Consider the following 72089-nt stretch of genomic DNA (forward strand, 5'->3'; position numbering starts at 1 on the left):
CTGATCTAGAAATCTGAAAAGTTGGCTTCTTGAGCAGCTGCACACTTCCCTACTTACAAACTTGCTCATCATGAAGCTTCAAATAGAAGTTTATTTATTCTTTCTAATGAGAACGACAACATAGTGGAATGTCAGAAAATGATGATTCAGTGACTTCTGTCACTTTCGACTCTCAGAGGGGCCATCACCCAGTTGAAGCTATGAGTGTCCTCCACAAAGTCTATGTAGCGTTTGAGGCAGCTCTGGGTGCCCATCCCCCAGGTGTTCTGCTCGCAAGCATTCTATATAGGCAGGGGCAATGTCTGCCATTAGTACATTCTTCTACAAGCTTTCAGCTGTTCTCAACAGTTCTCCATATTTATAAAAGCTAACCAGATGTCCTATGCTATGAAATCACCCGTGATACATCTGTCAAAGGATGTCATCTTTCAAAGTGGTTCCACATGGGTTAATTTTATTACCTCTAGTTGAAATTGCCAAAGTCCAAATCAAACAGAGAGTAGAGGTGGATTATGGCAAACTCTATCCCCTTCAGAGTGACACACTTCTCTCCCTTTGTGGTTTGTTTCAGTCCTGGCTTGATTGTTGAGGTTTCCTCCTGTAGATTTCAACCTCTGGGGTCAGATAGGAAAATACGGCTTGGCCTCACTTCATCCCTAGTCCCCCAGCTTCCATTTAGGTGGATGTGAAGTGTCTTCAGGAACTGCTGGTTCTTGAGCTGCTCATAATGTTCCAAAGCAGAAAATGCAAGTGAAGCACACCCAAACTGCCACCACCTACCAGCCATAAGTTACATATGTAAATTTCACTTATTTTTTTTGCATTTGTTTGTACTATTTTCACTTTTATATCCTAAATTAATGTCGTGTGAGTTCCTTTTAAAGCATGAGATAATGTTGCATAGGACTTGCGGGCATGAGTTTTGGAGTAAGGTAGACATGCATTTGAAAGCCAGCTCTATCATTTGTTGTATAAAGGATCTTATAGAAGTCTCTTCTCTAAGCCTCAGTGCTCTCATGTGGATATTGAGGATAACAATTCTTATATTAAAGGACTGATGTGAGAATTCGTTAAAGATATATTCATTCTACAAATATTTTTAAACATCTATAGGAATTGAACCAAGAGAAGAGGATGTAGCTGTGAGCAAGATGAGAATGTCCTTCCACTCCTTCTGGGTCTCTAACCTCAGGGCTTCCATAAACAAAGACAATCGTGCTAAGTGTTGTGGAAGAAACAGCGAGCATGTTTTAAGAATCCATAGCATGACATCCACATAGTCTGGGTCGTGGAAAGAAATGGGCACAATATACTAGGTCAAGGAAAATGTCCAATGGCTAAGATAGGAAATCCTTTATTCACCTGTTCCTGGACATTTTGGCTGAGAGCTGAAAAATGCAGAGTAGATAGTTAGACAGAGAAGGTTCTGGGGACGGGGGAGAGGGGAGAGCAGGAAGCCTGAAGAAAGTTCTGAAAAACTCAAACAAGCCCAGGAAGACTCTAAGGAAAGACATGCAGGTCAGCCTTGGCCTGAATGTGGAGGGCCTCATGGGCCTGATAAGGAGTATATTACTGGGGGGCGCCTGGGTGGCTCAGTTGGTTAAGCGACTGCCTTCGGCTCAGGTCATGATCCTGGAGTCCCTGGATCGAGTCCCGCATCGGGCTCCCTACTCAGCAAGGAGCCTGCTTCTCCCTCTGACCCTCTCCCCTCTCATGTGCTCTCTCTCTCTCATTCTCTCTGTCTCAAATAAATAAATAAAATCTTAAAAAAAAAAAAAAAAAAGGAGTATATTACTGGGGTGCCTAGGGGGCTCAGTCATTAAGCATCTGCCTTCGGTTCAGGTCACGATCTCAGGGTCCTGGGATCGAGCCCCTCATCCGGCTCCCTGCTCCGCGGGAAGCCTGCTTCTCCCTCTCCCTCTCCCCCTGCTTGTGTTCCCTTTCTCGCTGTGTCTCTCTCTGTCAAATAAATAAATAAAATCTTAAAAAAAAAAAAAAAAGAGTACATTAGTAAGTGCTGGATCTGTGGTATGTTCTCAATAAACAGTAACTATATCATTCAAAAAACATGCATTAATTGGCTTCTAAGAAGTAGGCAGTGTTCTTATTAGTAACTACTTTAGAACTGACGTTTTTAACTTTTTTTTTCTATAAGACATCTAGCAGAACCTCCCCTCTGTGAATATAGTCCGTAAATGTAGATTTGTGGCCTGAAATCAGATTGTCCTCAGGCAAACAGCAACTTTCTTATTTTTATTATTTTACATTTTATATAGGCCAATGTCTCCACTACCCGCATGGGACACTTAAGTCTAATTGTCGATATAAGCAGTTAAACTGACTTGCTCCCCAAAAGGACAGGAAAATGCCAGTCACCCCAGGCAAGAGCTTTTGGAAGCTTGGCAGCTTTGAAATGCCTCATTTTGAATAAGCAGGGTAATTTTCTGGAAAGATTTGAGGCCACGTTATGTAACTTGCAATTAGTGGCTTCCCACAAATTACATATATCAGTCCAGCAAGTACAATCTCCCTCAAGTGCTTTGTTGACTGGCTCACGGGATTGCACGTCATTGTCGTTCAGGGGTCAGACACATTTTTCCTTCTCCTCGATCTTCTCCCCCACTTAGATACACAACCGAGGTGCGAACCCCAGGCCGCCCTACCTGGGTCCTTACAAGGCCCTCAACTAGGGACACACAAAAGCAATGTCACATGTTGCCTTGAAGAGATCTTTTATTTTCTCGGCAGGAGTATTTTTCCATTTTGTTTTCAGTATGTGGGTGACACCTAACCTACACCGGTTTATCACCTTCATGATAGTAAATAAAAGATGCTTAGGAACAATAAAAACATATTTGTAGCAGTTAAATATGACAGTTGCCGGTACTGAGCCAAATCGATTTTTCCACAGACAATAAAAGCAAAGTTAGCAAGGAGATGGGAGAGGCCGATTTCTTAAGGCAGAAAACACTTTCAGTGGAACCAACGCCTAATCAGACACAGTGAATGATTTTGAACCGCTGAACGATTTTGTCAAAGGCTCTTTGCCTCTGCTAAACAGGTTTTGGGGAGACGCTGCCTTCTGGCAAAGGCAACGTGTGTTTGGTTGTTTTGGAGACACGGCGGGTTGAAGTCAGCATTTGGACGGAAGCTGACCGGGTTGCGATGTCATGGTTAAGACCCAAAGGGAGGCTGTCCAGCTCGTACCTGTCAGCTGGGAACTGATTCAAGCACAGTGTAGGGCTGGCTATATGTACAACCATGTTTCACTGTAAAAAAAAAAAAAAAAAATAGAGCGATAGGATAGATATTTAGGAGTCTTAGACTCTGCCAAGCTTGGCCCATTTCCAGCTGTCGGACACTGGCCAGATCACCTGGGTGCTCTAGGTTTCTATTTCCTGATCTGTCAAATGAAGGAATTAGGTGGATAATCTGTAAAAAAAAAAAATGGTTTCTGATCGTAAAACTGCACATTTCTGGATTCACATCCAGATCATTCTTTAATTCTATATCCCAGGACAGCACTATTGAATACCTGGACCTTAATCTCGGAGTAACAACAATAATGCATGTTTTCTAATAAATTTTGACATTTCATGTAGACACTACATGTGAAAATCTCCAGCAAAGGGCCAGACACATAGTGAATTTCAATATATGTGCAGGAGCCTTGCTAACAATGACTTGGAAAAGAAAATAATTTGTCTTGAAAATAGCTTCTGGGTGCCAGGCAGACCCTCACCTTAAGCAAATGATTTCTCAGATTTGAACACATTAGCAGAGGTGAGCGGGATCTGAATAAAGAAGAGAAGCTAAGGTTTAAAACAGCCTTTGCAGCCGCCTGGTAGCCCTCAGAAGCAGCGGGATGGCCATGACGAGGCAAGTTTGTAAGACAACTACACTAGGATGAGAGAAATTGAGCTCAGGACCCATAGGGTGCAAGATCTGTCGACACCATCTCGACATTGTGTAGGGTTTGAACTTCTGATCTCCTTCCAGAGGCACCCAGCAAAGAGCCTAGAAGGCCCGGGGACTGAGGTCAAACATTGTGGCAGAGATAATAGCTTTCCCTCAAAAACGCACACTCCTTCCATGCTGTGGAGTAAGTGCAAGAACAAGACTGCCCACCTAGGGTCCGCACTCGCACTTCCCACTTCTGTAGCCACATCCGGACATGTGACCTGCCCTCACCAATGACACATGCGTAGAAGTGGTGGGTAGCACTTCCGGGCTGAGTTCTTAAGCAATGAAAGTCACCTTCTGCCTTCTTCTCTTTCTGTGCATCAGCTGCCAGATGCAGATGTACCAGGACCTCAGGAAAAAGGTGAAAGTCCGCATGAGAGGGGCCTGAGGTCACCAAGTTCCCCACATCCAGGAAACAGGAATACCCATGTTGCACTCTGACATGAGTGAGAAATATATTTCTATTATATTAGGTGACAGAATGTCATAGCTTATCGGTTGTGCTAGCAGGAAGGATGTCTTGCTGTGGCAACATGGGGAGACCTCGAAAACATATGCTTAGTAAAAAAAAGGAAAAAAAGCCTTATGTAAAGGAGTTATAGACTACATTAGTAGATTCACATGATGTTCTAAAACAGGGAGAACTAATGGCAAAAGATCAGAAAGCTTGTTGCCTCTGGAGGGGTGGGGTGAGGTTTGACTGGAAGGAGCAGGGGGAAATTTTCTGGGAGGATCTTTATGTTCTCTTTCTTGACAGGGGTTTAGGTGCCACAAGTGTGTGCATTTTCAAAAGTTAGCAAATATTCAGTTAAGATTTGTGCACTTTTTGTACATAAATGTCACACCCCCAAACAACTATAAACAAATATTGAACTCCAGTTAATGATAGGTATGCTGTAAAACTTAAAGGAAAGATTTATGAATGTCTACTTGGGAATGCGTCTAAGGTAAGATGAATCACATATAGTTCATAGATAAACCACTGAAACTGAGAGAGGTTGACAGAAATAGTCTAACCTTCACTGTAAGAATACATCGGGTGGGATTTTAACCCTGTTCTATCTCCTTCCAAATCTTTGCTCCTTCCACTCAGTACTGGAATTAATGGGTAGAAAATCTAAATGACTTGATATGACTCACTATGAGAAGAAAAATTCAGAGGGAGGGAAAGAGACTGTGAATAGTTAGAATTCTATAGAAAAACCAGGTAAAAATCATAAAGAGTTTCAACAATAGACTGCTAATTAGCTCTAATGCTTATATCTAACGTGGGCTTTTCTGAGGGCTGTGACATTCATGGATGACTAATTAACCTGTGCAGCAAATCCATTCCATTTGCTGTCATGACACAGCCAATCAAGACTAGCTTACTGTTTGCTCATTTGGAAAATGATTAGGATTCCCATTTAGACTTAATTACAGTGCAAAGGTTGACAATTATCTTCTCTATAGAAGCATCAGATGCTTCAATATCCCAGTGAACATGTGCCTATAATTATGTACATAATTTGTCTGGCAGAAAATGTAACCCAGTCATTACCTGGATCTTATGCCTATAATTAGAGATCATAAAAATACCAAATGGGAAAAGCGGGTTGGTGGGATGTTCAGCCCGTTATAACATAAGAATCTGTAGGGAGCTATTAGCAGAGTCTCAGTAGCAACCAACATCTCTTGGATTGCTGCCCTCTGGAAAAGGTAATTAAGAGGTGTGAGAGAAAGGTGAAAATGGCAGAGTGAGAAAGCACAGCACAATTCCTTTTCCAGGTCTTGACTGCAATCATTAAAAGTCCCATAGGCACCCAGATTCAACACAACTAAAACCAAACTCATTAACCAACCCTTGCCCCACCATACCTACTCTTCCTCTTTGTTTGCTGCCTTAGATAATGACTAGTCATTCTAGAGCTATCTGTAACCATTGCTACCCAATTCCATCCTTCCAGTCAAAGAGATGGAATTCCAGTCATTGAATGTTCCTGATGGCGTCCGCTCCTCTCCGTGACGTGACTCTTCCATACTTCTGCTTTTGTCACTGTTGAAGCCTCAGTTGCAAGAGAAAGGAGATATGGTTCAGCCTTCCTCTAGCCCCTCCTCTCGGATGCTCCCCTTCTACATTTTCTTCACTATGACCATCTCTAGTCAAAAAGCAAATTATGTCACTCTGCCTTCAGAAGATTTAAGAATGTCCACCTTTTTCCTAAACAGCAGCGATCAGGGCACACCAAGAATTTTACATTTTGGATTCTATGCCAGCTTATCCTTTCCTGTCCTACTCTTCAATTTAGGTAGCTTCAGTAGATGACTTATACTGAATATGGAATGCAATATGCCGATTATTTCAGTTATCACTCATAGGCTAGCTGACTACTACAAAACTGAGTATGCTATTTCCTCCTCTTGAAATGCCAATCACGCCTCTATGCAACTCCTGCTTGTCTTTTAAGGCTAACTTTCATGCCAGTTGCTCAACTTTGCTGCACATTCTCTGAAGAAAACCAATCTCTCTCTCCACAATACCTCTATAGGGTTTGGCTCAACCCTCTTTTATCCTAAATTGGAATATCATTGTCTATGTCTTGCATATTTATCTCTCTGGCCAGAAGGTAGGTGTGAGACAATGTCTTATTTATTTTATAATCCCTTTATATAGCACAGAGCCTGGTACATGGTAGGTTCTGAATACATGTTCTATTGATCATGAAATTGATTCATTGAAGGAATAAATAAATGGTTCTATAATAGGTGTATCCCTATGCTTGGTGTACTCTCTAGAACAAGTTTAATACCTGTGGTTGCCAGCCTCCAAGAGATACACCAATCATCTCCATCTTCTACTCTTCACACTCTGTGTAGTCCTTTTCTACATTCTACTGGACCTAGTCTATATGTCCATTAGAATATGACAGAAGCATGATATTACACTTCTGAGAATGGGTTATAAAAGACCCTGCAGCTGGGGCACCTGGGTGGCTCAGTCGTTAAGCGTCTGCCTTCGGCTCAGGTCATGATCCCAGCGTCCTGGGATTGAGCCCCGCATCAGGCTCCCTGCTCCACAGGAAGCCTGCTTCTCTCTCTCCCGCTCCCCCTGCTTGTGTTTCCTCTCTCGCTGTGTCTCTCCCTGTCAAATAAATAAATAAAATCTTTAAAAAAAAAACAAAACACCCTGCAGCTTCCATGTCTCTGTCTCTCAGTCTCTCTGCCTTTCTTTCTCTCTGTCTCTCTCTCCACTCACCCTATTAGAAACCAGTTGTTATGTTGTGAGCAGTCCTATGGAAGGACTCACAGGGGAAAGAATTGAGGCCTCCTACCAACAGTCACTTGAGTGAGCTTGCAACTCACTTCAAACAGCTGAGCCTCCAGGTGACTGCGGCCCCAAGGGTCAGCTTGACAAAAACTTCATGAGACTTAGGGATGGAGAACCAGAACCACCCAGGTCAGCTGCTCCCAGATTCCTGGACCTCATATGAAATAATAAGTGTGTGTTACAAAAGCTGTTATTTTTTGGAATAATTTTTTTTTATGTAGCAATAGATAACTGACGTACTTCCTAATAAATTTTTGTGGATGTTATTAAAAGTAGTAAGAAGGAAGTGGTTTCTTTCCTCATTTTCAATTTTTAGCCAAAGGATTTTGTTGGTACTGGGATAGACACCTGGATGGTAGTTTCTGTTTGAAGCCGAACACCTGGGCTTTGTCTCCATCACAAAGAACCTCTCAGATACAATGAAGAGGCAGTAATGATCTCACTTCTTGGAGTGAATATTTGTGCTAATTAGCAGCATGTTAAAGTATAGTATGTCAAGCAATAAACTATTTGTACTTAATCTTCCAACACGTTTTTTAATAGAAAAAATGTAATGCCAAGGAAACAAATGTTAAACTACTACATATCTGGTCAGACCTTACAAAGTAGCCTTATTTTCCTAGCTTTGTATTTCAATGTCTAATTTCTAAACTAATAAAATTTCTTATTATTTTGGTTGAAAGTAAGATCCTTCATTTTGTTTCAACAATATTGGAACATGAAAAAAACATATGCTACTATCTAGAAGAGACCTTATTTATGCACTTCTAAGAAATTCAGGAAGAGATTTTTAAAAGGCAGCATCATTCAGGATTCTACAATTTTTATATTCAAATATGCTTCCATGAAAGTGTTTATATTTATCATAACTGAGAAAATGTCATAAGTTACAGACATAACAAACATTGTTTGTACTAATTTAATAATTCTTTGGTTTACACTAACCTGTTCATCCTGATTCAGCTACACACCAAACATTTATGAAATGTCAACTATTAACTGGTCAACAGTTTTAATATTGTTAGAATCTGGGATACAAGAAACTCAAATTATGGACTTCCAGCATGAACAGACCTCTCTAGTTAGAACTTTTCCTTCTCCTCCTCTCCTCTGAAATCATGTGAAAGACACACACACACACACACACACACACCCCTCAAAGAAAACAAAGAAGACCCTTGCACAGTGTGTTCAGTAAAACTAGGCGACAAATATAATTTCTAGACCTCAAAATATTTCTAAGGATTGTGAAAAGCAGCTGGCACTGAGCAGAAGCCATACCTGAAAAGCAGAATAACAAAGTATTGGGAGAGATCTCACTGGTAAGAATCCTCGGTATTGATCTTAGAAAGTAACAACATAAACGTACTTCCTAAAGGAAGCACAAAACCCTGAGGTGCAAAACCTGGATCTCTTATTTGCAATATTAGGAGGAAGAGCTGGGTGAATTGGGCTGATGAAAAATCTTGTGTGGGCCCCATTTGGTTCAAAGAAGCCTAGGCAGCAGAGTGACTTGAAAAGTAGATTGGTCATATTTGCTAGAAATTCATAATGCAAAGAAGAGAGCCTTTGAATTATGAAAACCAACACACCGGAATAGCATCTTGGTTCCTTCCTATAAGAAACTCTTACGAAGATCTTGCCCACAAAATACAATTTATTCAGTGATGAATAATCAAAGGAGCTAACACAACATGGATACAGAGATTTAAAAGGAAATAAAAAGGAGGAAAAGGGAAATATTAATGATAGACTAAAAACACAGATGCGTGTGTGCATGTGCACACACACACACAAATTTGTCATGGAATAGATAAAAATTATAGCCAAATAAATGTGACACAAATTTTAAAATCCTAAAAAATTACAACCTTTCTATGGAAAACCATGAAGCCAAAATGAAAGAATTCAGAGAAGAGATGGTAAGGGTAGCAGAAGAATATGAAATGTAGGCTAGAAAATTTCAGAAATGAAATAAATGAAAAACAATAAAACCATTACAGAAATCAAGACAAAGTAGAAGTGCATATAAAATAGACTAAATGCAGAGGAAGTCACAGTAAAGACGTAGGAAGATAGAAATGAGAAATCAAACATAAAAAAGGAAATAAATGTTTAGAGAGAGAATAATAGACTATATGATACAAAGGATATCTAACATGCATATCATTTAAGTCCTGGAAGAAGACTATCAAACTTTGAATGAAACAAATACTAAATATATAATTCAAATATACTTCCTGATACATAAAGGCTATGAACCTACATATTTAAAGGGCTCGCAATATACCAGAGAAGAGTTAATACTAATAGAATATTTGATACTGTGATATACTCCAAGGACACCATTGATCTTCTCAATAAAAGGAACAATTTCTTTAGAAAACAAAGCAAAAAGGATCGAGGAAGTCATTTACGAGAGGAAACAAAAATTAAGCTGACTTCAGATTTATCCCAAGCAATATTCATTGACAGAAAACACCGGGGCAATGTCTACAAGATCCTTAAGGAAAGAAAGTGTAAGGCAAGGACTTTATACCCAACCAAGCTTTCTTTATGTGTCCAGTTCACAGGCAGTTTTCAACATGGGGAATTTCAGAAAATACTTACTCATGAGCCCTTCTTGACAAAAGCAATAGAAAGAAATTTTATGAACCAAGAAAAGACTAGGGAGGTGAAAGAAAAAAAAAAAAAAAACGGAGGTGGCCAATATGTTCAATGCATTTGAATGGAAAGGAAGATTCAAACAGGTGCATATGAGAGTACAAGAACAGAATGTACATGTCTATGTCTTGCCAACTTAGACATGATCCAACAGGCACAAACTGGAAAGGAAAGGAAAGCGAGAAGTACAATAAGTTCACTGAATACTTCATCAATAATAGCTGGGGTAGATATCATTTTGTCTAAAGCTGCTAGAACATGTAAGAGAAATTAAGTGTATTAAAATTTATTATTGCTCATAGCAAGTACTAATTGTTACTATCCAAGGAAACAGAAGAATATTAGTAAGATAATTGAATTTGTCTGTTCTTCCATAATAAAGTAGACAAAAATTAAGCAAAAGTATAGGATATCTAAATTATAAATATAAATAATATATATATATATATATTTTAGAGAGAGAGTGCATGTTCACTAGCAGCGGGGAGGGACAGAAGGAGAGAGAGAATCTCAAGCAGGCTTGATGCTTAGCACGGAGCCTGATGTGGGGCTCGATCTCATGGCCCTGAGATCATGACTTGAGCCAAAATCAAGAGTTGGACGCTTAACCAACTAAGCTACCCAGGTGCCCCTATATAGCCTAATTTTAAAAGTAGACTTGGTCACTATTTATCAGACCTTGTACAATAAAATGGAACACATCTTGCTGATAATCATATACAAAAATTGGCTATATATGAAGTTATCAAGTAAACCACAGTAAAATCTAAATAATAAATATGCAGACAGCAATATGTCATTACAATTTCAATAAAGCCATTAAGTACAATAAGGAAATAAATATTTCTGCCACCTTAGAAATTTATAAATGATATCTTAATAAATTCTTGGTACCAAGAAAATGTACAGTGCAGAATCTCAGCCTATCCAAAAAATTATAAAAATCAAAAGAGCATGTGAGAGACAACTAGCACTCAGAAAACTCATATGCTTTGCTATTTTTATCACTAAATATGAAAGGCAACATCTGAAGTAAGAAGTTAGAAAAGACAACAAAATGAGCTTAAGGAAAGCAGAAGGGACCAATAAAGATAAATTAGGAAATTTAATTGTTAGAAATCAGTCTTAAAAATAAGTAAAACTAGGGGCACCTGGTTGGCTCAGTCAGGAGTCTGCCTCAGCTTGGGTCATGATCCCAGCATCCTGGGATCAAGTCCCACATCAGGCTCCCTGCTCAGCGAGGAACCTGCTTCTTCCTCTCCCTCTTCCCCTCTCCATCCCTCCCACCCCACTCGTGTGCACGCTCATGTGCATGCATGATCTCTTTCTCTCAAATAAATAAATAAAATCTTAAAAAATACATAAAACTAGTAATCCACAAGTTGATTCTAATCAATTATTCACTAACCAATAAAGACAGAAAGAAAATGTAAGAACACAAAATAAAAATTTCAGGATAAGTAACAAAAGGAGCAGGAGAAATTAAGTGAACCATAAAAATGATGCTACTCAACTTTATGCAAATAGATTTTAAAATCATTGTGATATGGAAAATTTTTAGTGAAATTAGTAAAGCATAAGAAGCTCAGTTACCAAAAGAGACACAGAAAAAGATGCTGAACAACTACTCTGGGAAAAAAAAAAATCACTGGGGAAATTATACCAACCTTTAAAGTGTAGATAATTACATTATTTAAATTATTCTATAGTCATAGGCAAAGAAGGAAAATTTCCAAATACTTCCTATGAAATGAACATTTCATTTTTACCATAGCCTGAAAAAGTTTACTCACATACTAAGCAAACTACAGACCCAATCCTTCTTATGCATAACATAAATCATATCCTAAAATATCACTTCAAAAAATAAAATATGTAAAACTAGCATGATTTGTTATTAACATAAATATTAACAGATTTGACCAATATATTTTAAATTATAATGATCAAGTAGAGATTATTGCAGCCATATAAGGAGAACATAACATGAAATCAAGAGTCCCTATCTGGTCTACAGTTCATTGCTAAAACTTTGACTTGTGGCTCTTAGCTAACTTGTATTCAGTAATAACAATGAGCCAAGCATTGTTTTAAGCTCTTTACATCTACTAACTCATTTTATCCTTAAAGACATTCGTTGCCTCATTTTATAGATGTGGAAGGGAAGGCATACTTTTAAGTAACTTGCCCAAGGTCACACAGTTAGTAATTGCTGGAGCTGGAACAAGATCCCAAGTGGTCTGGCACCAAAGACGATAATCTTACTATTTTACACTTCTCCAGGACCTGAATATATTTTTCTAATTTCCTAATGCTTACGTTACATTCAACATACTGAGCCAGAAATGAGTATGGTTATTATATCACTTCAAAAGAGAGGCTGGTTATGTTTCTGAAGCATCTCGGAGGCCATTATGGTCTCAGGGGTGATAATTCATGCAAAGCCCTTAACACATGGATGGCCATAGCAAGTCCTCATCAGTTTTGGTTGCCATTAGGATTGTCAGGGAAGGATGGAGGGATGGATGTTTCCCTTTCTGTTCATGGTGCATGGTATCACGAGTGACCTCACAACCCCTGACTAGTAGCCAGTAAGATGCCTTTTACATTGGTTCCAAGGTCTTTATTTCCTTATATTGAGTCTGATCCTCTTCTTCACTCCTCAAAACACCTCCAGGTGTTTAGAACATTAATAGTTAAGAAAATATGGTATATATTTACAATGGAATATTACTTAGCCTTAGAAAAGAAGGAAATCCTGCCTTTTGTGACAAACACAGATGAACAGGGAGGACGTGCTAAGTGAAATAAGCCAGACACAGAAAGACAGATATTGCATGATTCTATTTTATATGAAGTTTCTAAAATAGTTAAATGCACAGAAGCATAGAGTAGACTGGTGGTTGCCACGGGCGGCGGCGGGGGGTGGGTGGATAGAAGAATATTGGTCATGGGGTACAAAGTTTCAGTTATGCAAGATCAATGAGTTCTGGAGATCTAATGGACACCAATATGACTATAGTTAATACTGTATTGTACACATGAAATTTCTAAGAGGGTAGATCTTAAGTGCTCTCACCACAGATAAAGGGACTGAGGTGATGGGTATGTTAATTAGCTTGCTCATGGTAATCACATCACACACCTGTACCAAAACATCAAGTTGTACACCTTAAATATACACAATTCTTATTTGTCAATTACACCTCTATAAGGATGGAAAAAATAGAATTATTCTGCTAAGTAGAGGACAACTCCATAATAACTGTGTTTTGTAAGTTCAGAGATGCATGTGCTTTACTTGCAGGATAAGCTTGTGCAATCTGAAAAGGCCAGAGGCTCAGAATCATCATGAACAACGACAAAAAAACCAAAACCCACTCACAAATAGAGCGGGAGTGAGCAATAGCACTGAGTGAACCCTGTGCGTCCAAGGCTTCGTTGAGGGAGGGCATTTTTTCTGTACTGATCACCCTCTAGGGACTCATACAGCCTCATTCCAAATCTCCTCATTTTTCTACCGGTAAATGTTAGCATGAGGAGCGACAGAACAAGATTTCCAAATGAGAAGTGGTTAATCCTTTGTTTTTACACAGGCTCTTGACGTTAATACCAGGAGGTATCAACTGCACCCTGTCATTTGTATGCGTGTCAGCTTTGTAATATTACTTAGCGCTAATAGATTAGGATTTCAGGGCATTCCGCATTGGCAGTATTCCTAGGAGGAGGGGGAGGACAGGCGAGCATCTTCACTCGCAGGAAAAGAAGCTAATTCATAGTTCTGCCTCCTGCCTCTAGCGAAGCGTAAGCTCCGTCAAGTGTCTCTGATTACAAGGCACCATGTGATTTCTTAGTAAATAGCAATTAGTGGTGACAGTGAATGCTAATGCCATGTGAAAATAAATTGAGAGGGCCAGCCCAGGACTTTGGAGGATCGAAACTCCCTCTTGGTACGAGACAGAATGCTCAGCAGCTTAAACAATCACATGGGTTCCAAAGTTTTATTTTATACATATATATAGGGATTTCTCACACTGTGATCAAGGACCAATTCTATTGTTTTTTTTTTCCGGTACTTTTGTAAACTGCAATAAAATAAATTCCTAAAAATAAACTGAAATAAAAAGCAGACATTCAGGGGCACCTGGGTGGCTCAGGCAGTCGGGCATCTGCCTTCGGCTCAGGTCATGATCTCGGGGTCCTGGGATGGAGCCCCACATGAAGTTCTACACTCAGCAGGGAGTCTGCTTGAGATTCTCTCTCTCCTTCTGCCTCTGCCCATCATTTTTAAAGATTTAAAATCTAAATCTTTTTTAAAAAGCAGACATTCAAAGTATATGTTCATTTAAATAATTTGATTTAACAAATATATATATATGTATAATATGTGTATACATAGTGTGTGTGTCGACACACACAGGTTCCAGCTTTGATTAACTAATAATAAAAGTTAAAGATCAAAGGAGCCTCTTTACTTTTCCACCATTAACTTAATCTCCAAATAGAAACCATCCTCCTTCTTCAAACAGGTGGAGAAAGCAGTATGAAAAGGTGGTTCACAGTATGACATTAGGAGTCAGGCTGACAAGGCTCTACCCCCTGCTCTGAGAGCATAGATAAATTACTTAATGTGGCTAAGCCTCAGTTGTCTCTCCTGTGAAATGGGGATAATCAAGCACATTGCCCTTAGGGTTGCTGAAAAAAACATATGAAATACTGTATTGGGAGGAGGGCATCCCCATGTGTAATCTGGTCTTGTTTTTACCAATCCATGATGAGCTGAATACAAACACTGCAAATACTCAGAAATTTGTATGACGATTTGACCAAGTAATTTTATGTTGGTTCAATCAAATAATTTTTTCAATGAGCAATGTATTTTGAGTGTCACCTTTTTATTTCAGTTTTTTTTTTAGGAGTTCATTTGTATTATAGTTTATAAGAGCATTGGGCGCAAAAAAAAAAAAAAAAAAAAAACCCAAAAGAAATTGGCCCTTGACCAGTTTGAGAAGGCCGTGACACAGATCCTGGTCCACTGTAAACTCTCAATAGGTGTTGGCTGTTGTTATTTTATTGTTACTATTATTATTCATAGCTACAAGTGCGTTCTCATACAGCTCTAAGTTTACCAGGAACCACGATATCAGAGATATCCTTTGTGCCTGTTCAACATTTTTTGGCCGCCCCATGCAGCCAAAACTTCTTCATTCATAATGGGCACGTCCGTTTAATCCCATAGCTGATTAAAACAAATCCTGGGTGCCCTTAAAACACATGACGTTCTCCGTGTGGGCGTTTCTGTATCTCTTCTCTGCTCCTCATGAAGACAGTAGTCGTAATGGATTACGGCCCACCCGAATGGAGCATGACCTCATCTCAAACTGGTCGCATCTGTAAAACCTCTGTACAAATTGAGGACTTTAACATATCCCAATATAAAGTTTAGGGCTTTAACGTATCTTTTGGAGAAACGTAATTTAACCCACAACAGTGTTGTGTAGTAGGTATTGAGAATATTCAGTTTTGTGGTGTCTCCTTCTGGTATGGTCTATAGCAAGGGTTAACACACGTTTTCTGTAAAGGGCAAGATCATGAATATTTTAGGCTTTTCGGGCTACATATGGACTCTGTTACATGTTCTCCTCCTCCTCCTCTCCTACTTTTTCTCCTCCCCCTCCTCCTTTTTCTTCTTCTTCCAATCCGTAAAAAATGTTAAAAAAAAAAAGGGGGGGTGCCTGGGTGGCTCAGTCGGTTAAGTGTCTACCTTCAGCTCAGGTCATGATCTCAGGGTCCTGGGTTGGAGCCCCACCCATGTCAGGTTCCCTGTTCAGCAGGGAGTCTGCAGTCTGCTTCTCCCTCTCCTCCTCCACCCTGCTCCTGCTCTCTCTCTCTCTCTCTTGCTCTTGCTTGCTCTCTCTTTCAAATAAATAAATAAAAATCTTAAAAAAATATTTAAAAAAAAAATGAGCTCGTCAGTGGCACCGAAACCAGCCACAGACAAGATCTGGCAGGTGAACTATATAGTTTTTTGAGCCCTGATCTGCAGCAAGGATCAAATGAAATGCAACGGGGAGGCGGGGAGGGGATGAACAATGCCTGGCAGATATTCAGGACTCGTGGTGTTGTTTTTCTCAGTTATATCGTTACAGTCAACATCTAATCCAAAGGTTGCCAGACAATTCTCATCTTTGTGGCTAATTAGCAAACAATATCCTGTTTAAAGGTTTCAGTGTCAGCCTCCATAACCCAAGTAAGATAAGTTTAAGAGAAAGAAGATCAGGAATAGCATCCCATGTCACACTGGTGTACTCTCCATGGGCCACACTTCGAGTGGCTATAGGGGACAGAGATGACAGTGGTGGGGAAATGTATAGATGACACACAGTTTGGGCTTGCTTTAGCCATAGGACCATTTCCAGTATAAAACGCTGCTGGAAGAACCAGCAGACGTTTGAATTCTTTTCTTTTTGATCAGATAGTTTGGGTTCTTGGGTTAACAAGAAGGATGTTCTTCCCCTAAGAGGGAGAACACAGACTTGACTCAGAGCACTTCTACCACCTTTGGAATAGGTAGTGAATTCTTCTTTTTAAATAGGCCTGTTGATGAGGTGAGGGGAACCAAACCAAACACAACACAACCAACCTTGCCTCTCTGTTCTGGGAGGAGTGCCAGGGAAGACCCAATAACATGGATGTCATTGCAACTAAGTACTGTGTCGTGAGTGGCCTCAACAAATTTTCTAGGGTCAAGTAAGCAGGCTGTCCACCTTCCTGAATGGTCGGTCCCTCAGTGGCATCAGCCCCCCTCCTCCTTTTGTCCTGAGACATCATCTCTTTGCCTTGAGAAGAAATAATGCCTATTCATGAATTACTAAACCTGGCAGAGCAGCCTCCTTGGAGAGCCTGGTTATTAAGACAGTTGCTTACTTGGTAGGATGATGCTTATATCCACCTCTAATACCAAGCACTCTAATTACTTTATGAACTTCACCTGAGGCCATATTTCTACATATTTGCTCACTCTGTGGGGCTGAGAGGGTCACTGAGTGATCCTGACACATTTTAATCACCTTGATGAATTGGAATGATGGTGGGTTTTGGAGTCAGGTGAACTGTCTTTGACTCACAGTTCTTGCCACTCGTTGGCAGTGAGATTTGGGGCAAGATTCTTAAGTTTTCTGACTTTCCCTTTTTTTTTTTTCTTCCTTTAAATAGGAATGATCATATTTATAGCACTCTTATAAGGATTAAATAAAATTGTATTAACAGTCCTCGGAACATGTTAGGGTCACATTCTTCATTTGGAGTTTCCACCTGTGCAGTTAATCGTCAGTATTTGGGTCAGTTTGCCAGATTTAGCAAATAAAAATACAGGATGTGCAGTTAAATTTGAATTTCGGAGAAAAAACACATGATTTTCTAACATAAGGATATCTCAACTTACATGGGCCATACTTACACTAAAAATTACTTGCTGTTTTTCTGAAATTTGCATTTAATGAAGCATCTTGTTTTTTATCCAGCAACTCTAATTTTGAGAGATCTTAGAATTCTCTTTTCAGAGTACCTTTTCATAGAGTGAGTGACAACTAACAAAGTTATGTTAGAACTCTGAGACCAAGCTTTTCAGTCCTTCTCAGAGTGCCGTGGCAGATTATAATCCTTATACGCTCTAGCTTCTGATATTCGAAACAGGAAAAAAATATTCTTTACAAACAGAGCCCCAAAAAGTAGGGGTTGTAAAGACACTGTTATATAGTTTTAAAAGCAGAAGAAAAAAATAACCACTTAGGAATTCCCCAAATCTGAGAAGAGCTCCTCGAACCTGTTTAAACTTGTCAAAAGCAATTTACGATCGTTCATCCTGAGCCTAGGGAAGAAAAGGCAGGTTCTTCTTACCTCAGCCAAAGCCCTGGTGACTCCGAGGAGCCAAGACTTTTACTGGAAGCTGGGGAGATACAGAGCCCCCGTATCTTTCTAGAGAGGGTTTGTCTTGTCAGCATACGCAGGGAAATGACTGCAAAAGCAGATAGTGTTCTGGCTTGCACTCAAATTCATAGCCTCCTGTTTCTCTCCAAACTAATATTCAAATGCTTTTCATAAGGTTAGGGTGCAAAGGTAAGGACACAAAAGCATGCGAGTGTACTAAGTAAGAACTGTCTCATGGAGCTGTGAGATTAAAATGATAATGTATTTTATTATTTATTTATTTATTTATTTGAGAGAGAGAGATAGTGACAGAGAGCACAAGGGGGCGGGGAGAGGGAGAAGCAGGTTCCCTGCTGAGCAGGGGGCCCAATGTGGGGCTCAATCCCAGGACCCTGGGATCATGACCTGAGCGGAATGCAGACGCTTAACTGACTGAGCTACACAGATGCCCCTGTATTCTTTTTTTTTTTTTAAGATTTTATTTATTTATTTGAGAGAGAGAGAGAGAGCAGGGGGAAGAGCAGAGGAAGAGGGACAAGCAGACTGTTCACTTAGAGCGGAGCCCAACACGGGGCTCGATCTCCCAACCGCGAGATCATGACCTGAGTCGAAATCAATGCTTAACCAACTGAGCCACCCAGATGCCCCCAAATGATAATATATTCTATAGAAAACCTTTAGCATGGCTCCTAGCACATAAATATCACTCCTGGAAGGGGTCAGGGAAAGGCAGTTGAGAACAGAAAGGACTTGGAGGCAAGGTTCAGGGAACACCAGAGCCTTCCCAGCTACCTGTGATGAAACAAGTCCCATGAAAGACATTGGACAGATTTTTCTTCACCTTACACAGTTTTATAACCTACTGGTGAGACGCAGAGAAGCACTAAGTACACATGCTTGTGTAGATACTGGCAATAATGGAGAACTAGGGAAGGCAAAGAAATTTGCTCACCCTACCACTCACCCCAATCCTTAACTCTACCCTCAACAGGCATACAGCTTAAATACACCTTCCATGACCACAAATAGAGGCTCAAGTAAACTATGATCTATGCAGCCATTTAAAAGAATAATTGACCCTTGAACAACTGGGGGGTTAAGGGCACTGAACCCCTCTCCCACACAGTCAAAAATTCTTGGATGACTTGTGACTTTCTCCAAAGCTTAACTAATAGCCTACTGTTGACCGGAAGCCTTACTGAATATAAACAGTTGATTAACACGTATTATGTAAGTTATATGTACTGTATACTGTATTCTTACAATAAAGTAGCCTAGAGAAAAGAAAATGTTATTAAGAAAATAATATGAGAGGGCCTCTGGGTGGCTGAGTTGGTTAAGTGCCTGACTCTTGATTTCGGCTCTGGTCATGATCTTAGAGTCATGAGATTGAGCCCCGTGTCAGGCTTTGCGCTCAGCGGGAAGTCTGCTTGAGATTCTCTCTCTCCCTCTCCCTCTGCCCCTCCCACATCCCTCCCTCTAAAAAAATATAAAATAAAAATAATATGAGAAAATACGTTTACAGTACTGTACTGTATTTATCAAAAAAAAGTCCACATATACGCGGACCTGTGCAGTTCAAACCTGTGTTGTTTAAGAGTCAACTGTATATTGTTGAAGAATAAATATTGTTTTGAGAAAAAGTTTACCATGTCACCAAATTATTTTGTTATGTGTGAAACTAGAGGGACAAACATCAAAATGTATGTACAATGATTTCCTCTAAGTAGATGGATGATAGGTGATTATATAAAAGGATTGTCTCTTAGAATTTGGGGTTACAGATTTTCTGCACTGGAGATATATCATTTAATTTTCTAATTTGAAAACATGAGAAATATGGAAAATTCAGTAAAAATCCCCAGATAATATCCTTCATCTATCCTCTCCCCAAAATAACTTAAGATTTGGTTCAGAATTGGGGATATATTCATATAAAAACTGATGGATCAAATCTAGGTTATCTCAGGGCTGTGAGTGATTGAAAGTCACACAAGTGCTCCCCGTGTCGAGTGCTCCACACAGAATGGAGTGTCAGGAAAGGTTGTATGGATGCAGAAGTTCCCAGAGTAGTGGAGCCTTTGGTTTACAGGTATGGAAAACTTCATAGACAGAATGCCTAAAAGAGCAAAGTATAGAGATGAGGAGACGATTATTTTGGAAAAGGAAAATGGTAGAAAGACAAGGCCAAACGTGTTTACAGGTTGATCAATAAAATCTTATTTTTTTTAAAACTTTTAAAAAATATTTTATTTATTTATTTGAGAGAGAGTGGAGCGACAGAGAGAGAGCATGAGTGGGGGGGAGGGGCAGAGGGAGAGGGAAAAACAGACACCCGCTCAGCAGGGAACCCCACTTGGGACTCCATCCCAGGACCCCGGGATCATGATTTGAGCGGAAGGCAGATGCTTAACCGATTGAGCCACCCAGGTGCCCCTAGAACCTTATTTTTAATGATTTAGATTAAGATTGTAAAGATACATTGGCTGAAAATTATTTACTGATCTTGACTGCCAGGGAGTTGAGGTTTTATTTTGACAGAATCTGTTAATTTTGTAACCAAGGGGAGGATACTTGCAAACTGCTAGTTTAGGGGGACTAAATCTGGCAAGAGCATAGAGTACAACGTGGTGGCAGAAAACATGCGAAACAGGAAAATTTGTTACAATGCAATCGTACTAGTCCGGGCATGAGGTGATGAAAGCCTAAAGTAAGTAAGTGACCATGGGAATAGAAATGATGGCATGGATATTAACAAAGTTAGATAAATTAATAATATTAAAAAAGAACTCACATGGCTAATCCATCTTCACTCCCATCTGGTTTGTTAATAGTGATGCTCTTTAGAAGCTCTACAGAAGCCAGATCTGATAAATTGGTTGTATGCTCTAAGGGAAGGGATATGATAAAACAGGCAGCAAACCACCTCGTCTACAATTAGCCTATTAAACCATCCCCATGTTTCCCTCTACTGACACTCCCCACCTGGTTCAGCCAAAGTCTTAATGAAAGTAACGTTCAGCCTTCAAAGAGCCATAGCTTACAAATATAATGATCTACTCAAGTCCAGGTCTAGGAGATGCTTATCAAAGAAAGAAATATTTTATTCACTCCAGTTTTTAACTGAAGATCCTTAGTTTCCAGACTGTGTGAAACCAGCTTGGAAAAACCAGTGACAATTCAGAGTAGAAAGCATGGCTTCCCCTTCCCTGCACTGCTTCCTGCCAGAAGGGTTTCCACACATTTTGTTTCTCTTATGAAATACAATGATATCAACATGCCCAGAGGACTGTCCAGCGGATTGGTTAGGGGGCAGTGAACATTCCCAAATCCTGGGATTTAAGTTTCTGCGGCCACTGCTGCTGCTTTTAAGACCCAGATGGATACCTGTAGGAAAAGGGAAGGTACATTGTCACACTTGGGCTCTAGATGAAGAGTTGTCAAAGGAAGGCTGGCAGGAACTCTGAGCAGATATATTCCTTGCTAGATTAAATAACAATATTACAATTAAGGTACTAATAGTACTTACTATGTACCAGATAGTTCACATATATTACCTCCAATTTTTTTAGAAAACATTTATTTTTATTGAGATATATTGGATAATATACATTATGTTAGTTTCATGATTTGATATTTGGGTTTATTGCAAAATGATCACCATGATTAGTCTAGTTAACATCCCTCACCATACATAGTTATAGAATTTTTCTCCTTGTGGTGAGAACCTTTAAGATGCACTAATTTAGCAGCGTTCAGATATGCAATACAGCATTATTAACTACATTGCCATAGCGTACAGTATATCTCTCTGACTTCTTTATTTTATAACTGGGGGTTTGTGCCTTTTGACCTCCTTCACCCATTTGGCTCACCCCCACCCCAGCCTCTGACAACCGCCAATCTGTTCTTTGTATCTATAGCTTGGGTTTTTGTTTTTGTTTTTTGGGACTTCACATATAAGTGAGATCATATGTTAGTTGTCTCTCTGTGATTTTTTTCACTTAGCGTAATTCCTTCAAGGTCCACTCATGTTGTTGCAAATGGCAGGATTTCCTTTTTTAACGGATCGGGTTTATATATATGTTTTATCACATTTTATCCATTCATTTGGTGAGGGACACTTAGGTTGTTTCCGTATCTTGGCAATTGTAAATAATGCTGCAATGAACACAAGGGTGCAGAGGTCTTTTCAAATTAGTGTTTTCATTTTCTCTGGATAAATGCCCAGAAGTGGAACTGCTGGATCATATGATAGTTTTATTTTTAATTTTTTGAAGAACCTCCTTCACTGTTTCCCATAGTAACGGCACCAATTTAGATTCCCACCAACAGGGCACAAATGTTCCCTTTTCTCCACAACCTCAGACACGTTGATTACTTCTTGTCTTTTTGATAATAACCATTCTAACAGGTGTGATATGATATCTCACTGTGGTTTTTTTTATTATTGTTGCTGTTTTTTGTTTGTTTGTTTTTTGCATTTCCCTGAGGATTGGTTATGTTGGGCGTCTTTTTATACACCTGTTGTCTATCTGTATATGTTCTTTGGAAAAATGTCCATTCAAATTCTCTGCCCGTTTTTAATTGGATTACTTGGGGAGTTTTTTTGTTATTAAGTTGTATGAGTTCTTTTTATATTTTGGATATTAACTCTTCTTCAGATATGTGATTTTCAAATATTTTCTCCCATTCAGTCGGTTACCTTTCCATTTTGTTGATGGTTTCCTTTACTGGTGGAAGCTCTTCAGTTTGATGTAGCCCTAGTTGCTTATTTTTGCTTTTGTTTCCTTTACTTTTGGTGTCAAGTCCAAAAAATCACCAGTATGACCAAAGTCAAGGAGCCTACCTCCCTGTGTCTTCTGCTAGGACTTTTATGGTTTCAAGACATTACCTCTATTCCTTATATAAAACTTTCAGTCAGGGCTGATATTATCGCATTATTTAAATGAAGAAATTCAGAATCACTGGGGTTAAATAACTTTCTGCCAACTAGAAAACAGAAAAGTCCAACCATGATTGCTTGTGTCTGAAGTCCACTATCTTTGCAACAAGGGATTCTGCTACTTCTAGCTAAAGGCCCAAGGTCCAGGTTTGGCTCACTGATTTACTGGCTAAGAAACTCAATTTTGCCAGTTCATCCTGCGCTTATTAGGCTCAGAACTTGTTGATATGAATTCAATCACACGGTCATAAATAAATCAAGAGTCTATATTAACTTACACTGGAGGATGTATCTATTAAGATTAACTGGCCTGAAACATTTGTTCAAAGAAACTCCTCCCCTACTGGGTAATCCAGAGATGAAATTATCAGAAACTTGCTGGTTGTACCAAGAGCTAGGTAAAAGGGGAAATAGAGTTCTGAAGAAATATCTCCATTGTGAAGATCCCTACATAAATATTTCACGATATGTAGTTGCAATAATTGAGAGTTGTTCCCCAAATCTAAGCACCTTCTCCCTTGGCCTGGACCACTAGAATAGTGTCAATGAAAGCACTCCATTTTAAAGATTCTTTTCCCTTGGCAGTAATTTATTGTGAAATTATTATTACTTTGTTTGATTTTTTTTACTTGAGATTCCCTTCCTTAGGATTCTTGAAAACATAATGATTTCACACTGAGAGCCACTGGGATAGAAACATTGGTCTTTCTCACTCTCCGTAAAATTTGTTTCCACTTGGAACAGAAGAGAAATATGCTTTAAAATCCAATGTAACCTAACCCCTTAGAGGTCCCTGGGGCAGATTGATTGACTGATTGGACTAAGAAAGAGAGCGTTCCTTCCCCTCTATCTAATCCCACATTCTTTTAGTAGGTGGAGAGAGGCACACACATGTATAAGCAAAACAAATGTTTGGGAAGGAGTTGCTAGTTGATAGATGAAAACAGAGTAATTACTTGCTTTAAGACCATTTGCCTTCCCAACATGTTAAAACACTCATTAACGCAACTCAGAATTCAAACCACTCTAAAGAGGCTTTCTGATTTAAGAGGGCAAAGGTGGAGGGGCCCTCAATTTGTAATGCATTTTAAATTCCAAACAAAATTTCCATCAACAACCTGAATATCTGAAAGGAATTTCGGGTCATGCATTTAGGGAAATAGGATTATTAATACGATTCTTGCTGTGTTTGCGCTGATGGGAGACAGACCCAGGGCTTTGTAAACCCGGCAGGAAAGGAGTCCGTTCTGAGACCTCTGGGGGGTGGTAGGGAAAGGGGTACTACTGGCTTTGAGGAAGCCAGAAAGAACCATTGTTTTCTACTCTTGTTCCATTTTCTTCAGATGTTTTCAATTTATACAGCTACCTTCAGACTCATGGTTTTGCATGGTAGTCTAAAGAGCAAATTCTCCCTCCTTTACCCCCATGCTCTCTTCTGATCCTAATGTAATAAATAAAGCCTCTATGTTAATAACTTCTCATTCAATATGAAAAACACTGGTTTTAGTCCCGGTTCTGTTCTATCATCATGAATTTTGTCCTTGTAGCCTCAGACAAAAGCACCCTTCTTAGCTTCAGCTGTATTATGATTAAAATAAGAGTAACATCTTCCATGCCTCATCTACTATATTTATTGTAAAGTTTGGTAAGTTATTGTAGGAGACATTCAATTTTATTTCCATGGCACTGTATTTAGAATACAATGATCATTACTGGTTTATACATCTATCCATTCATTAAAAAGAGATCTCTCTCTCTCTCTCTCTCTCCATGTCTATTCACCCTTTTATTGGTTAATTATTTCATGCACATGTTAATTAACAACTATATATACGTGCCAGGCACTTTTATAGGCATTGGATTATTTTCTGAGTTCTGCTCGCTATGGCTACACAAACTCCCCTGGGGGGATCCATTCACTTCCATTACATGTTAATTGCTCACATTTTAGCACAATTTCTCTTCTGAATTGTATTCCAACTGCCATCTAGGCATCTCCTCTTGACTATCCCCAGTGACTCAACCTTACGTCGCATAAAGATGAACAAGAAATGGCATAATTTTCAATCCATTTACAGACCCTAAAAAAACAAACAAAAAATAACCTGAGATTTGTCCTGGACTTATTCTCGTCTCTAAACCAAAGTCCCAGAATAAATCCAGATAATCCCCAAGCGCTGTTACTTCTACCTCTTTACCAGTTCTTGAATCTATTCCCTTCAATTTATGTTTGCTATTACCACATTGATGCCGGCCATCGTAATTTGCCCCCGATTTTACTGCAAGAGGTTCTTTACTGGTTTCTCTGCTCTAGGCTTTCTCCCACTCTAAACTAGCCCCTTCCCAGTAGCCGATGGGAATTTCCTAGTATGAGTCTTGCGAGAAGAGAATGAGAATGAGAAGAGATACTGGAATTGTATCATGTGAGACTGTGAGCAGAGGTAGCATGTAGCAGAGTACCTGACACCTGGCACGCTCTCCATGCTTGTTTGTTGACGTGCCCCAAATATAGGAAAACAGTTTTCGAAAACCACAGGATCCTGCAAAAGTAAGCTCAGTGCAACACATTTTAGCTTAAAGGTAATGACATTTACTTCAGCAAAGTATTTCTCTTTCCTTCCTGGATTAAGCCTTAAGCCATTGCTTTGCTTATATATTCTTACCAAAGGAACATCTAAATGTCAGGGGTAAGTGAAATCCCAAGATAGGAGTGGAAATGTCAACTCACAAATTCATTGAAATTTTTATTCCCATGGAAAATTGGATGAATCTTATAAAATATACAGTAGTGCTGAAGTGTTTGGGAGGTGGCAATCTGACCAAGAGAAATCAGATTTAAAGTTCATCCTATTGAAGTGGAAAAACTCCAGCCAAATTGTGGCTGTGCCTTCATGATTGTACATTGACTCTTGAGCTCTTGCAAAGGTATGGGCGCTGAAATATCTCATATAGCTCTCTGGATATACTTTCCTCTATATTCCAAATGTATCCCCTACTCTGAATAATGCATTTATTTTGCTTATTTAAGGTTCATGGAAAATTTTGAATTGTTAGATGAGACAAATAAAAAAAAAAATGATCCAAATCTCGACAAGAAAGCACAGCTTTGTGACATTTGTTTTTCTGCATCTAAAATAAAAACATTACCATATTTAAATAATTAGGGTGACCAAGAATACATTTTTTTTCTAGGGAAGCAGCATGTTTGCCTTCAAGAACACAGGACTTAGAGGTCTTGGCACAAAGTCAACGCTCACTAAATATTCGAAGTGTAAATCTACAAAAAATAGTTGTTGCTCAAGACCCACTCCTATATCTCTCAAAAAGTGTCCAAATGTGTCCATAAAGGATCGTGGATTAAACAATATACACAGACATTTCTTATTCTCCCTCAGAAATCCTAAGGATCTGATAGCGAGGTACATTTGAGTTTCATTTCATTAATTTGTTCAGGACACCTGGGTTGAGTTACTTAGCATCCCTGGACCTCAATTACTTCATCTATAAAGTAGGGATAATTATAATACCTACATCCTCTGGAACATTTAGCAAAATATTGAGTACACAATGATTCCTTAGTAAAGTTGGCTGATATTTTTACTGTCAATTATTATTCTTTTCCATCACACTTCTCAGGTTTTGTACTAAAGCTCAGAAACAGGAATATTAGTGCTGGGGGGAAAAAAAGAAGAGGGAAATAATCTGAAATAAGGACAACTGATACATGATGAGATTTTTAGTCATCCAGTGCTACTTCTCAATCTCCCTTCATTTTTAAAATGTTTATATTTATTGCATTTTCCTGTTTTTTTCCAGTGAACATATTCGTGCATATTTTAATCGAAAATTTATGAAATCCAAAAAAGGATAAAGAAAAAATAGAAAAACACTAGTGATCCTAATACCTCATGACAATTGTGGCTAATATAATATACACATTATTATATGCACTATATTACATACACTTATCACCATATCAAGAAAATTATGCCACTTTATTAATGTTTGTGTTTTTTTAAAAATTTAGCTTTCCAGCCTCTATTCCTAAGAGTACCAATAATTCCTCCTGAGGAATTACCTTTTTTCCCTTCGTATACAGTCTGGTGAAACCATCCATCAAGGCCTTTTACCTTTTCTTGTTGGGGGATAAGGCCCCAAACTAAACAAGACCACTGGATTCTTCTTCCACTGAATTTTAGCAGATTGATAAAGTGGCGCATGGTGGAGCTTACCAGTGATAATATTCAGACCAGGTGTTCCTGCTAAGATACCATGCCCATAGTTCTAATGGCTAGCCCTCTATGGCTGCCTGGGTTCTCTTGCTTTCCCATTTAAGATACAAATATCTTTCCAATAAACTCTGTTTTGTGTAAATTAGCCAGTTTCTGTTACCTGCTACCATTGGCCCTGACTTACTGAGAAATTAATACCAGAAAATGGATTACTAGCAATAGATATGAAATTAAACTTCTCTTCATTCTGGAAAATATATTTAGCAACCTGAGAAACTTTATGGTAAAGCAGCTAATTAGATTATTCCTATAATCGCTGTGAAGCTTTGGCCAGCCACTGGGAAACTGGTTGACTGCTACTATGCAAAAAATAAAATTTGGGTGGAATTTTGGGGTAGCATGGTAGGATGGGTGCTTCTAATAACACTGAATAACTGAAAGGCAAGAAGCTCACAACCTAAATTCTTATTTTGAAGCACAGACCAAATCTCATTGGTTTTTTGGACCATGCTACAGGACTCCTTTAACTCATATAGCCCCGGCTTTAAGATTACCAAAAAACATTCTAAGATTGTGCCTGTGGATTGCTGAGTTACAACATTTATTGAATTAAAAGTCAAGTCTATCTCTTATGTGAAAGTTCTGGTTGATAAAGAGTGCAGTGGGATCTCAACAATTAAATTGGAAAAATCTGGGAGTATTCAGCTTTAGTGGCACCCTAAATCTTCAAACATCTCTGAAACACCCCACACATACACACAGAGTCTTCCTTGGTCAACGAAGCAATTTCCCTGAACTTGCTGTTGAGACACTTCTTCACTCCTACCTTCTTTCCCTCATTTATAGAAAAGTTATGTTTTGGGAAACCCAGGCTGATAAAGGGTCCTTATACAGGCTACCACAGAGATCGTGAAAAGAGAACAGAGTAAACTATAGGCTGACTCTTAAAGATTCTTCTCAGAGGTAACACATTTTACTTTTATTCATATTTCATCAGTCAAAGCAAATCACGTGTCTGTGCCTGGGCTTAACAGGGTGTGAATAAGGAGTAAGTCTTCCATAAGAAGAAGCCTCACATATCAAATATTTACTAAAGGAGAAGAAAAATTCACAACCCCCTTGCACCTGGTCTATATCTTTTGACCTAGCAAATGCTTCTCCCCCCACACTTTATAATAATAATAATAATAATAATAATAATAAGCCAAGAAATTTGCCTACATCTGACACGGACAGCAATATACTTTACCTTCTCAAGTCATGCACATGTTGACTCTAGAGATCTATGCTAAGTACACTCACTATCTCACAGCACATCACACTTTTACACTAAGTGGGTGAAATCATGCTGATAGTATGTAGGAAATTGTATCAGGGACATGAGGTACCCTATTGAAACCCATGTTTTCATTTACAAGAAACACAGGAAAAAAATGAGAAAACACTAACATCTTTGACCTCTGAAAGTATAAGGGTCCTGAAGTCTGCAGCCTATTGGAATTCATATCCCTTCTAAAGTAAAGGATCATAAGTTCACTTTGCCCTCCCTACCTCTAAGAAGGCACATCCCTTCTTAGTTGCTGTCTTTGGATTTGGTTAGCAACACATGAGCATTGGTGTGCTACCTGACATAATTTGCCAAGGGACTTAAATCCTGCTAGCTTTGAGTAGAAACTAAGAAAGACAAGTCTCTCTCCCTGGCCCAGGGCTTCAGTGTATATGATTACAGTAAATGACCCTTGAAGGCTGAACAAAAACAATGACAAATGGAATTTTAGTGGTTGTTTAAGATGCTCTAGAGAGCTTATAGTAAGCACTATTGGGTGAATCACAGAAGAAACATCTAGCATTTGGGAGAAAAGACCTGTCATCATTGGGTAGGTAACTATTCTGTTTGAGCTACCTCTTGTCTTACTTCTGGGCTTTGCTGGATTCTAAATTATGGAGCATGATCCAAGCTGATAATAATAATTAACTTAATGTTATTGGATCCAACTATTTGGGGAGTGTCTTAATTTTCATGGACAGTTGTAAAGTTACTGAAACTTCAACTCTGTGTGGGAAGAATCAGCAAGAACTAAGCTCCCTCATGAAGTAAGCTTTGTATAACTCTACCTGGCAAAGAACTCTGGCCAGTTGAGAAACTAGATAAATATCAGGTGAACATAGAATGAATAACAGGCAGGACTGCCTGTAGAAATAAAGAATGTAGTCTAGGGCGCCTGGGTGGCTCAGTCGTTAAGTGTCTGCCTTCGGCTCGGGTCATGATCCCAGGGTCCTGGGATCGAGCCCCGCATTGGGCTCCCTGCTCAGCGGGAAGCCTGCTTCTCCCTCTCCCACTCCCCCTGCTTGTGTTCCCTCTCTCGCTGTGTCTCTCTCTGTCAAATAAATAAATAAAATCTTTAAAAAAAAAAAAAAAAAGAATGTAGTCTATACACAAAGTCTTTTTCCTGATTTTTTAAATTGTTATATATGTTAATTAATGTACTCCTCTTTCCCTTATATTTCTACTCCCATTTTATATTGATAGTGTTTTATGGTGATTAAAGTTAGCATTATTCCAAAGTTTTGCAATATTTAAATGGAATACCAGCAAAACAAAAGGAAGAGAGGATATCAGCCCAAGGAGTTTAGATTTGTTGCCAGATTTAAAAATTGATGAAATATTATGCTGTCTCTACTCTTAGAAGTAGATTTTATTTTTAAGGATATTCCATCTGCAGAAAAAATATATGCATATAGAAGTCGATGAAGGTTTACAAACTGAATGAAATTATATAACCAGCACTCAGATCAAGAAACATACTATTGGGCACCTGGGTGGCTCAGTCGGTTAAGCGTCTGCCTTCGGCTCAGGTCATGATCCCAGGACCCTGGGATCGAATCCCACATCAGGCTCCGTCCTCAGTGGGGAGTCTGCTTCTACCTCTCCCTCTGCCCTTCCCCCCCTGCTTGTCTCTCTCTCTCTCTTAAATAAATAAATAAAATCTTAAAAAAAGAAGAAAAGAAAGAAACACTATTAGAGGAGTGTCTGGGTGGCTTAGTCAGTTAAGCATTGGACTCTTGATTTCAGCTCAGATCATGATCTCAGTGTCATGGGATTGAGCCCTGCATCAAGTATGGGCATGGAGCCTGCTTAAGATTTTCTCTCTCCCTCTGCCCTTCTCCCACCTCTCTCTCTCTTCCAAAAAAAAAAGAAGGAAAGAAAGAAAGGGAAAAAAAAGAAAGAAAAGAAACATATTATTACCAGCAACCCAGAAGCCCCTTGTGACTCCTAGAAGGGTTGAGTTTATTCATGGTTGTAAATGACTAGTAAGAGTATATTAGATTATGGACATTTCTGGAACACTATCTGAGCCAGAAGACTGGGATTCTCTCTCATTTAAATTTGAATCTTGATTCAAATGACAACGACAATGGAAATGTTAAGGTGCATTCATTTCCACCAATCATCCCTCCATACTATTTCAGCTATGGGCCCACCTCTGTCGTTCTTACATCCCAGCCTTCTTACCTCACCTTTGTTTCTCCACAATTTTTGAGCTGCCAACATCCTTCCAGCAGACTCCATTTTGTTTATGATTGGAGTCAGAATTTATGATATGTGTCATTAGCTATTCTTCTACAGTAAGATTAACATACTGCTCTTAACTTTCATTCTTTTCTTCTTTCCTTCCTTCCTTCTCTTTTATAGATAATTCTGTGGAGAACTTTGTAATACATATATCTTTTTCATTTTTCTGATTATTTATTTATTAGAATCATTTTGAATGAGAAATTTGAGTAAATGCGTATATATATTTTAAACTTTTTAAATGAACATTCCTAGATTTTCTCTGAGAAGAGTTATCAACTTATGCTCCATCCACACTCTATGACTCTGGCCATTTTCCTTAATTTTTGCCCAAACCCAGTGTTCACATTTTAAGTGGTTTTTGTTGTTATTATTATTATATCAAGATCTTTTTATGTTTGGGTCACCCTTTCCCATTAAAAAGAATTTAAAGTTTGATGAAAAGTGAGCACTGCTGGTAGATAAATCTATATTTTATACTATAAAAACAGTATAATTGACATTTAATAAGTTGCCTGCTACCCATTCAAGATTACTTTAGATGAATTATCTCCTAAATTAGCATGCTAAGTCACCTTGTCACACTTCTTATAACAATGTTTGATCTTACCCACTTAGTTTTATTAGCAGTTCATTAAAAGAGGCAAGGTAATGATAAAGTCTTTAAAGGGAAGAATTTTCCCTTTTGGAGTTGGGGGGATAAAATATTGCCATTTGCAAACCTTGCTCCACTCACTACATTTAAAAACTTCCTGCTCTTCATATACTGTGTTAGACATGATAGGGAGATCTCTTAAGTGACCTTACTTAACCAACTCCCCAAAAGACACTGATCCCTCATGGATGCCCATAGAACACTGAATGTCCACACACTTCTTTTCACACCAAAAGATAGCTATCAGTTTTTCTTTTTTTCCTTCCAAGGTTGTTTGTGTAGGGTATATTTATTATTTTAATTACTTGATTTAAATAAGAAGTATTCAAAGTGATAAAATATTAGTGTGAAAAGAAATGTTTTCTTTTTTTTTTTTTTAAAGATTTTATTTATTTATTTGACAGAGAGAAAGACAGCAAGAGAGGGAACGCAAGCAGGGGGAGTGGGAGAGGGAGAAGCAGGCTCCCCACTGAACAGGGAGCCTGATGTGTGGCTCGATCCCAGGACCCTGGGATCATGACCTGAGCCGAAGGCAGACGCTTAACGACTGAGCCACCCAGGCACCCCAGAAATTTGTTTTCATGAGATTAAGTTAAATGCTTTGGAAAAAAAAAAAACTTGACAAAGACAATTTAAATTTGATTAAATGAGAATGAGAAAATTAAAAATCTAGAACAATTCTGCACTTGGTTTTGCCGCTATCTTTAAATTCCAGATGTCCTTTAAAGAAACCAGAGTTGGAGATTTTATATAATGAAACATTGATATAATTTATACAAAAAGGATGACAGAAATATCCACTTAGACGCCATCTATAATAAACATGCACAGATATGCAAATAGGTTCCAATCCTATAACAAATTGTATGTGAACTAGTTTACATTAATACATGTTAATTTAAAATATATTCTGTAAGACATGTACATGCCATTTTTTTGAACAATTTCTCACTTTAATCCAATTTTTAAATTAACCAAGTAAACCAAGTATTGTTGCATTTTTTATTACAGAGGTTTTCCCCAGAATGGAGATTAGCAAGGAATGTAGAATTCAGTAATAACATACACTTTCTCAGGATTTTTACTTACATCTCTTATTGCATAAAAGTATGAGACTGTCACAAATATTACCACAGAAAACTAGCTGCTAATTTAATTCTATTTTTTTCTAACACAGATACAAGATAACTCAAAAATCACATTTGGAGCATTATTTTTTTTTACTTTGTTAAAACTCACAGATTTCCTCCTTTCTTTGTCCTTCACTCTCCCCATTCCCTTGTACCATTTTTCACAAGGATGAAAAATAGTTAACTGAAGTCAAAGTACACATTAATCTGCATGACGATTAACAACAGATGAGAACTCACATTGTTGAAAGGTCATAAAATCCATTTAAAAATTAATCCTGGAGAGAAAAAATACGTAAGCGCAGCAAAGGCCATCTGTCTGAGGTGGATATGCTTTTCTGACTGCCTTAGAAGCTCCCTTCTTTATTTACCCCAAAGATACAAATGTAGGGATCCGAAGGGGTACGTGCACCCCTATGTTTATAGCAGCAATGTCCACAATAGCCAAACTATGGAAAGAGCCAAGATGTCCATGGACAGATGAATGGATAAAGAAGATGTGGTATATATATACAATGGAATATTATGCAGCCATCAAAAGGAATGAAATCTTGCCATTTGCAATGACGTGGATGGAACTGGAGGGTATTATGCTGAGCAAAATAAGTCAATCAGAGAAAGACATATATCATATGATCTCACTGATACAAGGAATTCTTAATCTCAGGAAACAAACTGAGGGTTGCTGGAGTGGGGGGGGGTGGGAAGGATGGGGTGGCTGGGTGATAGACATTGGGGAGGGTATGTGCTATGGTGAGAGCTGTGAATTGTGTAAGACTGTTGAATCACAGACCTGTACCTCTGAAAGAAATAGTACATTATATGTTAAAAAAGAAGATAGTAGGAAGGGAAAAATGAAGGGGGTAAATCGGAGGGGGAGACGAACCATGAGAGACTATGGACTCTGAGAAACAAACTGAGGGTTCTAGAGGGGAGAGGGGTGGGGGGATGGGTTAGCCTGGTGATGGGTATTAAGGAGGGCACGTTCTGCATGGAGCACTGGGTGTTATACACAAACAATGAATCATGGAACACCACATCAAATACTAATGATGTAATGTATGGTGATTAACATAACCTAATAAAAAAAATAAAAAAAAGAAGCTCCCTTCCTCTCAGAACACTCTCTAGGAAGACTATATAAACACTTCTAAAGTGAGAGTATAGGTATAAAACGGTGCTTAACATCTTGGCATTTCTCAAGATGGCCCACTTGACAACATATGTGATAAAAAGATTTATTAAAAATATTCTAAGAGAATGGCCACATGTAATTAACAAGGTGATGAAGAATGCTTTGGGATCTCTTTATTGAAACGTATTGTCTCAATGTCTATCTCCTGATTCCATGATACCACCTTCATTTTTTCCTCAGTAATATTCATTGTTGAAAATGAATTTATGACTCCTGAATCCTAAACATAGCTTCATGTATCACCTCATTAGCATTTAAAATATAGACTAAATGAGTATGTGTTCCTTGTGATATTTCATATTTTGTACACTTTATAAGATTTGTCGATCAACCTTATATTGACCTTAAACATTCATGACAGATATTTACTCACTTCAAGATCTGAGGAACCTTCACAAAGTATTTCAGGAATATCTCTTATCTGCTGCTGAGGCCTTAGGTCCCCATCTTAGTATCTGACCAGCTCCCTCCTCGCCAGGGGATTGGGATCTCTTTATCTCTTCTGAGTATGTTGAGAGTGGGAGAGAGGTAATAAGCTCATAAATTCCAACAAGCTGCCATTTTAACAAAAGGAGAAGTCTTCTTTTTAACCAAAGGAATCCTACATCTGTCAGCACAGATGGATCCCAGATTGTTGGGGTACCAGAAAATGCAACTTAAGGGCCCCCTTCATGCCGTTTATGGTCTGGTCACCTCCAGGTCCCTATGTAACTTACAGGGTGCACCTGACCAAAGGAGTTTAAGGGCCAGTCTTTCATGGGAAGTTGCACATAGATTTATAATTGCTGGTCCAGACAACTCCTACAGTTTGTTTCTTTGGCTCAGATTTACCATTATTGTAGAACTGGAATGTGGTCACTCAAAGGGACCCCTAACCACTAACTTATCGGACAGTCCCAGCATGTAATAAAACTGCATCTTCAGAAGCTAGCAAGGAAGTGTGAATAGGCAAGGATGGTCAAGTCACCCAAAACCACCCAGTAGCAGAAGCAGCATATGGAAGGTAAGGTGTTCAGATCTCCAGACTAGAGAGTTTTTGGGGAAACAAAACACCTTTGATTTTTATATTTTGACTAAGACATTTTCACCGTATCTTTTTGGGCTAAGAACAAATGGTGTTTTATTTCCACAATGACAAAGGCATTGGAAACATTGGGTCTAGCACATGCCAAGCTCTTCCCAGTGAAAGCATGTGCATTTGAAACAAATGGTCTCTTACCAGTAATTGGCACATGGCAGGTGGTCAGAAACTCTTTGTGTATCAGATTAAATAAGGAAAACTGGAGGCCTGACAGGATCAAGTATTTTCTCAAATGTTTCAAGAACATTGGGATGGTAGAATCATTAACATAAAATCATTTTATAGTTTTGTTTAAAGATTTTGGTATATTTAGAAAGTTAAGAAGTATGAAAAGAATAAGGTTTTGTCAAAATAGGGAAGATGTCTACAAATGTGGTTATACAATGTGGACAAACAGAGAGAGGAATGTGGAGAGGGAGAAGAGAGGTTGAAAGGAAACCAGTAATACATATTTTTGTCTTAACTGTTGCGACACAAAGGAAAGGAAGTAGAAGTGATATCAGAATAAGCCATTTTTATATCAATGAAAAGCAAAGAAATAAAGACTTCTTTTAATAAGAAATAAATGTCTACAATGAGCCTGTGTACACAGGATTTTTATATCAGGATTCCTGGGTTAGTCTCTTTGGGCTGCTATAACAGAAGGGCATAGACCAGATGGCTTATAAAAAACAGGAATTTATTTCATACAGATCTGAAGGCTTGGGCATCCAAGATCAAGACCCCAGGAGATTGGTGAGAACCAGATTTCTGATTCATACATGGCTGTCTTCTTACTGTGTCCTCACATGGTGGAAGGAACAAGGGAGTTTGCAGGGGTCTCTTTTACAGGGACATTAATTCCACTCATGAGGGCCCCAACCTCATGACTAATTACCTCTCAACTACCATCCCATTGAAATTTAGGTTTCAACATAGGAATTTGGGGCTTGCAAATATTCAGTATATAATACTTCTCTAAAGAACTAAAATTTTGGAGTTCAAGTCCTGGCTTTCCCATGAGAGATTTGGAACTCCAAACCGACAGATTAAGGTTGTTTAGAAACTGTAAACCTATTACAATTCAGGAAAGAAACTTGGATTCGGTTACACAACAATTTTGAAGGTATATAAGTGATGGATTTTCTACACTTGTTCTTAGCCAAAAGTCCTGGAAATGATTAAATGATGTATTTACTATTAAAATAGCTAGCTTTCTTTACATTTTGATCTAAATGATTGGCCAAGCACTTGAATAGAGTAATTGCTAATACAATGAATTATATGCTTATTTATTTTATAATGTGTCATGTTTTTTATAAGCAACAAAGAATTAGAAGAAAAAAATAGGTTGAAATTTTGATATTATTGAGGAAGTTCTCAATTCTCCTTTTCACTTTGATTAGTGAGAAGCCAAAGGTCTGATTTGACCTTTCATGATGTTTAAACTCTTACATGAAATTAATGTTAGGTTAAAAAATGTTTACATGGATTTTGTGCCTTTTGTTATTTTTTATTACATTTTATAATTACACAGACTATACTATAAGACACCAAAAATTATTTGTGGAAAATTTTACTAATTATTATTTTATTAATAAGTATTAGTAATAAGTATACTAATAAGTATTAGTTTACTAATAAGCTACTCCAAATCTGTAGAACTTATTCAAACTTATCCATCATACTGTACCAAGTGTTTTTTCTTTTTTTTTTTTTAAGATTTTATTTATTTATTTGACAGAAAGAGACACAGTGAGAGAGCGAGCACAAGCAGGGGAACTGGGAGAAGCAGGCTTCCCGCGGAGCAGGGGGCCCGATGCGGGGCTCAATCCCAGGACCCTGGGATCATGACCTGAGCCGAAGGCAGACGCTTAACGACTGAGCCACCTAGGCGCCCCCAAGTGTTTTATTCTTTTAAGGATTTTGTTTACTCATTTGAGGGAGAGAGAGAGCGTGCACATAAGCATGAGTGGAGAGAGGGCAAGAGGGGGAGGGAGAGGGACAAGCAGACCCCTGCTGAGCACAGAGCCTGATGTGGGACTCAATCTCATGACCCTGAGATCACAACCTGAGCCAAAACCAAGAGTTAGATGCTCAAGCAACTGCACCACCCTGGTGTCCCTGAACCAAGTGCTTTTAAAACTTATTTTCTTAACTTGAGAAATTTAGTTTTGGTAACTACTCCATGTCTGGAGCTATGTTAATTGCTGTGGGGTGATAAAATGTCCTGTTTATAAAGGAGATTACACTCTATTTAGGGTCAAAGAATATAATATAAATATAACATGACTTGTCCAAAATATACTATGACTTGTTCACACTTCAGAATTTGATGTAGGCTGGAAGGTTTGGGGAAGTTCTCCTAGAGAAAGGGAGATTAAATGAGGCCTTGTAGAAGGTAGAAAGGAAGTAGACCAGGTTGGGGTTGGGGAAGAAAGGAAAGGGTACACTTGCAGAGGTGATAACAGAATGTTTTTGAAAGAAGTTCAAATCTGTGCTGTGCAGATGAGAAAGGCTTTTGGAGGATGAGGAAGGATAAAAGTCAATGTGACCTTGAGATCCCAGGGAAGGAGTTATAGAAGATGAGCAAGTGAGTTGGTTTTTTGGAGAAGCATCTCCCAGGATAGTTCTAGAAGAGCAGGGAGGCTCCTAGAAGTGGGGGAAAGAGCAGCTGCCCTCCCAGGAAGGTATGTTTACTCCCTTGGTGATGTTTCTTCTCTCTGGGAAGAGTTCATTGTTGAAACGGTCCTGCAGGTTCTCAGAATACAACCTACAGCACAGAAGATCCATCATGACCATTACCCTCAGAGTTAGAGGAGTGAATAAGGGTTGTATAGACTCATTCTAAATAAATAAAATCAGAAGTATTTTCTTTGTATTTGAGGATTCTTTAGCAATTGTAGTAATTATGTTGCAAAATGGGCCTCAGTTACTTTTCAACATTTTACATCTGGGTTTTTTTTCCAAAGGATGAAAAAAAAAATTGGGTTTAGGATAAGGTGGACAGAGTTTGAATTCATCCTCCACTACTAACCAAATGAATTTGGTCCAGTCACTTAACCTCTTCACAGGGAATGAGAACAACTTCTTCACAGAGTATCCTCTCATAAATTATTATTATTATTAATAATGCAATTGGCTAACACTTATTGAATATTAAATATATACCAGATACTGGTCCATGTAATTCCCACGCATGGTCACCTTTTGTTATGAAATAATCTTAGTAAAATAATGAGTATGAAGCCATACATAGCATTTCCAATAAATTACTTTTCAGCCCTTAAATAAACCAACCAAACTGAGAAAGAAACTGCGATTTGTAATATCTTCTGTCCATTTATATAAGGCTTTCCAGGTGCCCTATTCTTCTGCAGGCCCTAACTTCTTGGATTTGCAATTCAATTCTAATCAAGATTATTTTAAATTAGCAGTAGGGATTAATTTACATAAAAATCTTGAGATAAAAAATCTAGGACTTGATTTTTTTTTTTTTTTTTTGGTGCCTTATAGATACTTAAAGTTTTGTTGTTTTTACTGGGCATGCATCTTTGATGACATTGTTGAAAACAAGATAAATAAAAAACTACAAGTCTATCAACAAAATAGATTAAAATGATGGCAAAAGAAAGGCACAAACAAAATAAAGATTGGAAATAAAATGTTGGCAAAGATGTACCTAGCCATACAATTAAGAAAAGGAAGAGTGGCCATAGTAATATTAGATGCACGTTAGATGCAGGAGAATTCTCAAGGGCAGGAAGGACAAAAATGGGAAATATCTTATAAGAAAATGTCTCAAACAAATAGAAAATTTAAAAATATTTATGGGGGGCGCCTGGGTGACTCAGTCAGTTAAGCATCTGCCTTTGGCTCAGGTCATGATCTCGTGGTTCTGGGATTGAGCCCCGCATCGGGATCTCTGCTCAGTGGGGAGTCCGCTTCTCTCTCTCTCTCTCTCTCTCTCTGCCCCTCCATCCCACTCGTTCTCTCTCTTTCTCAAATAAATAAATAAAATCTTTTAAAAAATTTTAAAAAATCAAAAATATTTGTGTACTGAACATAAAGAACAATCTCCTAAAAGATAAATAAATATTTATACTATGAAGGAAATGGGAAGTTTATAGGTTATATAGTCAATATATAGTCTTTGACTAATACAATGACGTTGTATTTATAAACCAAACTATACAATTGTATTTCCAGAGACATTTACAAAAGTTATTCCTGAAAGTCTCCACAAAGAAAACCTTAACAGGGACACCTGGGTGGTTAAGTTGGTTAAGCTTCTGTCTTCTGCTAAGGTCATGATCCCAGGATCCTGGGATCGAGTCCCACATGGGGCTCTCTGCTCAGCAGGGAGCCTGCTTCTCATTCTCCCACTCCCCCTGCTTGTGCTCTCTCTCTCTCTCTGACAAATAAATAAATTAAAAAAATCTTTTTTTAAAAAAAGCTTAACTTGTAAAACTTATCTTCAATTGACCCAACTCAGTGGCTCTGTGTGAAAAGCCTTATTTGTGGTTCTTTGGTTGAAAACAACCATGGAACTTGTCCCCTGCAGCTTCGTGAGCAGGACTACTGGTCAAAGCTATCAAGAATCTGACCGAAAACTTAAAAGGAAATAATGGGGGATGAGAGATGTCCACAGGGGACTTTGAAAAGCTCTGATATATTCCTGGAAATTTGAAACGTTATTGTATTAGGGTTCTCAGAGAAACAGAACCAACAGGAAATTTGGTCTCATGACCTGCTGTCTGTGGGCTAGAATCCCAGGGAAGCCGGTGGCATGGTTAAAAGTCTTGACACTTGAAGAGCAAGCAAATGGTGTCGATTCCAGTTCGAGAGTGAAGGTCTGAGAACCAGGCTCTCTGATGGAAGAGCGATATTCCAGTAGAGGGAATTTAAGTAATATGGATAAAGATTGGGTGAAAAAGATTTTGTTAAGGAAGATGGGAAACCAGGACTCACAAAGGAAGTTGTAAATATACATGGTTACATAAACATTAAAACATACGTAACAAACAGCAGAATAGAGATGAGTGAATCAAATGAATCTTGCTTCTTCCTTTGGGCAGGCTCCCAGCCGGTGAAGAACAACAGCACTCAAACACATTACATTCTTGTTTCTTGGTGGTCTTCAGAAATATTACACATTATTGAAGTTTAGATTATTATATAACCGTGTGGCAAATATTTCTTCTTAGTCTTGCTCTTGATTTTTGACACTGTACATTGTATCTTTTGACATACATACATTTTAAATTTGATAGAGATTACATATCAAAAAATAATAGTGGCAAATTATAGTTGTATCAGCAATACATGACAATCCCCAGTGGACTTATATTCCCAACATCATTTGATGTTCTTAGTTAGTAAAATCTTGCTAATTAAAATATTACCTATCCCGGTTTTGATTTGCACTTCTCCAAATGGGAGAAAAGTATCTTTTCTTCCCATGTCTGGCCATTTCAAGGCCCATTCGTTCATTTATTCATGCACAAATATTTACTGACTGGCATGGGAGTGGATAAAAGCAGTGGCTAAGAAACTGGAAAGTCTCCGCTTGGATCCTGCCTCCTCCATTCGGTGTGACTCTGGATGAGTTACATAATGACTCTGTGGCGAAATTTCCTCACCTGTCAAATGAAGCTAAGAATACTGATTTCATAGACTTGGTGCAGGGATTCATTGTGGTAACACCTGCAAACCGCGCTTTGCCAATGATAGATGAGCAATTGATGCTACCTGTTATCATGGACCAGGTACAGTTTTAAGGACAATGTACCAGGTACTGGGTGCTGTTGATTCCCCTCCCCTGCCAACTCCAGGCCCAGCAGCCCCATCAGCTTCTCAGAAGACCTTGGGAGAATCATCTTACCTTCCTCTGGCCTGAGGGGGGTGGAGAGTGGTAACCAGCTGTGCTGGAAACACCCGCCAACCCTTTAGCTTTGTGTTTTCTGAGGCCTGCCCAAGACCTTTGGAAGTCAGAGCAATGAGGTGTGCTTGGCTCAGAAGACAGAGTAGAGGAGATTACAATTTTTTTTTTAATTTTCACACTTTGGGGATTGTCTCATGTATTACAATATACATGTGAAAATTTTTAACTTTTAAGTTTTAAAATTTTAAATTCTAATGTAGAAAATTTTAAAAGAAAATAAAAATAAATATGATAATATAGAGATATATTATGAACATGAAAAGATGTTTAAGTTCACAAAAAAGTATGTCTATATTTATACACACACACAGATTGTCTTGAAAGGAGTACACCAAAATGTTAACAATTGTCCTCTTGGACTATGGACTCTGAGAAACAAACCGAGGGTTCTAGAGGGGAGGGGGGTGGGGGGATGGGTTATCTTGGTGATGGGTATTAAAGAGGGCACGTACTGAATGGAGCACTGGGTGTTACACGAAAACAACGAATCGTGGATCACTACATCAAAAACTAATGATGCAATGTATGGTGACTAACATAATAAAATAAAATAAAATAAAATAAAATAAAATAAAATAAAATAAAGCAAAGATCCAAACAAAAAAAAATTGTCCTCTTGGTGGTGACAGCACTTTTATTACTTCTTTAGAGTTTTATGTATTTTCAGCTTTTCACAATAAGCCTTTATTTCTTTTAAAATCATAAAAAAGCCCCAATTAAATTATTGTAGATTTGGAAACAGAGAAGTTCCATTGAGGAGATAGAAGAATAATGAGGCAGAAGCCCCTGGAACTGTGGCTGGATCCCAAGGCAATTTAAGGGATGATTTGGGATACAAGCCAGTCGTCAGACCTCCAGGGAAGGGTTTTATTCTGGGTGAGAGAGAATGGCCATTGCAGATTTTACCATTTCTCCTACACTTTGGAATTGTGCTTGTTGTGTTTTGCCTTAAAAAATATTGGGATTAAAATGTGATTTTCACTTCACATTGATTTAATTTAGATACCATGATTACCTATAACTGCAAGATTTTCATTTTTGTTATTTCTTTTCAAAATGTCGACAGTGGGGCACCTGGGTGGCTCAGTTAGTTAAATGTCTGCCTTCGGCTCAGGTCATGATCCCGGGGTCCTAGGATCGAGCGCTGCGTCGAGCTCCCTGCTCAGCAGGGAGTCTGCTTCTCCTTCTCCCTCTGCTGCTCTCTCTCTCTCTTCCTGTCAAATAAATAAATAAAATCTTTAAAAAAAATGTCGACACTAATGTTACCCTGACTGTCCTGCAGAAGACATTTCTTTGGGGGAATTCAGTGGGATGCTGCCTCATGCGAGATACCACGCCAGTGAACTCTGAGCTTCAAGGAAGCCTGTCAGGGACAATGGATTTTGGAAAATGTGGAATACAATCAGAGCTGTGCTTAGCAGGAGGAAAAGAAGGAGCAAGGTGGTAATTGGTCAGGGAAAGGAGAGACCGGGGCGGGGGGCAACTGCATGTTGTGAAGGGTGCGGTTTAATGAGAATTTTGCTGTATGTGTTGGGTCAGATAATTGTCCATTTCTGCTTATGCACAGGAGAACTATAGTGCATTCTATGTATGTATGTATGTATGTGTGTATTTATAAGATTTTATTTTAATTAATTAATTAATTTTTATTTATTTGAGAGAGAGAGCGCACACAAGCTAGGGAGGGAGCAGAGGGAGAGGGAGAGAATCTCAAGCAGACTCCATGCTGAGCACAGAGCCCAACGGGGGGCTCCACCCTGAGATCATGACCTCAGCCGAAATCAAGAGTTGGAGGCTTAACCAACTGAGCCACCCAGGCACCACAATAAGATTTTATTTTTAAGTAATCTCTACACCCAATGTGGGGTCAAACACAAAACTCCAAGACCAAGAGTTGCACACTCACTCCCCGCACTGAGCCAGCCAGGCACCCCTTAGTACATTTTTTTTTTTTAATTTCCTTCATTTCTTTCAGGTGCAACAGTATGATGAATCTGGCCATAAATTAAGATGGAATTATTGGGATAATATTTCAGAGTCTTCCATCAGGAGCTATAGACTTAAGGTACAGTCTCAGCAACCTTTCTAGAATAAAGCAAAGAGAGAATGCACATTCATCTTGGTACTCAGGAGCATGGCACAATAAAAATGGAGTAGTCTGGTCCTCTCAATTTCAACTTAAAGTGAGAGGGAAACTGGGGTGGCTATCGAGAAATTAAACTTACCATTTCAAAGACAAGTCCCCTTAGAGGCTGGATATTTCAAACAGAGTGGTGAGCAGAAGGGTCTGTGAATGTGCAGAACTGGTAGGTAATCATTTTTCCCCCTAAGGGGAAGAAAACAAAAATCTTTTTTTTTTTAATTATGTTATGTTAATCGCCATACATTACATCATTGGATTTTGAGGTAGTGTTCCATGATTCATTGTTTGCGTATAACACCCAGTGCTCCATGCAGAACGTGCCCTCTTTAATATCCATCACCGGGCTAACCCATCCCCGCGCCCCCCTCCCCTCTAGAACCCTCAGTTTGTTTTTCAGAGTCCGTAGTCTCTTATGGTTCGCCTCCCCCTCCATTTTCTCCCCCTTCATTTTTCCCTTCCTGCTATCTTCTTTTTTTTTTAACATATAATGTATTATTTGAAAACAAAAATCTTTTTGACAAGAATAGCTCCTCTTGAAAAGTACATAGGCAAAGAAGATGATGCTTTCCAAGGTGGGGAAAGCTCAGGATAAGATCACAGTCACTTTAACAGAGACCAGACATGAAAAAGGTGCAGGCAAGAAGCAGGTGTGAGGGAGAAGCTGTGTGACCCCGGGGGATCGTGAAGCAAGAGGCAGGAGGGACACTCTGAGTCACTCCTGGGGCTCCTTCAACAACCCAGGAGAAGACTTGGATTATTTTGTGTTTCTTCAGGATGCTGACCAGCAAAGCCTTCTCTTTATGGGTTCCTGATAATGAAGACTTCTGATTTATGAAGTTTCTAACTAGGATCAGTCAAAACACTTAGAGAACAAGTTGATCACAGAATTCTAGAGATGGAAGGGACTGTAGACCAGCTTCTTACTGCATGAAGCAGTCTCTGACATTCAAGTTCATCATCATGTGATTCCCACTGACTTTCCGCCATGTTTCCTCCACCATACCTGCACCTCAGCCTTCCCCCCTGCCCCGTTTGATGGCTTGCTCTTCCCAGGCCATATCATAAGTATGTTCTTGCCTCCATGTCCTCGCTCTTACCCTTTCTCCTATATGCATGATTTATGTATGTTTGCATCTATATCCCTCTCTAGATTGTAATATACTACATATTGCATAATGCTCTTTTCCAGGTATCTGCATGCTTTGCTCCCTCACTTCTTCCAGATCTCTGTTCAAATGCCACTCATGCTCAAGCACTTCCCCTCCCCCTGCTCTGTCTCCATAGCTCTAGTCACTACCTGACATCACAGTGCACAGTAATCCCTCTTTATTTGTGGTTTCGCTTTCCCTGGTTTCAGTTACCTATGGTCAACTGTGGTCTTGGAAACAGATGATCCTCCTTCTAACATACTGTCAGCAGGCCACTAGTAGCCTAAGCCCACAGCTCGGTGCCCACTCACCTCCCTTCATCTCACCACATAAGCATTTTACTATCTCATGTCATCAAGAGGAGGAGGCATTTTATTATCTCATGTCATTTGAGAGAGAGAGAGACCCCATTAACACAATTTTATTACAGCGCATAGTTATCATTATTCTATTTTATTATCAGTTACTGTTTTTTAATCTCTTACTGTGCCTAATTTATAAATTAAATTTATCATAAGTACGTATGTATAGGAACACACACAGTATGTATAGGGCTCACTACCATCTGTGGTTTCGGGCATCACTGGGGGGTCTTGGGATGTATTCCCTGTGGATAAGGGGGGACTACTGTATTTTCACTTGCTTACCTTTTATTTTGTGTCTGCCCAGTGAGCATGTAAGCCCCACGCAACCGGGATCTCTTCCATTTTGTTCTGTTCTATCTCTAGCATCTCACACTGTTCCCACATTTGGCACTCAGTACATAGTTCTTTAATAAAGAAATGAATGAGTCAGAGCGGTGTCTCCTTGAACTTTGTATTTTCCCAATAACTAGCTCAAGATCTAGCAGAGTGTAGGACATTCTGTCTTCCTAGCCATGTGACATTGGACAAGTCATCTCACCTTCTCTATGTCTCAGTTTCTCCATATGCAAATTAATACTTGCCATATTCAATGAGTGCACACCCATAGAGCACTTTTTGGGAGCACTCACTGAGAGTTCATTATTATCATATAGGGAAATAACTTGAGGGAAAATTAAAGAAATCAGAACTTTAAAAGTTAATTTTTGATCAAAAAATTAATAACCTAATATAAAGTGGAAAATAAAAAGATGATACGAGGTCACTTATATTGTATATAAATAATATATGTATACGCATATATACATACACGTACGTAATAGGGAATAAGAGTATGTTTCCTCATCTGGATTAAAATACATTATTTTTTTTATAGTGGTTATTTCTGGATGGTAAGACTCTGGATGGGTTTTTTTTTTCCGTGAAGTCTTTGTTAAATTTTCCACTTTTCTACTATAATCATGCAGGGCCTCTGTCAGCACAAATGATAAACACTGTCAAGATTGGCTATTTACTGGTTTAAAATTATGAAAGGAAATGAAATGCATTTTATTATTTTTTTTTTAAAGATTTTATTTATTTATTTATTTGACAGAGAGAGACACAGAGAGAGAATGGGAACACAAGCAGGGGGAGTGGAAGAGGGAGAAGCAGGCTTCCCGCGGAGCGGGGAGCCCGATGTGGGGCTCGATCCCAGGACCCTGGGATCATGACCTGAGCCGAAGGCAGACGCTTAACCGACTGAGCCACCCAGGCGCCCCTGAAATGCATTTTAGATTTCACTCCACTTCCTCCTGGCTGCTTTGGGGTTGTCAACCAGGTGGAACCCCCAGGAGCATGTGCAGGGCCTGGATGTAACTAAGCCGGAGCCCATTCTGCAGACCCCACCCAGCCAAAGCAGCGGTTTTCGCCTCCAGGGGCTCCGGCATTGGGAACCAGCTTGCTGGTGGTATTGAGCAATCACATTGCTTTTACTACACAGGAACCTCAATCTTTGTCCAAACTCAACTACTTGATTAACTCTCACTTAAATAGTAGAACTTTACTTTTGAAAGGTTGGGGTTTTCTTTATTTTTTTTCACAGCTGTCTTGGCAATGTCTGATTCCAGCCTGGGCAGGAAGTATCTGAGTCAGAGACGGGTGAAGCAGCTTTTCTGGTGCCATGCCCAGCCCTCCGACAAGGACTGTCTCTCCCAGAGCATTAAGCCTGCTTCTACAAAGATTTTGCAGAGAGTAGGAGGTTGTAGGAAATGGGATACAACCAAAGAAGCCCTCTCATCCACCCTTGACTGTATTTGAAAAAGTGTTAATCATTGGCATTGGCCTTGTCCTCTCGAGCATCCTCAATAAATTAGCAATTCTCAGAAAACCACCCCCACAGGAATGGGAAGGAAAAAACGACCACGAAGCAGGGAGACTGAGGTGGTGTGTACACTAGATATTTTATAAGATACGCTTAGCTAAATAGAGCACATTTCTACCCACCGGCCATGAAAAAATCTTTTTTAAAATTTAAAAAAAGCAGAACTTAAGTGCTAGAATCTGAAGGCATATTTCGATCCATTAATCTAAATGACTTATGGTTCTCTCTCTCCTTTTCCTTCTGCTTCTCCTTCTTTCCTCTTTTTCTTTTTCCTTTCCTGTATTGTGGTGGTGGCGGCGGCAGTTGGTGATGTAGTTTGAGATGGTCTGAGATGGTCACGCAATTGCTCAGCCCCTTTCTTCTCTACAAAGAAAATGGGGGATTTCCTGTTTCTAAATGAAGAGGAGCCAAATGCCTGTTTGGTTGGAAGTGGACTGACTTCAAGATGATCCCAATATTTTTACTTTCAGATTCCATCTTTAAGGACTTTAGACTTGAGGTATCTGTTAGAAGTCATGGAGCATCTCAACAGGTTTGAGCACTGTGACGGGGACAATGCGTGACTCAGGGAAAGCAATACTGGGTCCTCAATTAGCTGAATTAGTATCTAAATCTCAGGTTGGGCATTTATGAGCCATATGATGTGGGGCCCTTTCTTAATCTTTTGGAACCTCAATTCCCTAATTTATAGGAACCATAGGGTTGGTAGGAGGATTAGATATAATATATAAAAGTGCCTTGCACATAACAGATGCTTTACTATTTGCCTGTATCATTATGTTGAGTGTATGTAATCATCTCTTACAGACATTGAAGCTGCTGTGAATAAAAACAATGTAGATTATATCTAAAATTGTCATAAAGACAAGGCGATAATCATGGTTATGTATCAAATGCTCAATTTTGTTTCCTATAGGATGATAGCAGGGATTGCATTTGAGTGACTGTGTATTGCAAATATTATACCCAGACGCTAGACCAGGGCTCTCTCAAAGTGTGGATTGAGATCCATCCCCATAAGATAGAATAAGACAAGAATCACTTGCGAATCTTACAGAAATGTATATTTCTAGGTCTCTCCAAGATCTTCTTGACTCTAGGACCCTGTAATTTGCATTTTCGTGGGGTTCCTATGCACATTAAAGTTTAAACAACACCAATTTGATGATGCAGATTTTTTTTTAAAATGTTTTAAATCAGTTAATTAGTGTGACGTTATCTTAAACATAATCCACGTTTGTCTGATAAAGTGTTATAGTGTATACCACTGACACTCTACTATTACTGATACATATCATTATAATGATCTAATGATATAATATAAATGATATACCTGACATAATAAGTAACTGTGATTTATTTCTGATGTAACTCATTGTAAAAGAACTCATGGAACAGAGGAGTTAAAGCCAGGGTTTCTGTTTGGCAATGCCAAGCTCACCAGCTGTGAGACTTTGGGAAAGATCCTTAACCTCTCATTAAATCCTAGCTGTATTTTGTTTCTTTTCTTTATTTTTTCTTTTGGAAGAAGGCAGGAACAATTTTACTGGGCATTTTTTGTTTGCTGAGGATTTTTTAGGCCAATAGTCATATGGGTCTTCTTTTCTTTTTTTATTGAAGTATAGTTGACATACAATATTATATTAGTTTCCGATGTACAACATAGTGATTCAAAATTTATATACATTATGAAATGATCACCATGGTAAGTTCTAGTTACTGTCTGTCACCATACAAAGTTATTAAAATATTATTGACTGTATTCCCTATGCTATACTTTCTATGCCCATGACTTACTTACTTTATAACTAGAAGTTTGTACCTCTTAATCTGCTTTACCTCTTTTGCCCATCTCCCCACTCACCTCCCCTATGGTAACCAACAGTTTGGTCTCTGTATTTATGAATTTGTTTCTCTTTTGTTTTGTTTGTTCATTTGTTTTGTTTTTCAGATGCCACATACAAGTGAAATCATACAATATTTGCTTTTCTCTGACTTATTTCACTGAGCATAATACCCTCTAAATTCATCATTTTGTTGCAAATGGCAAGATTTCATTCATTTTTTATGGCTGAATAATAGTCTAGTATATGTATCAATATGTCTGTCTATCTGTATATACATTATACATAGATACATTACATACATATATTTACATACCACATCTTCTTTATCCATTCATCTATCAGTGGACACTTAGGTTGCTTCCATATCTTGGCTATTGTAAATAATGCTGCAATGAACATAAGGGTGCATATATCTTTTCAAATTTGTATTTCTGTTTTCTAGTTTCCCATTTACCTGATAGTTCCTACCTTGTAGGATTATTCAAAGTATTGAATGAGGTAACACATCTATAAATCTTAGATGGTCAGTGCTTAGTGTCATCAAAAGAAACCTTCATGAAGATCATGTAATTCAGAAAGACTCTTTGGTGGAGATTTGATTAGCATCTTCGAAACTTTTTTTGACTTGTGAGGAGAAGCAAATCTGGATGGTCTTCATTTCTGCCCTTTTTTGGTATCTTGCAGAAAGCCAGCTCAGCAGGCCTGACTTAGCTGAAAGAAAAGAAAGGATGTTGATAGCTACTGAGCCCCAGACAGTGTCTCTTTCTAACAAGATTATTTTTCCACCGTTACAGAGTCACAGTGGAGATAAATATTTCCCACACACCTGACCCTACAAATATACAGAGCACTGAGGGGTAGGGATGGCTCTCTCCACTAGAACACTGGCCAAAACACTATTTTATTTCAACTATGCCTAGCCTGAGAATAGCTTTCTGTGGGATCAGGGGAGCTTGGGGAATTGTATGTGCTTTATTGAATTTCTACCTCTAAGTTTTTCCGTGATAAACTTTACTATTTATATCTATTTCCCATGGCACTAATAGTGTGTGTCCATGATCCTTTTCAAAACAACTCGTTGTTTTTTTTTGTTGTTGTTCTTGTTGTTGTTTTAACCAAAGGAATTTTTGGTGTAATCACTGGAAATGCCTTTCAAGGTGTTGCCTTTTTTAATTTGAAGTCACAGATGAAACTGAATTTTGCTAAAAGATGCCCCTCTGGGTAGACTAATTACCAAAGGAGCCCCTTCCAATGCACCGACCCACTTTATGCTAGGTCCCCCAGGGTGGATCTCAGCCCCATTCACCTCTAGATTGGGCACCTTCACCAAGGAATAACTTTCAAGTCAAAGCAATAGCCCTCTTTGAAGCTAAATTAATTTCTTCAAAGCTAGATGAATAACATGGAGATCCATCAACACATTAGAGCTGACAATAACTTGAGAAGCAAATATCCCTTATTTTATGTATAAGGCATGGAGTGAAGATTGGGCCTGTTTAAGGTTACTCTCCTCAGGATTGGAAAGCAAGAACTTGAGCCTCAGATTCCTTTTTTTTTTTTTAAAGATTTTATTTATTTATTTTAGAGAGAGAGAGTGAGAGAGCATAAGAGGGGAGAGGGTCAGAGGGAGAAGCAGACTCCCCACTGAGCGGGGAGCCCGATGTGGGACTCGATCCTGGGACTCCAGGATCACGACCTGAGCTGAAGGCAGTCTCTTAACCAACTGAACCACCCAGGCACCCTGAACCTCAGATTCTTGATTCCTCACCTCTGCTCCCTCTAGTACTCCATGTCATGCTGGATTTTGTTGTTTGCTTCTTGCTATAGTGTCATCAGTAAAAGTATTAGGGGATCAATGTAAATACTTGATAAGGAATGTTTGGTTATTAATAATGTGATATAATGATTAGATGACATAAATGTGAATAGCACTTTGGAATCCCTGTTTATTATTTATTTATTTTAAATTCTTTATTTAAATTCAATTTAGTTAACACATAGTGCATTATTAGTTTCAGAGGTAGAATTTAGTGATTCATCAGTTGCATATAACGCCCAGTGCTCTTTACATCAAGTGCCCTCCTTAACGCCCATCACCCAGTTACCCCATCCCCCCACCGACCTCCCCTCCAGCAACCCTCAGCTTGTTTCCTAGCGTTCAGCATCTCTTATGGTTTGCCTCCCTCTCTATTTACACCTTTTATTTTTCTTTCCCTTCCCCTATGTTCATCTGTTTTGTTTCTTAAATTCCACATATAAGCGTCCCTGTGTTCCACATATAATACATCCCTGTAGTTTTTATGTCTACCCGTCTCCGGTCAGGCTCCTCGAGATAGAGATAGTAGATTAATTTGTAGGAGGTATATTTAGGACTGTAACCAAGATTACCACACAGGAGGGGATGAACATCAGCAAGATTACAGAGAGGGAGAAGTGGAGATGATCTTAATGAAGACCTCAGACCAGTGGGAAATTCTAGAGATGGTATGGTCCTCAGAGTGTTCCAAGTCTGTTCACGGGCCTAGGACTTTGTGCCCTTACAATAATCAGTCATTGGATTAGAGCCTTTCTGGAAAAAGGGAGTGGTTTTGATGAAAGCACTCCTTTTAGAGGCAGATGGCTAAGGGCTCTTTGCTATCACTTCGATAAACTGTTCTTTCACTCCAACAGGGGGATTTGACTGGGGTATGTCCAGATTCACCATGCAATCACATCTAACCCTCATACACTCTATGGGATAAGTACAATGAACACAGTAACCCATTTTATAGATAAAGAATGGCAAAATCCATTGATTTGCCCAAATACTCTCAGCCTCTAGGTAGCAGAGCTGATACTAAAACCTCTATTTCCTGTTTTTATGTTGCTGTTACAGATCATTATTTTAAAACTGCAGAGGTAGGTAGAGTTACGACTGTATGTATTTCCAAATCTGAGTGTATGTTAATACCTAAGATGCATTCATTTACGTTTACGAAGTCCTTCCTATATACAAAGCCCTGGGAGATGCTGAGAATACAGACAAAGGCACTGTCCCTGCTGTTCAGTAACTCCTTGACCTTTGACAAAGGAGATAACTAACTACAAGTCTGGTCAGAGCTGTGATGAGCTGGATAATGAACCATCAAAGCCAACACCTGCTCAGCCTGAGTTTGTGCAGGAAGTGACGACACTCAATCTGGCTTGATGAATAAGTGGGGAAGGTAGAAATAGCATGTGCAAAGACATGAATTGGCAAAACTGCAAATAATTCAGTGCAGATGAAGAGTATCACGGGTGTAATTAAAGTGGCAGGAGGCAAGCCTGGAGATTTGATAAGGTACTAAAGCTCCAAGAACAACGTGGTTTAGACTTTACCTTAAAGGCAGCAACTGCTAGTGCAGGAATATTCGCTGTGGAGGGGCAGGATGGTATCTGAGTTTCCGGAAAACCACCGTGGGGAATGAACCTGGGCGGGTGAGGCTGAAGGTTGATAGACCAGATAAGAAAATGAAGCAATAATCCAGGTGACCTAAATTTCAGCCCATTAACTCACATTCACATTGATGTCTCCTTCCCACTAGGAAGGATTCATTTTAATTCTGAAGCTATGAAGTAGACAAAAACCTTTACCATTGGAAAGAAGAAATGACCATGAAAAATGTTTAGTTTCGATAAGCTTCTAAAACCACAGTCATGGAAGGTTCCATGGAACATCAGATCATGGAGGTCTTAGAGGGAAAAGTGAAGATAAATGTATAGTTTTACCTCTGAATGATCACACGTACACGCCAACCAGTGCCTTCCCCATACTTGCAGGGTGTGGACTATGGAACGTGGTAGAGATCCATCCTCTCCCTTTCTGTGAAGCTCTCCATCAACCATCAGAGATGTATCCTGCTCGGGATCCAGCTTGCACCTAGGATATTTCTGCTGAATTGTCATGGTATGAGCATCCCTGTGACACATGACCATGCAAGAATGCGGTAGCGTTTATCAAGCATCTCAAGCATTCCAGTGCTGGGCAGTTGAACTCACTGGACCTCAGTGAATCCTCTCTGAAGCACATGCATCATCGTGAAGAGGCTGGGGCTCAGAGCTGATACCACTGGCTCGAGGAAATGCAGCCAGTCCATGGGAGATCTGGGAGGGGGGGGCTCTCTTGGGCTGATGTCGTCCCAGCCCCTAGCTCCACACTGACCTCCCGGGCTCACACCTGAGCTGACATTGCCCCTGGGGTTATATCATTTCCTGTCATATAAATAGACCTTCCCATCACAAGAAGAGGCTGTAAAATGCCTCAAGGTTGAAATCAGCAATGAGCAATTCACTTTCTTCCTAGATTAGCCTAGGGGGTTCAAGAATTCAGGGCCCAGAGTTAGACAAACCTGAGTTTAGATGTAAGTTTCAAGATTAGCTACCCAAGCTACTTGAGGCAAATTATTTAATCTCTCTAAACCCCAGCTTTCCCATCTGTAAACTGGAATGATCACAGTGACCACCTCAAAGGATTGTTTTGGAGTCTAATGAGTGACGGACTTAAAAACATCTGGGCACATGTCTGGTGGAAGGTACCTGCCCATACATGTGAGCTGCTTATCGCGTGTTACCTGTTCAATGACTTTCCATCCTGCCGATTTTACCAGGGAAGGATCGGCTCATTTGTGATGTGACTTTATGGCAAAACTGACACGCTTTCCCATAGTAAGCTGAAATCTTTGAGGAAAGTCAGCTGGAAGGCTCAAATTTTAGCTCCAGCATGTTTTTTCTCTCATTTTCTAATGCTTCTGTTTCTGTAGTGAGAAACTGCTGGGCTTTTTGCTGCTCGATTTATTTGGACTCTATAATCTTTCTTTATTGCCTCGCTTTGCTCAATAAACCCGAGGGATTTTGTTCACATTTCCTCTACAGGGTGCGTGGTGCTGTGACAAGGTATAATGTTATTCGGGCCATAATTATAGAGACATCCTTCAATCTCTCTGAGCCTCAATTTCCTCTTAGGTTAAATGAGATTGATCCTACATTGATCCTATATCTCACCAGTATTATGAGGACCCCAAAAAACCAGTCACGGTAAAGTACATTATAAAGGTGAAAGTTCTGTAAAAATATAAGCTCTTTTCAATGTTTTATGGTTGTTATAGAGGGTCAGAAAGTAGCCATAAATAAAAATGATCACCCACCTGTTCTAATTGCTAATTCCTACACTAGGTAATTACTGAAAGAACGTGTTTAGTCTGAAGGAGACATTCCTTTAAAAAGAGCAAGAGGATGATTTATTTAAAATCTAGGTCTATGTTTTGTTAAACTTTATAGGAAAGAGAAAGAAGCTGAGGGTTGGTTATGATGGGTCTTAGGGAAATAAATGATGAAAGACCATATACACTCGATTTGGCTAGTTTTGTCCATATTTAGTTACAGAATCTAAAAAGAAGGAGGGTCAGTATTGAGGTTAGGGATGTGTTTTATGAGACCAACACTTCCCAAAATTATCAGGAAAAAAGTCAGGAGATTGCATAGAAAATAAAGGTGAGATCTCAAAAGAAAGGCATCAGAGAGATATGAAGATGAGATCAGAAGCTCCTCTGACAGGTGCTAGTCCTTATCCCCAGCCTTTGTCCCATAACACTGGCTCACTGTGTGAGTTAGTCTCTGCTGTGTGCTGGTAAATGTTTAAAAATCTATGCATACAGAAACACATACAAGTATATTAAAAATTTTACTGATATAAAATATGTGTAGCATGCATTTTGTAAAAATAGTAAACATACAATACTCCTTATTATAAATTTCCCATAGCGAATCATTTATCACAGAGTACTTTCATTGACTTTTGCCCAATTCTTATACCCCTAGCCAACCTATGCTTGCAATTGACTAAGGAGCATAGCTCCAAAATGAATGTTGGTATTTCCAAGTAAGAAATAAGGAAACTAAAACAACAAAAACATTTGCCAGAACTTCAGTGACCTTACACTGTTGCAGAATCAGATAGTGATAGCTTTTCAAATACTGAAACAATAGTTTCTTAATTTGGGTACTATTTACAATCTGATGGCTGTGAATACAATATTCTTTTAAATTTAATGGGAATCATTAATATTGTCTCCATAAATTTCTTAAGTCTGCACAAGTAACAAAACAGTAAGTTACACTGTTTGGGGAACATTTACTGATCTTTTGCAGTGTAAATATTTCCATGGTGCTCTATTTCAAGCAACAAAATGACCCCACTGAATGTAGAGGTGGGAAGAGATGCACATTATTACACCAGTCTATAATCTTTATAGCACACAATTACAATAGCTATAAATAATCTGAAGAGAATAAATACTGCTAAAACGTAAGATAGAAATTTATAAATTTTGAATATTGATTTTTATTATAATTTATTTAATAGTAATCTTATATTCTCTCTTTAAAAAAATTATCTCTGTGTTTAAAAACTGGCATGCAACCTCCCTGAAAATTAAAAATCAAGGATATGAGCTAGCAAAAGTTGACCTCAACATGACACTGATGCTTATTAGTAGTAAAAGATCTAGTAAAGAGGATAGACCGTATGTTATAGGACTTTGAGAATTCATGCAAAGTACTTGGTATACCTTATCTAGTTTTTTAAATGTCATTTTTTATTAAATCAGGGCTCTTTACTCTGTTCCATGTTGCATCTTGCCTAGGAAGCATTAACAGACCCCTTGTGAATTTCTCTCTCCACAGAGTAACACCTTGTTGCATCTAACAGCCACATACTGAAACCTTTCCTGCTATGATAGAATATGAATGCTCAGCCATCACATTCCTGTTTGATGTTGATAGAAAATGATAGCTTATTACACAATTAATAAATAAATCCACCTCTTTGGTCTCTGGAATATGCACTTCTACAGCCATTAGAAGTCTCTTTACAGATCAATCTAAAAAACATTCTTTTTATCCCCACCGTCATTAGCAGCAGTTTAAAAATTCTTCTAGAGTGCACCTCTCCTTTGCTTTTTTCTTTTGCTCCAGACTAGGTCTTTATTCTCCCACTTTAAAGCTTTAATATTTGAAATCAGTCTCATAAATTTAATAAGGACACCCACATGGATGATTATTTTAAACCTCAATCAAATAGGTTTATGTTATTTTTTACCCTTTTTTTGAGGACAGTGGAGGATTAATGGATAAATGTATAATCAACCCACATAAAACTTGACAAGCAGATATTTTATAAAACTGCCTTGTGGGAATCCAAATAGCAGATGTTCTTTATCATGACAATCCAGCCGAATACCCCGACCGAGGGAGAGGAACACAGCGCGTTTGAGCACCAGCTGCAGGGACATGACTCTGTCTGGCTGCCAACAGCACAACTGAAATGCAGAATACCGTCCTGAAACAGAGACAAGGGGCTTTGTGAGTTCACAAAGGCAGATTTTAATGACAGAGGCTATTAGGGCATCTTCTGTCTGTCTCCCATATGCTTTATTGAAGAAATGGAGAATAAGGCTGTCCAAATTTAATGTGCCAAGAGGCTACAATCACTGGGCCACCTGTGTGCTTTGGCGGTCACTGCTCTAAGGCAGTTTCTGGCCAAAAGGGCTTGGAAAAGTCAGAGCTGTTTGCTTGCAGTTTGTTCAATGGGACATTCGCCAATAGAGGTCAAAAGAAGAGGACAGAGGGAACTTTAGTTAGATTTTAGTACATTTCCAAATTGAAATAAACCAGGTTTAGCACAGCTGAGCCCAACCTCAGGAATGAGAACTCAGTCCTTTAGGCACCAGTGTTGGCCCGATGCTGGCTTTAACAAGCAGAGGCAAGGTTCTGCAGATCTGTGTAGCGAAAGGCGTGAATCTGGAAGCAATGTACTAAATCCAGAGGAAACATGAGCAGAATCATGCTGAGTGTGCCCCTTGTAACGTGGATGGCAAGAAACCAATGCAGTGAGGAGACAGAGAAGAACAGAACCCTATCGATTTCAGTAGACTTCATCCCACTTCAAACGGATGGGACTTTTTCAATTTGAACATTGAAACTTAGAGCCACACTTGAAACAATAGTTGAAGGCGGCATACCAGGACATTCCCATTCCCACTTCCCAATTACAGTTTAAGGTTCAGAGTTCCCAGAGTTACTTCCTGCGCCCAGCTGGCTCTTTGGACGGGATCACAGCCCTGGGAAGAGAGACGGAGGGTGGACCCATGTCTATTTCACAGGACAAGTTCAAGGTGCACAATGCAGAAGTCCGTGAGGTGGAGCCTCGAGCTTTTCCAAGAGGGGCTGCAGCAGCCAAAAGGATGTTTGAGAAAATCTTCCAAGTCTCTGCTCTGTTTGTCAGGGAGGGCCTGTTCTGCCCATTTTCCTGTTGTCTCTCATCTTGGGCTACACCTCCTCCCTGATTTCCTATGCAGGCTTCTGGGCATCCTTGGTCCTGCGTATTGCACCTGCGTAGGATTTGGTGAAGCACCTAAGCCCTCAAGGCACCTAAATTCCAGTTACATTTCTTTTCAGTCCATCTTGCTTCTGTGCTAACTCCTGCAGCTTGAAAGCATTCTCCTGCCCCAAACTCTTAGCTGCATTTCTTACAACAGTCATTTTCAGAGAAGGAAATTGATGCTTGGACCAGTGTTAACCAGACTGGTGGCTGGCAAGTCATGCAGAAATGGGAAAAGAGCAGCCAAAGGGTCAGTTCTCAATGAGCAAATTATCCAATCTTACAGTGCTTCGGGTTTCCCGCATAAGTAGTGTCAATGGTGCAATGGATTTCATTTTTTTTTCTTCTCCCTTCAGACACCTTTACTAAGGTGGAATCTTATCCAGGATTCAATTCCTTTTTCATAGATCACAGTGAAGCAGATTGGTTCAAAGTCCTGGCAGCCCACGGTATCCTCCTCCGGGCCTCCAAAGTATCTCTGCAGAGCTCTCCGGGAGCTTCTCAAAAGGCTATATGAAAGCCGCAGAACTAGATGGTCTCTAACTTTGCTTACATTGTGAATATTCATGATTCCTTGGAGATGGCATCCCCAGGAGCTGAGACTCCAGCTGAGTTGGGTTGCTTCCCCAACACCTCTCCTTTCTCCCAGACTGCCTCTAGCCCTGTGCCCACCCTCACTGTGCTCCCAGCCGTGGGGTCAATTAAGCCAAGGTTACATTCTTAGGAAACATATGACAGAAGCATAAAATTTCACCTTGGTTTGGAGATAAGGACCATGGGTTTGGGCTCCTGGTCCAGATCTACAGGTGGAAGCTCAGAGTTGGCTATTTGGAGGGACTTTGCAAAGCCCCCTGGTTTGGACATCATTCTACAGCCAGTCACATGAAAATCCCTGCCTACTGCTCTGTTTCATCTCCTCACGTTCAGCTTGTTCCCTTCACTTCAGAAAGCTAAAATACCTCTGCACTACAAGGCTTTGGCATATGCTCTTCCCTCTGTCTGCCATGCTCTTCCCTCAGCTGCCTCTTCATCAGACTAACTTCCACTCCATCGTTCCAATGTCAGCTCGGTTGTCCCTCTCCCAGAAAAGGCTTCACAGCCCTTTTTTTCCCCCCATAGAACTGGTTTATCGTTCATGCTGATAGTCAAAGGGACTTCTCATCCGTGGCCCTTAATCCAAGAGAAGTTTTACAATTTACCAACTTAGCATTGCAAATAATCTGTCCGATTATTTGATAAATATTTATCTTCCCCTCTAGATCAGGGGTTGGGAAACCACAGCTCAAGGGCCAAGTCCAGCCCACAGGCTGTTTTCATAAACAAAGTTGTACTGGGACACAGAGGTGCTTATTCATTTCAGTGTCGTGCTTGTTGCTTTCACATAACAGCAACAGAGGTGAAGTAGTTGTGACAGTGAGGGGACAGCCCATAAAGCCGAAAATACTTGCCCTTTATGGAAAAAGTTTGCCAACTCCTACTCCCTGAAGCCATAAGCTCTATTTAAAAAGGGAGCGCATCCTTTTGTTCATCATTTTGTCCCCTGTAGCTAACATGATTCCTGGCATATATTTCTGGCTTACTACATACATGTTTCACGCATGAAGCAATGAGTGAATCCACAAACATCATTAGTTGTATGCGTGTAATGCAGTCAAAATTACACAGTAAAAGAATTTTATCAATGGCTTAAGCAGTCTTATTTTGGAAAAGCATTTTTTATTTATTCAATTCTTTATTATCATCACAATAGACAAAACATAGAAAATATATATTCGTGAGTGATGATGGTTTCCAGTGTTAATGGAATTGGACTGATCAGAGGGAAAACCTAACTTGGTATATGGCTGAAACGTAAAACCCTGATCAACCACTGAAAGCAAAGATTTCCACCCAAGAGAGACGGTCCTTAATTTGGAGCTAATAAGGAAGCCCTTTAATTTTTGTTTAATTTGTTATTTTTTTCAAATGTCAGCTCTGCCATTTATTGGCTATAACCTATGCCCATAGGATTAAGGTTTTCCTATACGTAATGTCCGTAGCCCAGCATTAGGCACATGGTAACTATTTAATAAGTATTAGTGTTGTTATCAGAACAAAGAAGGACATATTCCCCTATAGTCTTGGCATACTGAATATTTAAATTCATTTCAATTTACATTTTTCTTTCAGTCTCTGTGGGTGTGGGTGATGTTGTAATTAGAATATAGTAAAAGAAGTTTTATACTATTCTGTATTATTGTATTGTAAGCATATTCTACGTTGCTCTAAAATCTTATTTCATTTATTTAATTTTTTAAGGTTTATTTATTTATTTGAGAGAGAGAGAGAGCATGGGGGGAGGGAGAAATAGCCTTAAGCAGACTCCGTGCTGAGCTCGGAGCCCAACGTGGGACTCGATCTCACAACCCTGAGATCGCCACCTGAGTGGAAATCAAGAGTCCAACGCTTAACCAACTGCATCACCCAGGTGCCCCTGAAATCTTATTTTATATCTTCTGTTTGACCAGGCCAACAGTTGTAATTTTCATGGATCTAACCTTTTGAAATGAGGCATGTAACTCACAGATGCTGGTTTTTAAAACTATTATAAAACATGAATCGCTCCTGCTTAGTTTTAAAATATTTTATTTATTTGTTACACAAATGGCCTAAATTACATATGAAACCATCACATTGCAGATGCTGCTCTTCCATTGGCAGGGATGAGTATGTATCAGTTTTTCCTCTGGGGACAAATTACTGTATGATTGAAGACATAGTCTCTGGCTTCCGACTATAAATGAATACATTAAACACACATTCACATACATCTATTTGGTGATTAGCATTGTGCTTTGTTTTTAGATTTTATTTAAACCCTTACTTTTTACTGGTTTTGTAGAAATAAGGCACAGATTGGGACGGGGGTGGGGGGAGGAGACTTTTGACTGTATTGACAGGTTGCTGCTTGGTAGCATCTCAACCTTTCACTGCACGCCGCAAGTAATTTATGACGGCAATAGATAGCTGAGTATTTTCTGTATTCAAGGTAGCTGCCTGGATCCAGAAGAAACCTAGCCCTACTTTCAGATTTGACCCACGTAATAGATGTAGAAGCCAGCCCTTAGAAAAGGAGGACCATTAGATCAGGAAGCAGCTGTCTGACTGTCCCTATTTCTATTCAGCAGCCGTTCCTGAGACGTGACTGTCACCGCTAAATAATTTCCCAAGGCCTTGTTCATTTGGCACTTTAAGAAGAGCCGGTCCCCGCATGGTATGTCTCAAAAGGTAGGTCTGTACCATGGCAGATTAGAGCAAAACCTGCTTATCTCAATGCAAAACCTGCTTCTGCCACGGAGTAATTGCCTGGGGCAAATGATGGGCTGCTCTGTGCTTTGGACTCTCTATCCGCGAAGATAGAGGGAATAATGACAACCTGCAAATAAAGTGGTTAGAATAATATCAAGCATACAGTAAGTGCTCAATAAACCTGAGCTATCATTATCAGTGCTTAAGTAGAAGTTCTGAGACAACCTTCTTTCCTAACTGGGGAACCTTATGAGGACATGTATCTCTTCCCATGAAGTTGGGCTTTCGATTTGCGTCTCATTCATGGTCTCAGTCGTATATGTTCAATCTAGTTGTCCAAAACAATTGAATAGTTCCCAAGCTTTGGCTACGTGAGGGAACTAGTTACTGGACTACACTCTGACAGTCTTTGTTTCTAAAACTTTTTTATGGTTCAGCTTTTATGCTAAAATGCTTCCCCCCCACCTTGTATGGTAAAAAAAAAGAGAAAGCTCTAGTGTTTATTGACTACCTAGCAATATCCAAGGCATCAGATGATGGGATTGCACCTTGCTGGTTTGATTCATTTAGTCTTTATGATAACCCTACAAAGCAGCTATGGTAATTTCTGGTTCACAGATGGATAAACTGAGGCTTGGAAAGGTAAGATTTTTTTTACTTTTTACTTTTTTTAAATTTTTTAAAAAGATTTTATCTATTTATTTGAGAGAGAGAGTACAAGCAGGGAGAGTGGCAGAGGGAGAGGGAGAAGCAGGCTCCCCACTGAGCAGAGAGGCCGACGTGGGGGGCTCCATCCCAGGACCCTGGGATCATGACCGGAGCTAAAGGCAGACACTTAACCGACTGAGGTACCCAGCCACCTAAGATTCTTTTTTAAAGATTTATTTCTTCATTTTAGAGAGAGAACGAGCACAAGTGTGAGGGGCAGAGGGAGAATGAGAGAGAATCTCAAGCAGACTCTGCGCTAAGCGCAGAGCCCAATGTGGGGCTCGACCCCATGACCCTGAGATCATTACCAGAGCCAAAACCAAGAGTCGAATGCCTAATCAGCTGTGCCACCCAGGTGTCCCAAGACATTTTTCTAAGGACTGTAACAGGGGCAGAATACGAACTCCAGTCTATCCTCTCTAGACTTGTTTATTCATGTGTCATGGAGAGCAAGTGCTTTCTGGGGGACGCTACCTGCTTTACAATGTAAATGTCTTACAAGCAGGGGCAGGACAAGCTTAGTATGTGTAGAAACAGTTACTCTCTCCCACTGCCTTGGCACGTACTGCAGCTTGCTCTATTCTTAGGTAAGAGGCAGATATGCTGGTCACTTCAAGCAGCAGATACGGTTTCTATTTAGAAATTGTACTATCAAAACTTGATTTAACAAAACAGTACAGCCACTTTAGAAGACAGTCTGGTGGTTTCTTATAAAACAAAACATATTCTTATCATGCAATCCAGCAATTATGTTCTTTGGTATTTGTCCAAAGGAGTTGAAAACTTATGTTCACACAAAAACCCGTACGCAGATGTTTTTAGCAGTTTTATTCATAATTGCCAAAACTTGGAAGCAACCAACATGTCCTTCAGTAGGTGAATGGATAAATGAGGTCTGGTACAGCCAGACAATGGAATATTGTTCAACGCTAAAAAGAAATGAGCTGTCAAGCCATAAAAAGACATGGAGGAAACTGAAATGCATATTATTAAGTGAAAGAAGCCAATCCGAAAGGCTACATACTATATACGATTCCAACTATATGGAGTTCTGGAAAAGGCAAAACCATGGAAACAATAAAAGTCAGTGGTTGCCAGGTGGTGGGGGTCAAGAGGAGGAGATGAATAGGTAGAAGACAAAGGAATTTTAGGGCAGTGAAAACCCTCTATATGATACTATAATGAGGGAGGCATGTCATTATACATTTGTCCAAACCCATAGAATGGACAATACCAAGAGTGAATCCTAATATAAACTATGGGCTTGGGATGGTTAAGATATGTTAATTGTAATAAATGTAGCATTTTGGGGTGATATCGATAGTGGGGGGTATGCATGTGTGGAGGGGCGGGGATATACGGGAAATCTCTATACCTTCCCTTCAATTTTGCTATGAACCTAAAACTGCTTTAATACATAGTCTCAAAAATGATTTAAATGAAATCTCTCTTCCTGCCCCTACTTCTCTTTCTTCTTCAACTCCCCGTCCACCCACAGCCAGGGCACACATCCCTCTCCAAATGCCCTGTTGACTTTTTTGCTACTAGGATTGAGGTAAAGAGATGGCACCCATCAACCCATCTGTGATTTGTCCCAGGAGTGGGGCAGGAAGAGGTCCTGACAGGATTTCACAGCTTTCTCCAAAAATCCATTCTCAAAATTCTCTCATTTTCTGTTTCTTCAGTGCCTGTTTAGCCTCAGACGGGACAAGGGGACTTTTTTTTTTTAAGATTTTATTTATTTACTTGACAGAGAGAGACACAGCGAGAGCAGGAACACAAGCAGGGGGAGTGGGAGAGGGAGAAGCAGGCTTCCCGCAGAGCAGGGAGCCCGATGCGGGGCTCGATCCCAGGACCCCGGGATCATGACCTGAGCTGAAGGCAGATGCTTAACGACTGAGCCACCCAGGCGCCCAAGGGGACTCTTTAATAAGAGGCCCAAGAGTTAGGGAACTGGTTCTGGCTCCCTTCTTTTGAACATTTGCCTTTTATCCTGCAACCTGAAACAGGTCTATTCTATCTTGATGCCTGGTTAAAACATGAATTTTAACATCCTGTAAAGAAGTACTACACAAGGGGAGAATTTTGAGAATTTTGTGTAATGCTTATACTTGGAGACCCAGAATCTGCCCTAAGTCTTGTTCCTGCTGAAATTTTCAGGCTTTTTTTTTTTTTTTTTTAAGATTTTATTTATTTATTTGACAGAGAAAGACACAGTGAGAGAGGGAGCACAAGCAGGGGGAGTGGGAGAGGGAGAAGCAGGCTTCCCACTGAGCAGGGAGCCCGATGCGGGGCTCGATCCCAGGACCCTGGGATCATGACCTGAGCCGAAGGCAGACGCTTAACGACTGAGCCACCCAGGCGCCCAATTTTCAGGCTTTCTTGATGATACATGGAGTGAAGACAGGGCAGCCCAGCAGGTGTCTGCATGCTTGGGGTGGGGGTGGGAGGGTCAAGCATAGAGTTGTTCCAAAGACCATGCGTTCAAATACCAAGGTAGAGGTTTCAAATACCAAAGTAGAGGTACTTTGGACCTGGAGGAAACAATGTGAGTCTTAGATCGTATTCCAGTCTGGGCCCCTAAAATTTAAGTACCTGGCTGGGTGGACAGGAAGGTCTGTGACAACAGAATATGTGACAAATACACGAAATAGGAATGTGGCTACCATCTGTGTAAAGGACCGAAGGTGCCCCCTCCTCTGTTTGTGCTTCTGTTAGATGATGTGCTACGTTTGCTGAACTTCAGGAAATCTTCAACCACAGAGTCAGGATTTCTCATATATTGGAAGTGTGGAACAGCAGTGGAAATAGACTGTGGCTCCTGAACCCATGAGCAGATAAGTCTGCCTTTGGACTATAAGCTAGGCTCCCTCTCTCCTCCCCAAGAAGCTGGTGACAAAATCAGGAAAGCATCCTGATTGCCAGGAAGTTGGCTTCCATAGAGCTTGTGAAAGACCTAGGGACTCCCTGAACGAACTGGGAGGAATTAGAGGGGGTTCAGGGCTCACCCAATCGAGGACACTGCCCAGGACATGACTATACTAGGACTGGCAGGCCCTGGATGCCCAGGTAAGCAAGGGGCAGACCTAACCCACTCCCCACACTTCTCTCACCTTCTCAAGCCTAGTTCACCCCTGCCCCTGGGGCAGATCAGCTTCATGGCAGATAGAACAGGAATACCCAGAGCCCCTGCTTTTTCTGCCCTTGCACCCCAAGGAACCTGGCAGATGGCACTTGGCCACTCATAGAAGAACCTTCCTGAGGATCAAGATGGTCCTTCTAACCTCTAAAAGACTTCAGGAGGACCTCAGGGGCCACACTTTGAGCCACCCATTTGAAGGAGATGACAAATAATTGCATTACCTCAGATTGGTTTGGTCCGGGATAGGTTTGGGACCACAAGAGCCCCCGCACTGAGATGGACTCACCTAGATCTGAGATCATGACAGTTCCTACTTCAGCAGGGCCCTGGGTCACCTTCCACTTTGTCCTTCAGGTTTGGTGCTAGAGCTGGTTTGGCTTACATCTGCCGATTGAATGAATGCTCTCTGAGGAGCAGAACGTGGTCAGAGACTGGGATCCCCGCCCGATGTGGAGGCTGACATTGCCATCAGGTCCTCCCCAGAACATCGATATTTCTATGGCTTAGCTCTTGAATCAGGGGGCTTCATACAGGAAAAGTCTGTTGTTACTCTCCAGTGGCTTTGAGCTTGCCTGGTTCACAGCTTCACCTGACCTATGAGGAAAAAATCTCAAGGCATAAGGGGATGGATCCACCCTAACACAGAAGGTTGAGGACAGAGCCATGGCTCCAAACAGGAAACACAGGATCCTCCGCCCCACACGGACTCTGGAGATGGCACCCAAAAGCCTCAACTGGGGTTCCTAAATGGGGCTCTACCAGCACCACAGGTTTCCTGAAGGAGTTTCTGGCGGTTCATTTCAAGTAAGAAAAAAAAAACACAGCAAAAACAACTGAAAAACAAAGGGCACTCATTCCAAGCCTCTGAGCCCCAATGCTGAGGCAGTGTTTGAGGTTTTAAGGAATCAAAGCAAAACAAAAATATTCCATAGCCTCCAAATTCAAGGGTCGCTTTTTATTCGGCGGGCGGTGCTGCCTCTCATCTCCAGGGTTGAAACCTGGGGGGTTTTCAATTAGGAACGTGGGCGGCTTGCAGCCCTTCTCCTTGGCACGCTGTATCCCACAACTTCATACAGGTCGGCTCAAGGGGACGCTTCCATGTTTAGCTGACATTTTCCTTTCCCCAATTTTTTTTATTACTCCCAGGCTCATTTCTCGATACCCGATACTCTGTCCACTTCTGCACTTTCTGTCATTAGCCAGCGCCCCGGGAACTTTCGTCACTTTCCCCAGGGCGACGGAGAGTTCACGTCCCTCCTTTCAATTACCACTGTGATTGGGGGGGGTGGGGGGAGAGATGTTAGCTTTGCCCTTTCTAGAAGCAGATCTTTCTGCAGAGGACAAGACCTATGTAACAGGCTGCCTGGCGCAGAAAACTCTTCGTGAGGGGCCAGAGCGAAGCGGCCACGTGAGGATGGGGGTAAAGATAATGGGGTGGCAGGACCTTCATTCCCCACCCCGGTGCAGGCTGGCTGGCTGGCTGGCTGTACTCTGTGGACCCGCGAGGCGACCCTTTGGGGACAGTCTGCACAACTCTTATGTTTTGCCTTAGCCTCAAAGTCATTTTACCACAACAAATCATCTCAAAGTAACCTCTGGCTAATCTGTTTCTTCTCTGATTAAAACAAGAAACATGCCATTTCACATCACCTTATTTTCTCGTGTATTCAAATTGTTTTCTTTTTTGCCTTGTAACAATAGGCAGAGCTCAGCCTGTCCCTGTCCCCAGGGGGCCCTTGCAGCAACTGGGAAATTGTAATGTAACAATCATCCGATTCCAACTGGCTTCATTTCACTCAGCTTAAATAAGGATCTTTCCATCATTGCGTGTTATAATTATGTCACCACATGCTATATAATTCAAATTAGATGATGATTACATTCCATATATTAACATTAATTGTGTAACTAGACATAACCATATGTTTATGTGTGGATTTAATTACCATCTTTAAAAACCCTGCCGAGGAAGATGTAAGTAACAAATTTTTAAAAGACGTAAAGTAGTGAGGAAAAACATGTTCCAATAAATATATAAAATAAAGCATATGGAGGAAATGCAAATAATTGGAATAGGCTTTTAAATTAGCATTCGTTAAGTACCCGATTTTTGTGCTTTTGTTTGTAAAAATCACATGATAAGATTATGAAAGTTCAAAATAATCAAGTAGATCAGTCATAATCCCACCACCACCACATGATTCTTTCCCAGACCCTATTCATATCCACCTGTATTTGTATCTGTGCTTTTAACTCCTCACAAAATTTTGGTTCTGCATTTTCAGATGACCTCTCAGAAGTGACTTTCTCTCCTTTATGGCTTCGTGTTCATTAGGTACACTAACATATTGGCAGCATACTAACACGTAACAGCAATATGGCCTATTGATTAAAAGTGCTGCCTCTGAAATAAGATGGCCTGGATTTGAAGGGGCAGCTCTGTAACTCGTTAGCTTTGTGACCTTGATCAAGTTGCTGAACTTGTTCATGCCTCAATATCCCCATCTGAAAAATGGCAATAAGTATCTACCTCGTAGGTTCCTGGGAAAACTGAATGTGTTATTACATGCAAAGCGCTTGGAAAAAATGGCACGATAAAGATTAAGTAGTGTTGTTGATGATGCGTCTAGCCAGCTGGGAACTATTAATTTACTTGATCTTTTTCCTATTTGGTGGCTGAGTTCCAATTTCTGATATTATCAGTTAACACCTGAATAAAATTGTTGTGCATATAACTTTTCTTTGTCTCTGAGATTTTCATGCAAATTATCAGTCGAACATCTGACATACATCCATGTAAAGCTTTTTTTATGACCTCATCTTAGTACAGTGCCTGGTTATAAAAAAAATCAGCCCAACATAGAAAAATAGCAAGGTATAAATGTGTACTATAGTATTTTAAAAATATTCCTAATGTATGGTGAATAACATAACAATAAAAAAATTAAAAAAAAATATTCCTGATTAGCAACAAAATTTAACATCCTCTTTTCACCAATCTATGTCCCCCTTATCATACACACACCTACCTGCCCCCCAAGAGTCTCTCTCTTCAACCTATTCCAATCTTCCTCCTATTTCCCATCTAATTCCTTCCACAGAAGCTTTTATCATCATCTAACTTTCTGCAATGACTCTTTGATCTTTCTAAATCCAGCTTTTATCTTGTCTGAATCTAATAGGAGCCCAGGAGCCGACCTGCTGAAAACTCTGGAAAGAGTCAGAGTAGGGGAGATTGAGTGGGTCAAAGTGTATTTCTAATGCAGGGAAAAGAGGATAGGAACATTGACGATCTATTTATCAATCAGTTTATTTATCTATCTACATACACACATGCATACATAGGTACATACATACATATGTGGTTACGGTCACATCTTTGCTGCTAGTTTTTGGTATTTCTAAATTGTTTTCTTAAGGTCTTAAGTGTCTAAATTATTAAAAATGTGAGTAAGATAGTACAGTACAATCCATTTCAGCTAAAACCAACATTATTTAGTGGTCTTTAAGCACAAGGGGCTATTTCGTAGTGAATGTTTCTTAGCATCCTATTGATTTCACTTCTCTGCCTTCTCCTTTGGGCTCCTCAGAGCAGAGACACTTCATTTGTGTCTAAACAGATGAACAGAGTTTAGAATGAAAGGTTCAGCTTGGGTGCTTCCATGATGAGAACTACCAGTGGGTTCTCCCTGTGCCACTGGGAAGCACAGTGGTGGGCATGCAGGACTCTCATAACTCAGATAAGCTCCGGGGTGAGGCATTCAGGTACTTGGGCAAAATTGACTGGCAGGAAACAGAAAGGAGATGGGGGAGTGAGAGGTGACCACGAACTAAGGAAAGTACCGATGACTTTCATGGGGAGCCAAGCTAATCCAATGAACAAACCAAAGTAGTAAGCTCGGATATAATTGGGCAGTTATTGGTATAGCAAAAACGGGAGGGCCACAGTGGTGAAGATTTTGGCAACAAAGTAGCACTACTCCATCAAACTATATGCAGGACCTACATCTGTATGCAGAATTGATCGACAGAATATTTTCCATTTTCTTTCTTTTTTTTTTTTTTTTAGAGAGGGAAGGGGTAGGGGCAGAGGGATAGGGAGAGAGAGAATCTTAAGCAGACTCCACGGGTGTGGAGCCTGATGCAGGGGTCAATCTCAAACCCTGAGATCATGACCTGAGCCAAAATCAAGAGTCAGACACTTAACCGACTGAGCCACTCAGGTGCGCTCCATTTTATTTCATTTTAATTAATGTAAATAGTGGTTACTACATTGGACAATGCAGCTCTATAGCACGCTCTATAGGAAACATTTGGCATCGGAGGGATAGGGTCAGGCCAAGCCATCCTGGGTTTAGAGTAAACCTCTGGAAACACAAAAGAATTAAAATTCCAGGCATGGGAACTGTATGGTCCAGTCCCATATTGCACAGACTGGACCACAGAGCAGAAATAAAGAAAGACCGCAACTCTTTCTCTCAAGAGGAAGACCACTTCCCACAAGACCCTACACGATCAGGTCCAACCGCCTTGCTAGCGCATTCCACACTGTGGGTTCCCTCATCTCCTCACTCACTGTGAAGCTCTAAACACACGAGGGTACCTTTTCTTCCTCAAGGTGATATCTGGTCCTTCACTTAGCCTCTTCTCTCTTCCTAGAATATGCTTCCTCCCTCAGATCCTCTTCTAGGTAATTCAGAACTGAGCTCGCATAAGCCTTCCAAAAGAGTTGGTTAGTTCATTTATTCAATAAATTCATTGAATGCCTATTATGTGCTAGGCGCTGAGGGAAAAGTGATAAAGGGAGCAAAACCCTGCCTTCCTTGGGTTTACATTCCAGTGGAATAGATAGATATGCAACAAACAGATATGTAAATAGAAGTAAACTGAGGAGCTGTTATATATTTTATGATGAAAAGACTAAGGTAAGGGATTTTGGCAGAGCAGCCCAGTAGAACCTTCTGCAATAATGAGAATGTTCTACATCCGTGCTTTCCAATATGGTGGCCGACAGCCACACATAGCTATGGAGCATTTACAAAATGCAGTTAGTATGACAGAATAATTTTTCGTTTTATTTAATTTTAATTATTTAAATTTAATTGGCCATAGTTGCCTGGCAGCTACTATATCAGACGATGTAGCTCAAAGGCATCATAGACTTCTCTTTGTAGGATGTAATACGAATTTATAGTTACATATTTGTCTCTGTGATCCATTGAGCCAGGCACCATTTACATCCTGTCTGTTGTTGATTCTCAAACGCATAACGTCTCACCTTGCACATAATAAGTACTTGATAAAAATGTTCAGTGAATGTTGGAAAGTGAAAAAATAGATACAAGTAACATGTTAGTTCCTCAGTCAATGGAAATGAGAATCGTTCCACATCTCTTAAGAGAGTGAATGAAGTTTACCTTTAATTCCTACCCTTTTAAAAGGTGACTCAAAGACAAAATATGCAAAAAAAATAGACAAAATATAATTATAGAGATAGAGATATTTGGAGCTAAGTCTGGAGTGTTGATATGAGATGGGGCCAAAGAATCCAGTTTCCTACATATATCCTAAGAATGCAGGAGCTTTGGAGTCAAAGTGGTGCCTACTCTGAATTTCTAGAACATTCTTCTTCTCAGTGACTTTTTTTTCCCTAAAATGCAAAATGTACCTATCTACTTAAGGTGTTCTGAGAGCTGTGAGATATTATTCATATTGCTCACCATAGAGTAAACAAGCACTCTGTCTGCTGTTAGTTTAATCACTTCTCCTAGAGTTTACCTTAACACCTGTATTTTCAAAGATTCTTAAGGAATAACTGGAGTTCCTGCCATATAGAATCCTTTCTGAGCTGGAGAGATCTTTCCACAGTCATATTCACATAGAGAATCTGGAATATTCCCTTATGATTACTATGCAGAATTACAATGTATGTAGCAGGCTGGAAATATTCTTGCTGATATATCTATTTTTCACTCAACTCTTTGATTTTGATCTTTGGAAGTGTTTTCAATCTTTAAAGTAAAACCTTCAATGGTGAGAGTTTAGAAATCCACAACCAAGGGGTCCCTGGATGGCTGAGTCTGTTAAGCGACTGCCTTCGGCTCAGATGATGATCTCAGGGTCCTGGGATCGAGCCCCGCATCAGGCTCCCTGCTCAGTGGGGCGTCTGCTTCTCCCGTCTCTGCCCCTTCCCCTGTTCATGCTTTCTCTCTCTCTCTCAAAGAAATAAATAAAATCCTTAAAAAAAAAAAAAAAATGAGGGAGCCAGGCTCCCTGGGTTCTAGTTTGGCTCACCTCAAAAAAAAAAAAAAAAAATCCACAACCAAGGAAATTCCTTGAGAAGTTCAGATTGTCTTCAATGAATGTTCCTCTATTATTTTAAAATAAGAGACATTGTAGAAAACACAAAAGCACCTCAGGATTATTAACTCTCATAAATAAATGATGGAACTGTATCCAAATAGGCCTATCTTTAACTTTAGCTTCTTTGCATTTCCAACCCAGATTAATTCTATAATTACATTTTCCACTCTATAAAAGATGATGGATATTTCAATGAAGAGGAAGATATTGCTCATTACAATGATCCCTAACACAATATGGTTTTCATTCTTTATCAGAAGCTTTGTTATTGCCTTAAGAAAGAAACTGGTCATCCAGATTTGACATTTTAAGACCGTCTTCTTTTCTTGATTGCCTGGATCTGATACTGAGGGTGGATGATTGTTTATCTGCCTGAGTATAGAGGGTAATTGTTTTTGGCACTTGATTTGTACTCTTGTTGAATCTGATCACATTACAGCCATGACTCCCTCTTTGGTCGGTACTTTGCAAAAATGCCTGGCTGTTAACAGCTTTACCAGCTCAATGCTTTAAGATGGCATGTTCTGGACTTTCAAACACATTTCTTGCTTTTTTTTTTAAAGATTTTTAAAAGATTTTATTTACTTATTTGAAGAGAGAGAGAGAGAGAGAGAGAGAGAGAGAGAAAAGGAGCAGGGGGGAGGGGCAGAGGGAGAGGACAAAGCAGACTCCCCGCTGAGCAGGGAGCCCGACCTGGGGCTGGATCCCAGGACTCTGGGATCATGACCTGAGCCAAAGGCTGAAGCTTAACGGACTGAGCCATCCAGGTGCCCTCAAACATATTGCAGGACCCTACATTTTCACTACTTTTCCTTACTGCCGTGTGCATCCAGAATGGCTACTCAGGCTTGATAATGGTTTTCCATCATTCTAAAAACACACCCACAGTCCAACAGCCTTCTGAAAGGAAGCTTAATGGCTTGTTTGTTTCTTTTTTTAACATGAGACTGCTGGACAGACTTTAGAAAGGTTATTGCTACACATATCTAATTCCACCTGTAAAAATTCAGAAACCAGAGGGATCCTGCAAACCACTGGGAAAATGCCCACAATACAGAGCATTGTATAGGGATTAAGACATGGATTTCAGAGCCAAAACTCTATGGGATTGATTTCTGGCTGCACCACTTAGTACATGCACAAGCACTGGCAACTTGTTAAGCGTTGTCTGACTCAGTTTCCTATCCATTAACTAGAAGTAAGAATGGTACTTAAGCCATAGGGTTGTTAAGAGGGTTCCATGAATTTTTTACACTGAAAGGACTTGAACGGGTGCATGACCCATAATAAGTGCTTACTAAACATTTCTGTTAGAGACCCTGCGTCTCAGTTTTCTGCTTCCACCACTCCAGCACTTAACAATGAATTGTCGTTTCTCGTGAGTTTGTGGATTGGCCTGGCGGTTTCCTCTGCTGGCCCTGCCAGGGCTCAGTCATGAGTAGGAGCTCACCCCCGGGACACAGTGGGGATGGTCCGGATAGCTGAGCCCCTTGCATGTAGTCTTTCCTTCTGGACTTTTCCACACCACCGTTGTCTCAGAGACCAACACGTGAGAGCAAAAGATGCAAGGCCTCTTAAATCAGAGGCTTGGGCATCACACAGTATCTCCTGAAATGCATTCTCTCAGTCACAGCAAGTCCCAGAGTGAGTGCAGATTCCTGGAAAGAGGAAACATCCCATTTTTTTTCTGGGAGGAATGGCAACATCACATTGCAAAAGGGACAGGCACACAAAGATGGGCAGAATTCCTGCAGCTGCCTTTGTAAAGCGTCTATAAGACCTTGCTGGCTCCAACTGTCCATAGTGTACCAATTCTCACGGCTATAAAGGTAGTTGAAAACTGAAGAGCTGCCCATAGAGGGCTGCAAGCATTATCCCTTATAATGCACACATTCCCATCTCCTTCTCCCTCACTTGCTCATTATATCCTGGCCGTTGCTATGATCTCCGACATTCTTCATGCATCACCAATGCCACATGCAACCAGAGCAACAGTCTTCCACTTGTCTGTGTGACTGGTGACCAGAGTCACAGAGAGATAACTTGCCTCACCCAGGGTCAAGCTTCATTATTAGCAGGACTTGAGCCCATGTCTATTTATTGCCTGCCACAGCTTCTCTTCGACATGACAAAATTATCTCTCTTGCACACTTTCATGTGCCCCCAGAGAGAGATTCTTTTTCCAAGTTCAAAATTTATAATAGAGAAGTCGAGTCAAAATGGGGCCAAGC

Source organism: Halichoerus grypus, chromosome 8 (genome assembly GCF_964656455.1).
Source record: "Halichoerus grypus chromosome 8, mHalGry1.hap1.1, whole genome shotgun sequence".
Taxonomy (NCBI): domain Eukaryota; kingdom Metazoa; phylum Chordata; class Mammalia; order Carnivora; family Phocidae; genus Halichoerus; species Halichoerus grypus.